This window comes from Rattus norvegicus, chromosome 9, assembly GCF_021556685.1.
Source record: "Rattus norvegicus strain SHRSP/BbbUtx chromosome 9, alternate assembly SHRSP_T2T, whole genome shotgun sequence".
NCBI classification, from domain to species: Eukaryota; Metazoa; Chordata; class Mammalia; order Rodentia; family Muridae; genus Rattus; species Rattus norvegicus.
The window spans coordinates 20,990,117-21,062,205 of NC_141542.1; the positions used below are offsets into that span (position 1 = coordinate 20,990,117).

Genomic DNA, 72,089 nt, shown 5'->3' on the forward strand with positions numbered 1-72,089 from the left:
TAAAACTGTATGGTATTGGTACAGAGACAGGAAGATAGACCAGTGGAATAGAACTGCAGACACAGAAATGAACCAGCACACCTATGGTCCCTTGATTTTTGACAAAGGAGACAAAAGCATCCAGTGGGAAAAGGATAGCATTTTTACCAAAGGGTGCTGGTTCAAATGGAGGTCAGCTATGGAGGAGTACAAATCATCCCCTTCTTATTGCCCTGTGTAAAGCTTAAGTCCAGGTGGATAAAGGACCTCTACATCAAACCAGATCACTCAAACTAATAGAAGCAAAAGCGGGGAAGAATCTTGAACACATGGACATTGGAAAAAAATTTCCTGAACAAAACACGAGTGGCTTATGCTCTAAGATCAAGAATAGACAAATGGGACCTCATAAAGCTACAAAGTTTCTGTAAGGCAAAGGACACTGTGGTTAGGACAAAACAGCAACCAACAGACTGGGAAAAGACCTTTACTAATCCTACAACTGATAGAGGGCTAATACCCAAAATATACAAAGAACTCATGAAGTTGGACTGCAGGGAGTCTAATAACCCTATTAAAAATTGCAGTTCAGAGCTAAACAAAGAATTCATAGCTGAGGAATATGGAGTGGCTGAGAAGCACCAAAAGAAATGTTCAACATCTTTAGTTATGTGGGAAATGCAAATCAAAACAACCCTGAGATTCCACATCACACCAGTCTGAATGGCTAAGATAAAACACTCAGGTGACAGAAGATGCTTTTGCGGATGTGAAAAAGAGGAACACTCCTCCAATGTTGGTGAGATTGCAGACTGGTACAACCATTCTGGATATCAGTCTGGAGGTTCCTCAGAAAATTAGACATTACAATAGCTGAGGACCCAGCTATACTTCTCTTGCACATATACCCAAAAGATGCTCCAACATACAACAGGGCACATGCTCCACCATGTTCATAGCAGCCTTATTTATACTAGTCAGAAAATGAAAAGATCCCAGATGCCCTTCAACAGAGGAATGGAAACAGAAAGTGTGGTACATCTACACAATGGACTACTACAGATATATCAAAATCAATGACTTCATGAAATTCATAGACAAAGAGAACGAACTAAAACATATCCTCCTGAGTGAGTTAACCCAATGACAGAAATACACACATGGTATGCACTCATTGATAAGTGGATATTAGCCCAAATGCTCAAATTCTCCAAGATTCACAGACCAAACAAAATTCAGGAAGGATGACCAAAATCCTTTAAAGGAGAAGAAGAATCCCTATTGAAGGGATAGGGATGCAAAATTTAAAACAGAGCCTAGAGGAATGGCCATTCAGAGTCTACCCCACATGTGGCCTATACATATACAGCCTTCAAACTAGATAAGGTGGATGAAGCTAAGAAGTGCAGGCTGATAGGAACTGGATATAGATGTCTCCTGAAAGGCACAGCCAGATCATGTCAAAAATAGTGGCAAATGCTAGCAGCAAACCATTGAACTGAGAACCGGACCTCAGTTGGAGGAATTACAGAAAGATTGAAAGAGCTGAAGGGACTTGCAACCCCATAAGAACAACCATGGCTGCAAAGCAGAGTTCCCAGAGACTAAACCAGTACCAATCACTATACAGGGACTGTGCCATGGCCTCATCTGCATGTGTATCAGAGGATGGTCTTCTTGGGCACAAATGGAATGAACAGCCCTTGGTCCTGCCTAGGCTGGGAAAGTGGATGGCTGGTGAAGGGAATACTTTTATAGCAGAGGTGGAGGGCGATGGTATTCAGACTTATTTCTGGAAAACAAGGAAGGAATAACATTTGAATTCGAAATGAAAAATATCCAACTAAAAATCAACAACTACAAAATGCTATTTTGAGCTTCGAATAAAATAAGCTACAGTCAGGAAACAGAGAATTGTATGCCTATGGTTTTCTTCAAATATGCTCAGGGCCCAGGTAGGTTCTGGGTCCAGGCTGGACCAAGCAGGTTCCTGCCACTGACTGCTCCTCTATTCCTCTTTCCAGAGGTATCATGCAGATTAATATTGGGCCAGAGATGTGGGCAGAGCTCGTCAGAAGTGGCTTTCTGTCCTGTGGTCTCAGGATTATCTGCATTCCTGGGTGTTCAGCATTTTCTGCCCCGCGATTTGGGTGCAGGATTCCCGATGGCTTTAAACTCCCTTATACCATGTTTATATGTCCTGGGAGGTGTTACAGAAAAATTAATGTTTATCCTATTAATTTGGTCAAAACTGTCATCGAAAGAGTATAATTTAGAGGTAACTATATATTTGACAGCAAGCATACACAGTGGGTAATGTATGCATGACGAAGTTGAAATTCAGAGTTGGAAACACAGTGCACAGTGACTGTATAAATGCCTGTGAATCTCAGTCTGACTGGGAAGTGATTTGATGCCCAGTCCCAATGAGAATGCAGAGATCCATCCCTCCCTGATAGCTGTGGGACTTCAGATGTTGACACTAATGATCAATAAAGAAGGTTCTTAAGAGTGAAGAGTTTGAGATTACTCCTTTATTGACCAGAATACATCCAATTTACTTGATAGTAACCAGATGCAGGTAGTCAATATACACAGTCTATATCCTTATCAAAATAGAAAAGCAAATGAACAAAACAACAAGAACAGATAAATAATAAATCTTCAAATGAATAGAAGGAAAACCAAATAACCAAAACAATTAAAAATTAACCAAACTTTAAATAGAAGAATTGGGCTAAGCATTCTTTTGCTGCTCCTTTTGCAGAATAGACTTATAGCCTGTGGCTTGCCTTGGAGACATAGTAGACAAGCACTTAGTGATGGTAACAATCTTTTCGAGAGCAGTGGAAGTAGGTCTGTTTTGTTGGAGTGGGGGTATTAAGGAAAAAGCCTACCAATACTGAGTATAAATGATATTACAGACTTTGTCACAAAGTCTTTCCAATGTTGTGAACTGATCTCCATGAAACTCTTCTGGATGACCCATCAGGACAAGTACAACTTTACACGTGCACAGTCTTTCTGGATGACCAGCAGCTCTTGATTGATCTGCATCAGCACTTCTCTGAGTCCCTCAAAAAGTGCACACTTGTTGGAGAGAGCTGAGGTGAAAGTACGGCCTATTCAATCCAAAGAAGTTAAACTAAAGGAGGAAAATGCAGTCCACAATTGCTATGGACACTACAGATGAGACGCAAGAGTGGTGTATTTGCTGTGCACACTTAGTTCTCCTCCTGTAGCTCTTCTCTCCAAGGGAGATCTTGTCCTGGTCTGTGTCATGTTCGAGTTTCTGCTGGAGAATTTCAGACCTAGCAGAGCAAGGGAATAAAGATTTATTGAGTGGTTGTCAATTCAGCTCTCCCTCTTACATCAGCTCTATTCAGTTGGACAATCCAGCATGACCTGTCAGCTGAGGTCAGTCCCTGCATCCCCAAGTGACATAGAGTACCTGCGCTTGGATTTATATCTCAGCTTTTCAAACTGCTAGAATTTGAACTGTGGACTATGCACTGTGCTGGGATTAAGAGAAAAATGAGCATTTTTCCCCACTGGTCCAGGTATATGACATTGAATAATAACATTGTAGCTATGTCTGAATCTGAGTTCAAGAGAGGTATGAGCAACCTAGAATACCATGTGGATTCCTTCTGGAGAACATGCCCAGAATTGAGGTGAAATTTCTGATTATGTTAGCACTGAAGGAAGTGTAGGTTCAATTTGTAACCACTGTATCTGCAAGTACACAGAGAAGCCATCTCACATCAAATCCATGGGAATTGCATAGATCCTGTAATCACTGAGAATGTGCTCCATGCAAATCTTCCCAGCGTACACGTGGACATTAAAGGTGATTGTGATGTAGAAACAGAACAGCACCCCTGTAAGTCTATGGCTAGTGTAAGGCAATTTGTGAGAGGACAGAAGAGAAAATGTCCTCAGATCTTTCCGGAGAGATCACAGGAAGAAAGGAATAGAACATAGCAAGAAATCCAGAGGATCATATATATTGTTTTATGGGCAAAATTCACATGAACTGTACCAGAACAATACTCTGAGTAGCTCTTTAACTGCCTGAGGCTGAAATCCAGGTGGGGTGGTCATCCACCCAAAAAGGGTATTTATATAGGGAAGGATATTCAAATGGCTTCTTCCAGCCTATGTTCCTACCTGAACATTAATGCTTAATGTAAAGATTCCCCAGGATTCGCTGGAGGCATAAAAACAAATGTTGAGTGGGATATGTACATAGTGGCCAGAGCCTATAGACAGCTCAGTCAGTGATGTGCTGTCCTCCCATAAACCGTCATAGACTCAGGGTTCTTTCCCCATTAACAATCTGGCTTAGCAAGTCCCAAAGGCTGTGTAGAGCTGTCTTGTTGCTCAGCAAAGGATCATATGTTGGTGGTGGACTAGACTCTTGTTCTTGTTCACTCTTTCAGACTTTCCCCAAAGTGTGCAACTTCTTCTAATCGGAGCTGTCTTTACCATAGCCTGAGTGACTTCATGCCCAAAGCTAGAATCACAGGAAATCTCCATAACCAGGATCCAAATCAACAAATTTTCTCCCCGTAATGTGATTGTTCCACAGATAATTTGAATAAGTAAGTAAAAGCTTGCATGGATTATCTCACACTGAATCAGAATCTATGGAAGGGCTCCATCGTATGGTACACTTTCACTCCTTGGCTGATGGACGTCTGGATAGATTCTCCTTCAAGGTTACTCTGGGACCACTACAACATTGATGCTCCCTAGTTGCAATGGCAATACCTACTCCTTGTTGTGGAATCACTGGGTTAACTAAAACTTCTGTTCCACTTTCTGAACATGGCTTCTCATAGGGCTACCTGTTCTTACACTGTCAGACCCATTTGAAGCTCATCATTTCTCCTAACCCACTGAGGCTGAAATTAACTGAGAGAAAATGATGTTGATTGACAGCACTTGCAGAATGCTACACAGATAACATAGGGGAGCGCTTTGGATTATCTGTGCACCTAAAGGGGCTCCTGAAACTGCCCTGTTCTTGCACCACAGCATAGCTATGGGACTTTTTCTGGATGACGATACAATTCCAAGCAACTCAAATTCTCAATGAATAAAATCCAAGCCAAACTCCCAGGGGAAGTTGTAGTGTGCCAAGGTAGCTGGAAAGAAATGGTAGCAGGCAATGTGGAAAGCAACCTTGGAGAAGACACAGTGAGTGACACAACCTTCCAGTGGCCTTTCACAATTCACAAAGAACAGAGAAGCAGAATAAACTCATGGATTTTTCTAGAGAAGCCTTGCCCTTACCTCCCAGTACTCCATTCCTTTGATGTGCTCCAAAGGATTTCAATGCAGATCAGTAGTTTTGCCCCTAATCACTTGAAAATCTAACTTTACAGGTGTTTTTGTGTCCTCTTTTTGGGGGTTGCATTTCTAAAGGATATTATTGTCCTGCTTCTGCACCATAACAAAAAGGGACCTGCAAGCTCTAGGCCTGTACCATTTGTTACCCCTGTGAAACAGGACTCACTTGAACATATTTCCACTCCTCCCCCAGACTTCACAAGATAATTCTGTTCTGAAATTTTTGGAAACAGAATAAATTAGTAATTTAAGTGTCCTTTTGCTGTACAGAGCTAGATGGCGATGCCAAATGACTGGGCAGCTCTATTTCATGTTTCACGGATGTAAAGTGAACGCTTAGAGGACTTTTCTCATGAAACTTGGAAATAGAGGGAAACACACGTTCACTACTGCAAACACACACACACACACACACACACACACAAACACAGACACACAGATACACACTCGCATGCACAAATGAAAACTTTGCTCTTATGCAGTACATTTTCTCTTGAGTGAGGAATTAGTGGGAACAATGTTGTGTACAAGTCTCTTAGACTCAAGCAGGCTGTGCTGTCCTGGACTGTACTCATTTCCACTTCAGGAAACCTTTCTATGCAGATACTTGCTGGTCCGACAAGTAAGTTACATGTTCTGCACAGATAGCCTAAACAACACAACATCAAATCCCCAAGAGAGAGATTTCTAGGAAAAGACTCCATCAAGCTCTATGCTGACTCATCATAGGCCCCTCACTAAAACTACCCTGTTTCCTTCATAGAAGACTTTGGAAGCATAAGAGAAGACAGTAACTCATGGTCAGTTCCCAGGAACATTTCATCAAATTAGAGTTCCTGTGATATTAAAACAACCTCAATGTCAGTCAGAAAAAGGCTAAATAAATAACATACAGTGAATTGTCTGAAATGCAGCACTGTGTACAATATTGAGAGGGAATCTATCCTGAAAGAATGCAGTGCCCATGATATAGTCAGCAAAGCAATGTCAGCAGAGGGTTGTACTCTAGGATTCCATGCAAGATCATGGTGAAGCCAATGAGACAATCCAGAATCTTCTCGGGGGATAACTCTGTTCAGGTAAAGTGAAGAAATCTAATCCTTATTTTTCAAATAGCTGGATGGTTTAAGAATGTGTTGAGACAAATAAGAGAGGGGGCTCCACTTGGAACTGGACGAATGATGCAAAGACTGCTGGCCAGCACAAAACAGGAAGCTTCATGTTTGTTGAGAGACCTAGGCTTAAAGAACTAAGTTAGATAATGACGGAACAAAACTGCATGTCATGAACTGGCCTCCCCACATGCTCCCTAAGATGCAGGTCAGCACAGCAATGCACCTTTCTTGGTGAGAATTGGGGTACATACAGATAAGTTTGTTCTTGAAGTCTCAAGTCTCTCATGCCAACCCCTCAGCCTTTGAGAAACCTTTTCCACATCCTTGCTCTTCTAACCAGCTTCAGGTTGTAAGGCCTAGTTATGAACTCTCCAGGAGCACTCAAATAAGACAGGACTGACATGCTGATACACAGGCTCTATAGTTACCCAAGATCTATGAAGCATGAAGTCACCATCTTCATATACAGGGACATGAGGGGAGGAAGAACAAAAGCCACCACAAATGACAATGAGAACCATTTCTTTGGCATTTCCACCAGGCTCTCCTCCTTGAAAACTACTTACTTCTTGAGTCTCACACGATCCCTGTAAAGAAAATGAGCTCCAGGCTTTTGCTTCATCCCTCAAAGCCCTGTTCTAGTCTAAAGAGAGGCTCGCACATAGCACCCTCCATACATAATGGCATGTAGTGCTGTGCTGTGTGACCAACCTATCTCCCTTAATAAACTGCAGATTCTCAAAGAGCAGGAGCATTTGCTTTCCAAACATGCAGTTTCTTGAAAAGGGGCTATCTCCACAGAAAGCCTTATAAACCATCACATGAATGAACACTTGGATGAGACCTAGGACAGGACATGGATCAGTCAATAGACAGTTACATTGTTTTGTCTATGGTTATGGTAAGACCTGAGGACAACCTGACCTTGAGCCATAACCCTACCTGCTGTTGCTTGGCTCTGGGGTCACAGATGTTCATTCCGGCCTCTTCACAGAGCCTCTTTGCCTCCACAGAGGATGCTGGCAGTTCAGTCTGTTCCACCAGCATTTCTCTCTTCTCATTCAGCAAAATCTGTATATTGTTCTTCAATTGAGCTTGTTCACGCAGGAGCTGGGATTGCCTGATGCTGAACCACAAACAAAAAATGATAAATCCAGCCAGCTTCTATTTGCCTGTCACTCCTGCAAGTCCAATCATCCCTTCAAGGGTCCTCATCCTCAGAAATCCCCAGAATAGAGCCACACTATACAAGTTAGCACCAATTAGAGGGGGTCAAATCCAGAATCCACATTCCACATGAATCAAAGTACTTCTGAAAATCCTGACACTAAGACGGTTTACATAAATCAAGGAAGAAGAGATGGTCCATAAGGGAGCTCGTATGTCCATGGTATGGTGAAACCATCTTCACGTTGTGGGGAAAGCCCCTCTGAGGGGTAGTTGAAGACCCAATTGTTATAGAATCTTTCCGTGTGTTTCTCGTGGATCACAGATCTTTAAATCTCCTGTCAGAGTCCTAGAGATTCAGAGTTGATTGATATTCCCATCATGGTGCAAACCTTTTCTATCTAGAGGAACTTTAACGGGGAAAATAACAATTGGAGGGTCTTCTACACCCCTCACATGTACGACAACTGAGTCCAAGAGCTACAAATCTAAGACCCTTGCCAGGAGGCAGCCTTCTTGTTAAGAGTCAGACACTACAGAACCAGAGCCCTGACTTTTGTTCAAATTCACACAGGACAGAAGCATTCCTTGCCTAGTGCTGGGTTCTCATCTCTGTCAGTGACTCACTGGTAGGAACTGTTCACTTGTATGAGCTCCTTGTACCTCTCCATGGCATCACTTATTGAGTGGTCATCATTTGCATAGCCATCATTCTCATCTCATGTTCAGATTCAAGGACTGGCAATTCGACATGCAGCCTGGGTTAGGTCATGGCCAAAGGAACAAATAATGTTTTGAACTCACGATTACAGAATTAGGTGAAATGTAAATAAAAATATATAATAAAAAATTTCAAATTCAAGGAATGGTGGAAGGGAAGAAAATGGCAAAGTCAAAAACCAGACCAAAACCCAACAGTGAGACTCAATCCACAGCAAATATTTCTATGTAAATAAGAAAACATTTGTTTTGAAATAAGGACTCCTTGGAATCCTGAGAGATATGGTTCTGCAAAGACTCACTATATAGGAGGGGGCAGAGCCTGAGAGCTGCCTGTTTGGGAATAACAACGGTCAAGACCACAGTGACCATTTCTAGGTCACAATAAACAATCCCTGGATAGTTAAAAAAAATAAAAAACTAAAGATCAAAGCAGGTGAAACAAATTAGGTAAAATCAGACTGTTCTCTCTATTACTTAAACTCAGTATGTACCACATACTTGCTCCTTCAAAGTATTTGTACTGGTTAAGTTTATTATCCTGGGCACAGGACAACAGAGTCACGGTACCAGTTGCAGGGACCTGACCTTCAAGAGCTGGCCAGGTGAGCATGATGGAATTGACTAGTTCAGGAAGAAGATTCCTCCAGTCTGTGCCACAGCTTTGGGCCCAAGAGAAAGCTGTGATGACCTTTCTCTTGTTTTGAAAGCAGGTATACTCAATCCTTGGTTTCTATCATTACATGAATTCCCAGAGGGCATAACTAAGTTTGACAGGGAAGAGGATTTATAGCACCTCCTCCCTTCGGGAGAGTCCTGGGTGCCACCAACGTATACAGAAGGAGCAAAGTGCTCTGTTGATCAGTGTGGGCCTCCACGTACTCATCACTATCATGACCTGCAAAGTGTTGATCAAACAAATCCTCAGACCCCATCAAAGGTCCCAGACGTCCTGATCCTGAGTAAACACCACATATACTTCCACATACATACATAGCAACCCATATCCAAACACATTTAGAATGCCAACTACATGCATGGAGGTGCCATAGAATCAGTGTATAATGAACAAATTCAGAGGAAAGAGTGATGACGTGCAGGCATTTCATTCACACACACAGTTGCGGCAAGTGTGACCAGGTCCTTCTAGCTGTTGACAGAACCAATGCTAATCCAAGAGGCTCAGGGTCAAGTACAAAAGAGGTTGACCCTAAACACACAGCACCTAGCTTATCTCACAAGCAAATGCCTGCCAAAGCTCCTTAAAATCCAGGATGAGAGGTGAAACTCTCACATGCTATGAGGAAATCTCAGGTTAGCAGAGAGAGAGAGAGAGAGCACAAGACAGTGAACAGGTTACTGGGCATAATGACTACCTGTGGTCCCACTCATCATAGATATAAAGATCCAGGATGTGATAAAGTTCATCCCTCTCGAATTGACACTTCTGGATTTCAAATTTGAGTTCCTCCAGTTCCTTTAGACACTCCTCTTGCTTACTGATGACATTTTAGGATGATGCCTTCCTACCAAAACCTGTAGACAGATAAACCCAAGTGAATTTGCATATTTGATGGCCCATGGGCAGAATAGATCATTCTGAATCCGAAAAGGAGGTTGAGGAAGGGGAAATGGTAGAGACTGGGTGAATCCCTGAAAGAGCAGAAAAGCTTTCTTAAAGGTTGATTCTTAAGCTATGTCCCTCTTCCCAACCTCTAATGCCATACACGTGCCACACTCACTATTACACAACCCCCGGCACTGAAAGTTATAATCTGACTGAGACATAAACATCTGCGACATTGTTATCTCATATCAGATGTGGTGCAGATAATCCTGGAGTTCATAATGACTTCATAATGCTTACTACCATCAAGCTCTAACCAAGTGTGGTCCAGCCCAAAGTGTCTGAGAACTCAATTCATGACTAGGGGTGCATCCTTCCTTGTTCTCGCCATCAGACACTTATGTAACGTACAGTAATCTAGAGGATGAAGTGCTTCAACTCCCAACCATGGATGGTCACATTGTTAATCTCACAGTGCCTCCTCCTGCCCTTCGTTGACACAGTTAAAAAGCTTCAAGAAAAGACACTGAAGTCTTACAACTTTATGTCTTTCTCTCAAATTAAAGATCAGGAACTCCTGACTCTTGGTTTGCCTTTGAAAAATCCCAAGGCTCCTGCTTGTAAGGCCTAGTCTTAGAAGGCACATCACAAACCTATCTCCTTGAGGATGTTACCCAACTCTGCCCACGACTCACCAAGACTTCCCCAGAATGATTTCCTCCTTCCTGTGTCACTAGAGAGGGGGTCAGCTTCTTTCTGACCTGGTGCAGTCTCTCCTTGATCAACACTTTCCTTCCGAAATAGCCTGAGCAGCTGGCGAAACATGCCTGCTTGTGAACCCAAAGGGAACTGAAGTAATATCCCAAAGGCAGTTGGTGTCACCACAACACTGGTGACATCACAGAAGATTCTAGGGATCTCTTAGATACAATAGAGTGTCCAGTGAACGGCTTACTGGTGATGTCACTGGAAAATTCTATGGCCTACCTACTAACCAGCTCTCCCCACACTGATGAATTTATGTGGGGACCCTTTCCTCCAGTCTCCCATGTGTCACTGGGAATACCATTTGGCAACCTCTATTTCAAAGCTAGATATGTCTCTCTGCTTCATTAGAAGTCAACAATGCTTTTGCTGGGGAGGGTTGTTACAACCCTGAATTGGAGAACAGATTTTTCTTAGCACCCAAATCTCTAGGGACCAAGGAGGAGGGAGATTTTTCTTAAAAGTAAATCAACTACTTGAGACAATGAGTGACACACATTTCCGTTCCTAAGCTTTTCCCTTTTTCTGGAGGCCAATATATTTCTTCTATACCTCTGAGTGTATAAAACCTGGAAATATTTGCTTACTGTGCAGTCCTTGAAAGCCGACATTGTTTCCATTTACATATCCATGTATTTCACAAAATCAATGGTCTATAATCCTATTTTTCTGCAATAAAAACTCCTTTTACTTGGGAACATAGGGATCAACTACAGGGCATAGATAAAATAATAAATTTCTGTCTGTTTTATATATTATGTAGGACATCCTCCCTTTCTCAAATATTACAAGACAATTAAATTGGACATCAGTGAGCAAATGTCAACCAGGACCTTGTGTTACTACATTGTAACTATATAGCCATCACTTCTCCAATATCATTCTCCGTGAATAGACAAGTCTAGGCATGAGAATATTGGGGACTACACCATGATCTTTTACTTGTAGCAAACATAAGAATCAGGAGGATGGGAAGGGAGTGGAATGGCCGGAGTTCAGGTTGAACCTCAATTTTAATGGGTCCATAAGTTCAGGAGGGAGTCTATTTGGCATTGTGATATATGGATTCTGTCTTCTTATCATAGGTGTTATAATAATTCAACAAGAATGTGTGGTATAATGCCACCCCACCTCAGAGATGTAAGAGTGAAAATCATGTCTGACCTTTCTTGGAAGAACTCTGCCTTTTACTACCATCTGGAGTTATACAACATCACTATACAAAGCTCAGAAGAGAGGGGTGCAGATGTGCAGGCCTTAGAAGTTGAGGATCTTTTCTTCTGATTAAGCCACTTGTTTTTTCTATGTTATTTTTCCCTTGCTCTTTTACTAATGGTGGCTGACTTCTTTCCTGGCCTGAGGTAAACTGGAGTCCAATCTTTTGGATTACCGAACCTTCTATTTTTGAGATGACAGGCCCACCAAGGGTCCTACTGCATACAGAAGGTATGAATAAGTCTCATGGTCTGAAGTAAGTTAAAAACGTCTGTGACAACAAAGAACTGATTAAGAAAACAAGAGCCCAGCTGCTCATCATGATCACAGTTGTATGATAGTACGAAAATGTGAATAGGGCATCGGGTGAAAAGATGAATTAATTAGGAGGTCACAGGCCTAGAAGGGGTAGCCTTTGCTCTCAGTGGAGCTGCCATTCTTTCTGCCATTCTTCGCCCTCTGCCACAGGACCAGAGACTTCCCCATACAACTAGCTGGCCTTGCCAAAGACCTGGCAGGGCTTCTCCCTGTAGAATAGGACACATAGAGTCCTTGAGGACTCACCAAGAGGTCTCCTCCACACAGGTTCCTTGTTGTCAAAGGGAAATGTTCCTGCAGAATCCTACCATGGCAGCAGGAATTGCAACCTGGCTGCTCTTGGTCCAGCTCACTGGATGCAGGCCTGAGGCCCACGGGTATCTGAGGAAAGAAGCAGCACGCACTACCTCACAGCTCTCTCTCTTTGTTGGATGCAACTGCTAGGACTGTGATAGGATTTTTGTTTCTTTGTGTGTTTATTAGAAATACCTACAAAGGTGATTAAAGTTGCAACATGCCTTCATACCCAGAGTGCAGAATGTTTTTACATCGTTGTTGTTCCTGTTTTATGTTTGGATTTTGTTTTTTAATCCCCTCAGGAAATTTCCCTGTGCTTAGAATGTTAAGCACATGCTCGGGAGGAATCGATTATTCAAGTTTGGCAAAGCTTTTGTTCTCACCATCACTCCACAGATGATGCCATTACTTACTTTGAAATAAGAAAACAGTTATAGAGAAGTAAATTAACCTGTAAGCTATCAAAGAAGAAACACATCATGATTGTGGAATGGCACCCCAGTATTTTGTATTTCCTAAGTTATTTTAATTTTAAACTTTTTTATTGGATTTTTTTGGGTACATTTCATTTTTTTTTAAATCCTTACAGGTATCTTTTATTCCTCTCCTCCCATTTACAAGGTGGAATTTCACGTGTGATTGTTAGTCCAGATAGTTTGGACAATGGCTTAGATATCACCCTAGCCTATTTTCCTTGGCATAAGCTGAGTTCGAAGCAGACTCAAAGGTTCAGGACTCAACAAATAATGAATTCCACTACATCTGGATCCCTAGCCTCACAGCCAGGAAGGGACTGTATTTCCATTCACTATTTAAAAAAAAGATGCAGTTCATTAACATGTAAAAAATTTCTCAAGTATATTAAAGTGTTTACCATGGTCATACAGTTTTTCAAATACCTGGCATTCATCTTTTTCCAAATCCTAAAATTTCTTTCTTATTCACATTTTTTGATTATTTTTTGGTATTAGTATCATTTTTTTAAATTTCAGATTTTTTAATAGATATATATGTTTTATTCAAACGTTATTCCCTTTCCCAGCTTTAGGTCCATAAGCCCCCCTGCCGTGCCCTCTCCCATATGTATGGTCCCCCAATCCGTGCCACTTAGAAACCCCTTCCCGGACATTCCCCTGCACTGAGGGTCCCACCTTGTTAAGAACAAGGGCTTCCACTTCCACAGGTGCCCCAACAAGGCTATTCTCTCCTACATATGCAGTTGGACCCCTGGGTCAGTCCATGTATAGTCTTTTGCTAGTGGTTTATTTGGTTGGCATTGCTGTTCTTATGGGGTTGCAAGTCCTTCAGCTCTTTGAATCCTTCTTCTAATTCCCATAAACGGCGTCCTGTTCTCAGTTCATTAGTTTACTGCTAGCAATGACCTCTTTATTTGACAAGCCCTGGATGTGTCTCTGAGGGGAGATGCATATTCTGTCCCTTTCAGTAAGCACTTTTTAGCTTCATCAATCTTACCTAGTTTTGGTGGCTGTATATATATGGCCACATGTGGGGCAGGCTCTGAATGGCTGTTCCTTTGGTCTCTGCTTTAGATTTGGCCTCCATATCCCCTCCTATGGATATTTTTGTTCCCCATTTTAAAAAGGAGTAGGAGCATCTGCACTTGGTCATCCTTCTTCTTGAGTTTCCTGAGATCTGTAGATTGCATCTTGGGTAATTTGAGGTTTTGGTCAATATCCACTTATCAATGAGTACATACTGTCAACGAGGGGTGCTGAGTACCTGGAAGAGAATGGGGCACAAGAGACGTGACGAAGGACTCCAAGACAAGAGTCTGATCAAGGCAACAATTTCATTTTTCCCCTAGGCTGAATTTGTACCATAAAATGGATAACAGAGAGAGGAGAGAAGTAAGAAACATTTACCCACGCCAAGGACACAATATTCCTGTGGTCAGGGAATCGGCTGATGTTGACAGGATGTGAGAAAGGTCACAGGTTTGTAATATCTATTAGTCAGCAGGACGTTGTTTTTTCAGAAAGGTTACAGGTCATGACTTTGGGTATCTTAATGTCAGATGTTATCATATGATTATTCATCTTGACCACCACATTTGTATTAGTCTTCTGCAGCTGGCTGGGGATTTTCCATGAACCCAGTCATACTTAATGCTAACCATAATAATAACATCAATAATGGAGGGCTTCAAGGCCATAGCTCCCAAGAGCATACCAAGTGTGTTTTTCTGTGATTGGATTACCTCACTGTGGATGATATTTTCTAGTTCTTTCCATTTGCCTATGAATTGAACGTAGTCATTGTTTTTGATAGCTGAGTGGTACTCCATTGTGTAGATGTACTATATTTTTCGAATAAATTCCTCTGTTGAAGGGCATCTGGGTTCATTCCAGCTTCTGGCTTTTATGAATAAGACTGCTATCAACATAGTGGATCATATGTGTTGTTGTATGTTGGAGCATCTTTTGAGTATATGCCCAGGACAGGTATAGCTGTGTGCTCAGGTAGTGCAATGTCCAATTTTCCAGGAACGTTCAGACTGATTTCCAGAGTTCTTGTACCAGTTTGCAATCCCAGCAACAATGGACGAGTGTTCCTCTTTCTCCACATCTTCGCCAGCATCTGTTTTCACCTGATTTTTTTATCTTAGACATCCTGACTGGTGTGAGGTGGATTCTTAGGGTTGTTTTGATTTGCATTTCCCTGATGAGTAAGGATATTGAGCATTTCTTTAGGTGCTTTTCAGCTATTCTATATTCCTCAGCTGAGAATGTTTTCTTTAGCTCCGAACCCCATTTATTAACAGGGGTGTTTGCCTCTCTGTACTCTAACTTATTGTGTTTTGTGTATACTTTGGATATAAGCCCTCCATCAGATGCAGGATTGGTAAAGATTTTTTCCCAATCTGTGGGTTGCCTTTTTGTCATAATGACACTGTCCTTTGCCTTACAGAAGCTTTTCAGTTTTATGAGGTCCCATTTGTCGATTCTTGATCTTAAAGCATAAGCCATTGGTATTTTGTTCAGGAAATTTTCCTTAGTGCTCATGTCTTCGAGACTCTTCCCTACTTTTTATCCATTACTTTTAGTGTATCTGGTTTGATGTGGAGGTCTTTGATCCACTTGGACTTAAGCTTTGTCCAGGGTAATAAGAATGGGTCAACTTGCATTCTTCTACATGTTGACCTCCAGTTGAATCAGCACCATTTGTTAAAAATACTATCTTTTACCATTGGATGTTTTACCTCCTTTGTCAAAGATCAAATGACCATAGGGGTGTGTGTTCAATTCTGTGTCTTCAATTATGTTCCACTGATCTGCCTGTCTGTATGCCAATACCATACAAACTACTGCTCTGTAATACTGCTTGAGGTCAGAGATGGTGATTCCCCCAGAAGTTCTTTTATTGTTGAGTATAGTTTTGCTATCCTGGGTTTTATGTTATATCAAATGACGGCAAATTGCACTTACTACCTTTATAAAGAATTGAGTAGGAATATTGTTGGTGATGGCATTGAATCTGTAAATTGCCTTCGGCAAAATGGTCATTTTTTACCATATTCATCCTGCCAATCTATGAGCATGGGAGATCTTTCCATCTTCTGAGATCTTCTTCAATTTCTTCAGAGATTTGAAGTTCTTGTCATACAGTTTTTTTACTTGCTTGGTTCAAGTAACAGCAAGTTATTTTATATTATTTGGGACTATTGTGAAGGGTGTCATTTCCCTAATTTCTTTCTCAGCCTGTTTACCCTTTGACTAGAGGAAGACTACTGAATTGTTTGGGTTAATTTTATACTCGGACAGTTTGCTGAAGTTGTTGATCAGGTTAAGTAGTTCTCTGGTGGAATTTTGGTGTTGCTTAAGTAGACTATCTTATCATCTTCAAATATTAGTGTTTTGACTTCATCCCTTCTAATTTTTTCCCTTTGACCTACTTTCATTGTTTGATTGCTATGGCTAGGACGTGTACTTAAGTAGGGAAAGCGTGGGCAGCCTTGTCTAGTCCCTGATTTTAGTGGGATTCCTTCAATATTCTAAGTTTAGTTTGATGTTAGGCACAGGTTTGAAGGTTTGATGTATTTTGCATTTTCCTATATTTAGATTCAGGCCTTCAATTCCTGATCTTTCCAGGACTTTATTAATGAAAGGGTAATGCATTTTGTCAAATGATTTCTCAGCATATAATGAAATGATCATGTGGTTTTGACTTTGTTTATATGATGAATTTCGTTGATGGACTTCCGTATATTAAACCATCCCTACATCCTTGCCATGAGGCCTACTTGACCATGATGGATGATTGTTTGGATGTGTTCTTGGATTCAGTTTGCAAGAATTTTATTGAGCATTTTGATCAATATTCATAAATTAAATAGGTCTGAATTTCTCTATCTTTGTTGTATCTTTGTGTGGTTTAGGTATAAGAGTAATTGTGGCTTCATAGAAGGAGTTTGGTAGTGCTCTGTCTGTTTCTATTTTGCGGAATAGTTTGGACAGTATTGGTATGAAGTCTTCTATGAAGGTCTGATAGAATTCTGCACTAAATCCATCTGGTCCTGGGCTCTTTTTGGATGGGAGATGTTTAATAGCAGTTTCTTTGTCTTTATGAGTTATGGGGTTGTTTCGATGGTTTATTTGTTCCTGATTTAACTGTGGTACCTGGTATCTGTATAGAAAATTGTCCATTTTCTCCACATTTTCCAGTTTTGTTGAATATATATTTTGTAGTTGGATCTGATGATCTTTTTAATTTCTTCAGATTTTGTTGTTATGTCTCCCTTTTATTTCTGATTTTATTAATTTGGATACACTCTCTGTGACCTCTGGTTAATATGGCTAAGCGTTTATGTAACTTGTTGATTTTCTCAAAGAACCAGCTCCTGGGTTTGTTGATTCTTTTGATACTCGGTTTTGTTTCTTGTTGTTTGATTTCAGCCCTGAGTTTGATTATTTCCTGCCTTCTACTCCTCTACGGTTTATTTAATTTTTTCTAGATCTTTTAGGTGTGCTGTCAAGCTGCTGACATATGCTCTCTCTTGTTTCTTTTTGCAGGCATACAGAGCTATGAGTTTTCCTCTTAGCGCTGCTTTTATTATGTCCCATAAGTTTGAGTATGTTGTGTCTTCATTTTCATTAAATTCTAAGAAGTCTTTAATTTCTTTCTTATGTCTCCAATGACCAAGTTATAATTGACTTCAACTTCCATGTATATGTGGGCTTTCTGTCCTATTTGTTGTTATTGATCAGCAGGCTTAGTCCGTGGTTTTTTGATACGAGGCATGGGATTATTTCTATCTTCCTGTATCTGTTGAAGCCGGTTTTGTGACCGATTATATGGTCAATTTTGGAATAGGTACAAAGGGATGCTGAGAAGAAGGTATATCCTTTGGTTTTAGGGTGGAGTGTTGTATAAATATATGTTAAATTCATTTGTTTCATAACCTCTTAATCTTTCTGTGTCTCTGTTTAATTTCTGTTTCCCTGATCTGTCTATTGATGAAAGTGGTGTGTTTAAATCTCCTACTATTATTGTTTGTGGTGCAATGTATGGTTTTTTGAGCTTTAGAAAGGTTTCTTATTCTTTAGGGACACAACTGCTATATACTTGACAAATATAGCAATCAACCAGAATATCCGTAGAAAGCATGTGACTGTTGGCCACATGAGGATGAGTTTCTTTCAAAGATCATCATGATTTTTGGTAAGATCTTCCCTGTAATTGGTGGCATGGCTTCCCACAAACATGGTCCAGTTGTCTAGAATCTCCTCCTTGGTCAGCATCTCATCCTTGTTTTTATCTTACTCATACACCAGATGCTGGGATTCAGACTGTGCATGGTCATAGTCCTGAGGGAGGATCCAATGGTGAATCTCATCCTAATCCAGTTTCCCATCCTTGTTCAGATCTGGCAAATCATTGAACTGCTCCCCAGACAAAACCCAGTCAGTCTCAGGGCAATTGTCCTCGTGAGAAAAAGATGTCCACAATGTACTCATCCTAGTCCACAAAATCATCCCCGTTCTTGTCGATACTCTCCAGCGTTTCCAGAACTACAATCTCCTTCATATGTTCTAAAACCTCTTAGTGCAGAAAAGCAATGAACCCGACCTGAGTAGCTGTCAGGTCACCGTCAAGGCCTTAAACCTCCTCTCATCTCGTGGAGGCAACTTTTTAAAGTTGTGATGATCAGAGCTATCTTGGAATTCAGCAAGGTTTCCCAGGTAGTAGCCATAGGTAGCCTGCTTGTATTCTTCCCAGGAGATTTTTCATCTATGTCCCTATCATAATCCTTCCAGAGTTTAGCCACATTTTGGTTGATGTATCTTTTCTGTACCTGTTTGATCCAAACTTTCAGGTCCTCAGTAGTAACAAGGCTGCCTTCATCACTATCAATTGGATCAACAATTTTCCCCAGCCTCTCCTGCTCTCGTCCAGGATTAGCTATCACAGGTCTTGGAGTCCTCCTTGCCCAGGAAGACCTCATGATCGTACAGGAAGCTGTGCTTATTCTCTGGTGGCCACTCGCCCTGCTCTGAATCGGAACAAACCATGTGCTCCTTGCTCATCATGCTCTTGGCCATGAACGCCAGGACCAGTGCCAGCAGCAGCCCATGGAGAGTCCCAGGCTGACACCATGCACCACAGTTGTGATCAAAGGGAGGCAGCAGGGAAGTAGGGGCTCAGAGCACCTTATCCGCTGTCCCTTCCCCAGAGAGGGCTTTTGTTACATTTCAAAAGTTATCCATTTTCCTGGTTTCCACAAAACCCCTTATAAAACCCCCTCCCCCTTCTACTGTGAGGGTGTTACCACACCCACCCAAACACCCAGGCCTATCTGCCTCCCTGTTCTGGTTTCCCCTACACTGGGGCATCAAGCCTTGACAAGACCAAGGACTTCTCCTCCCATTTGTGCCCAAGAAGGCCATCCTCTTCTACATATGCAGCTGTAGCCATGGGTCTGTCCATGTGTACTCTTTGGATGGTGGTTTAGGTCCTGGGAGCTCTGGGTGTTTCTTAGTGTTGTTCTTATGGGGCTGTAAACCCCTTCAGGTCCCTCAATCCTTTCTCTTACTCCTGTATTGGGGACCCTGCTCTCAGCTGAATGGTTGGCTACAAGTATCTGCCTCTGTATTTGTCATGCTCTTTACCCCACTCTTTTGAGCAGATCACCACAGAGCAACGAAGATGTATTGTCTTGGCGTGATGATGTACAGACAAATAGATGATTTCTTAATTCTTTTTTTTTTCTCAGAGCTGGGGACCGAACCCAGGGCCTTGCGCTTCCTAGGCAAACACTCTACATCTGAGCTAAATCCCCAACCCCGATTTCTTAATTCTTATGATGGTTCTGTAAGAGTTCCTAAAATTAGATTAGTAATTTTAAGCTCCTTTATAATGGGACAGCTATTATGTTTTCTCTGGTAATCAAAATTGCATTGAGAACTCTTCCTTCTTAAAGTTTCATGAGTGAATTGCTTCTGCAATACCAAGCAGGCATCTACAAATTAGAACCCAAGCTAAGAGGGTATAAACCAATTAACCAAAGTTCATAAAAAGAGAACTAATGATTTACTATAGGTGCAAGGACTGAACGTAAATAATTGACTGGATTTGCCTATAGGCAATTTCACTTATTCTTTTCTCATAAAAATTACAGCTTTTAACTCTCCATGAACATGCAGAGCCAGTGACAGATGGTGACGGTTTATCCTGATGATTACTCTTCATGGATATGCATGTAAACATTCTCTGTCGTAAACTGATTATGCAACTTATGATTTGAATTCCTGTGCAAACTTGTGGTGAACATTTCACCATGTGATGCTGTGTTCAGAAAGATATACAAATGCTGAGGAGAAAGAGAGAGAAAGCTTTTTAGACAGAACTGAACTGAAGAGAACAGAACTCAAGAAGAACTTAGAAGTAAAGGCATAGCGTTGAGAGTAAGGCATTGAAAGTAAGGAAATTATTGTGTCATAAGAGCAAGAGGAAAGGAGATAAGAAGAGAGGAAGGAGAACCGTATAAGTCAAACTTTATGGAGGCAAACCTTTGTAGAAATTTTAGGAAAACGGAAGAACTTATAAATAAAGGTTAAAATCACTGCTCTTCAGTCTTCAGTCTGGCTCACTGGCTAGCCTGTGCTCTTCAGTCAGGCTCACTGGCTAGCCTCTGTTCTTCAGTCAGGCTCACTGCCTAGCCTGTGCTCTTCAGTCAGGCTCACTGGCTAGCCTCTGCTCTTCAGTCAGACTCACTGGCTAGCCTCTGCTCTTCAGTCAGGGTCACTGGCTAGCCTCTGCTCTTCAGCCTGGCTCACTGGCTAGCCTGTGCTCTTCAGTCAGGCTCACTGGCTAGCCTCTGCTCTTCAGCCTGGCTCACTGGCTAGCCTGTGCTCTTCAGCCTGGCTCACTGACTAGCCTCTGCTCTTCAGTCAGGCTCACTGGCTAGCCTCTGTTCTTCAGTCAGCCTCACTGGCTAGCCTCTGCTCTTCAGTCAGGCTCACGGGCTAGCCTCTGCTCTTCAATCAGGCTCACTGTCTACCCTGTGCTCTTCATTCAGGTTCCCTGGCTAGCCTCTGCTCTTCAGTCAGGCTCACTGGCTAGCCTGTGCTCTTCAGCCTGGCTCACTGACTAGCCTCTGCTCTTCAGTCAGGCTCACTGGCTTGCCTCTGCTCTTCAGTCAGCCTCACTGTCTACCCTATGCTCTTCAGTGCGGTTCCCTGGCTAGCCTGTGCTCTTCAGCCTGGCTCACTGCCTAGACTCTGCTTTTCAGCTGGGCTCACTGGCTAGCCTCTGCTCTTCAGTCAGGCTCACTGGCTAGCCTTTGCTCTTCAGCTAGGCTCACTGGCTAGCCTCTGCTCTTCAGTCAGGTTCACTGGCTAGCCTCTGCTATTCAGTTAGGCTCACTGGCTAGACTCTGCTTATCAGCTGGGCTCACTGGCCTCTGGGGCCCTAGCACATCGCTTAACCATCTGCTCATGACTGCCTGACCACACTGACCACCTGACCGCCCTGACTTCTTAAAGTCATTCTCTAGAAAGAGCACAAGAAACTAAAGAGAAACACCAAAGCAAACTTTTCCCATGGGCTCTGCTTTAAACTTAAGTGCTTTCATTATTTCTTTAAAAGAGTGAAATATAATTTCGGGTATTCATATGGCCAAGAGAGCTGTGCAGTAGTTATTGCTTTAGGGAATTTGGTGCTAAATCAAAGGATTCCTTTATTCTATCACGATGTTATCTGTATGCTGTAAGATGTATGTTTAGAAAACAGAACACCAAATTCCTAAAATCTAGATGTTTTAAGACATCAGCTCACGGAGAAACATAACTGCTTCCTATCTAGACTGGGCTTTTTTGCTATACTGCAGGTACAATCAATTTTCCACACTACTTCCATGATTTTCAAGAATGATTAAGAGAAAAATAAGTTGAACATAATGGCCAGAAAGGGGGTTCTGTCAAGTTGTCTTATGTGGGACAAGATACCAAACTATGATGGTAAACCTAAAACCACCTGTTCCCAAAACTAACAGAACTTACAGAAAATACATACTTTCTTATCATTCCTCCTCCCCAATGGTCAGTGATTTAATGAGCAGCTACTACGATCCTAGCACTGTGCATCTAAGTGTGTAATGGTGAATAAAAAACTTAATAAAAAGCCTCATTAAGGAATAAAGAAAAATGAAACATAACTTTGAAACTCAGAATTCAATATAAGCAAAACCACCATTTCTTCAACTGGTGATTTCTGAAAACTTAATCATTTTTTCCATGGGCTTCTATAGTAATGATACTGAGTCTTGATTTTGTAAATCACAAAAAGCAAGTCACACTTCTTTCTTGGCTCCCACAACTGTCAAAGGGAACAACACTGTTGCTGTCCATTGTGCTTCCCTATCAATCCTGCTATGGATGGTAATGAATTCCAGTCTTTTCAATGTGAAAACAGGCCACTACTTGAGGGCAAAGGTTATTAAAATTACCCAAACTGGTATATTCTCTAAAATTTTCACATAGCATTTTACTGATATCACAATCTAAATTCACCACAAATATTTAACCAATGAAAATATTGAATAGCTCTGCAAATGGGAGCGATAATCATATATACTTGAAAACAACTATTATGGAAACAAAGGACGTACTAGGAGAAAAGATACATCACTAAAAGCTACACAAGCAGCAAAAAAGACACTACATTTCTTGGTTTAAAAGTTAGATGATACACCTGATCTTTAAAGACAGGCAATGTACTTGATCTTTAAGCCCTTTAACTGTGTCCTGTCCACATAGAAACTGCAGTAGATGACAATCTTTTGTAAGATTTATTTATTTAAATGTGAGACAATGCAGCTGTCTTCAGACACACCACAAGAGGGCATCAGTACTCATTACAGATGGTTGTGAGCCACCATGTGGTTGCTGGCATTTGAACTCAGGACCTCTGGAAGAACACTTGGTGCTCTTACCCACTGAGCCATCTCTCCAGCCCTCACAATGGCCTCTTACACAGCATCACAGTGGTCTATTTCACTAGATGGCTCCAGGGTGATAACAGAGAAACTTTCACAGTTCCTGAGCACTTCTGAGTTCAAATACCACCAGTGACAACTCTGTGCTGTTGGCACATTCTGACCTGTCTCCTAAGGATTGTCAGCCACAAAAGGGACAGTTAGCACCACACAGTATTCACTGCCCAATCCTAAAAACCCCCTGGATTCTGAAAAAGCCACATTCCATGCTTGCTCCATATCTGAGGAAGCCAAATGGTTGATCTGGCTCAAGGTTCTACTTTTCTTAGCTCATCAACTTTCTTTTTCCACTTCTTGTCACAAGAAGTATGTTTTTATGCTGCAACTACACTGCAATGTGTGAAGGAAACCACCATAAACTCTGGGTGCCACCTCTTGAAATTTAAAATTCACAAAACAATTCATGGCTTTCTAATCAGCAACATGGAAAATAAACAAAAACAAGCAAAACCATTCCAAAGGAAATTGCTGATCTGGAGGCCTGCTCACAGCAGGTAGGAAAGAATTAAATTATGCGGAACTGTAATCTCTCAGAGCTTTGGAGGCTAAAAAAGAGGAAATCTCTGTTTATGTTCCCTTTCTCTGAGTAATTGAAGGAGGGTATTTTACATCCTCCAAATACAATCTCTTGCAAGGGGCAACCAATTACAAAGTAGATCAGAAGAAATCTATTAAATAATAATTCATTGCCTGAGGTTTTTAGAAAATATTTTCCCTTGATCCCAGGCCTTTAACATACATTAGAAACATTACAGGGAGTGTGCCACCAGGCTAAGCTGCCTCTGAAAAGCCTGTCCTGCCCTGGCAGGTACAGGCCATTTAATTCCAAGTCATCTGGAGAGAGGTGAGAGCCCCAAGTTGCTCTGGGGATGTCAGAGCACAGCTCTCATGCACACTCCAGATTACCTCTCCACTCTTTCCCAATGCCATAGGCTTTCCAATCCCTGCTTCAGCTCTCCATACATTCCTGAACCCTCCCTTCCCCTACCCAGTGGGCTCACTTTGCATTGCCTCCTTCTGCCACTGCTTTCCCAGGGCGGGGGGGGGGGGGGGCGAACCAGTCCAAGGAGGGGCGCTGGTCTCTCATCTACCTTGATGATGCTGCTCTTAAGGTGCAGCCGGCCCTGCTTGCTGCTTGCTGCCCCTGGGGACCAGACCGGAGGTCGGGCTAGGGGTCCGCGCCAGCTCCACGCCTCCAGGTCCCCTGGCAGGGCTTGCCTAGGCTTCGTCCCTGGACACTGCGAGGCTGTAGTCTCGGTTGGAAACCCCCCCGCTGTCATAGCGCGCCCTCCGGTGGCCGAGGTGACGCCCAACGGCGCTAAGGCCCCCTTCCCTGGCCGCTTCTTCTGCTTTTTCTTTTCTTTTCTTCTTTCTCTTTTTGTTCGCGATGTGGCGCCTGCGAAGAGCTCGCCTCCAGGAAGGAGGACATCGTGCAGGCAGAATCACCTCTGGGCCCTGCCGGGGTCGGAGAGGGAGAGAGAGGAGTCAGCTTGGGCGGCGGCGCCCCGGCTACCGGCACCTGCGGAAGGCAAACTCGCCCAGGCACACGCGCTGCTGCGGGCGCGAAATATAACGCGGGCGCCCCGCCCCCTCAGGCCCCGCGCTCACCCACGAGCTCCGCGTGCCCTGAGGCCCGGCTCGGGCGCGGTCGAGCTGCGGGGTGGGAAGGACACGTGTGCCCACTCCGTGGCGCAGACAACACGGGGAGGCGGGACACGGTGAGGCGTGTGGTGTGGATCTCCGGGCTCCGCCCAGGCCCGTCAGACCCCCTCAGTGCTCTGAGGAGGCGCAGGGCGGCTTCTGTGGCCCCCAGGCCCACCGTGACCTAACCGTGGCCATAGCCTCCGGAGCTTCCAGCTGCCCCAGGCTTGAGGCTTGGGCATGGTGATTGTGGTTGCCACTCTCCTTGGCTGGCTCAGCAGGGTGCAAGCCACCACCTGCTGTCCTCACCTGAAGGCATCCTGATGGGGCTGAGAGCCCACATCCAGCAGGCGAGCCTCAGGGCAGGGGCCATGGTCTTGGCTCTGCACCTTGTTGCCAGCCCCTCACACATATGGCAGCATCACACATATGGCTCCTTCTACCAACCGCCACTAATCACCATTTGGACATTCCATTACAGTGTTCTCAAGAAGAAAGATGCAAACAAACACAAAAAGAATGAAATTTAAAATCTTTTTTATCAGGCTGGAGAGATGGCTTGGTGGTTAAGAGCCCTGCTTCTCCAGTGCTCCCAAGTTCAATTCCCAGCAACCACATGGTGACCAACAACTGTCTGTAGTGGGATCCAATGCCCTCTTCTGTCTGAAGCTCTCTTCTGACATGCAGGCACACTCGCAAACAGAGTGTTCATGTACATAAATAAATAAATCTTTAAAAATAAAACCTTCTAATCAGTTAATGTATCTACATCTAGAAGCTAGAAAAGGGTCACAGCAATATTAAAAATAATTCAGAAATGGTAAAGGGATGTACGAGAGTCACAAAATTCACTGGGCAAGATGGTTGTGTGCCTGGAATCCCAGCACTCACAAGGCTGAGGTAGGTGGATTGCCTTGAGTTCAAGCCTAGACTAAAGTGTGAGACCTTGTATTAGAAAACAAAACAATTGGGGAGGGGATGAAGAGAGAGACAGAGAGACAGAGAGACAGAGAGACAGAGAGACAGAGAGCCAGCGCCAGAGAGAGACAGAAACAGAGAGAGACCTCGATGTCATTTCCTGCACTGTTGACAAGCTACTGAAGAATGTGAATGTCTCCTACCAAGCACTGAGATAATCCTAATGACAGAATGGGTTTCTTATTAAGATATCATAAACTGTAGATGGAAAAGTAAAGGAATGTATAATAAATAAAAGAGAAATCCTAAATTTGGAAAGCCTAAATTTAGAAGACTGTATAAGTTTAAGTCATAGGGGAGGGGATGAGAAGATGTGGGGGAGAGAATAATCAGAATAAATTATATATGTGTATGAAAATTTTAACTAAGAGCAACCAATGAAATGAGAAGAGCAGGTTTATTTTACGATGAAATTGAGTTCCCATATGATACTATATAACACTTTTTAAATTGATTATATGAATTATCTGCAATAAAAAATCAATTGTTATTAAAGATGTGGTTGTGTTCATATTAATTTCAAGTGTTTTAAATTCTTTTTATTTATTTGCTTATTTATTGATTAATTTTTTAAGACAGGGTTTTCCTATGTAGACCCGGTAGACCTCAAAAAAGAGACCCACCTGCCTATGCATCCAAAGAGATAGGATCAAAAGTGTATACATACACATAAAATTTACATTCTTAAAGTGATAAAAAATTACAGCTATCAACTTGGTACAATTATTGAACAGTGATCAAGTGAATAGAAATATCAGAAACACATTTAGGTTTCTGTTGTTAAAAGGATCTTGAGCAGCATATATAATTCAAATCATCCAGGAGACACATAGTGAAAAAAAAACATGAAACTGGGTAAAGATGATTTAAATTTTTTAATCTATTAAAAATTGTAAAGTGCATTCGATATGAAAGCTGTAAGTGATATACTTCACATTTTTGCTTATATACCATCTTCAATTTTATGTGCATTCTGCAAATATTGTCCATGTTTATTCAGGCTCTTAATATTTCCCCATGACTGATAACATTCACAGAAATCATATTGAGCAAACTGTATATGTTGACGTATAATAGAATTGTATTCTACACAGTATAGCATAGAAATATGTATACATAACTTCCCATAGGTATGTATATACATATGTAAATGGCTCAAGAAAATGAGTATCATGTTATCACTGTGGTATTATTTTCATCAAAATCCTGAGAACATTGAAATGGCATCAAATAATGACAAGATTGGCAAAAAAAACAAAACAAAACTCCACAAAATAAAACTCTTATAAAGAATCTAACGATACTAGCAAAAGATGCAAAATATTAAAGTCTCATTGAAATATAAAGCCCAGATGAAATTCTGTATAATATTTTCTCAACTCTAGGATAATGTATTTTTGTACAACTATCAATAAAAGGCCTGAATTTTGAAGAATTCAAAAGTAGTGCAGTATAATTATGCAGTGGTCAACACTGTTGCATACCATTTTACATAACTGCAAACACTCTCGATCTTTTGTTCCGTGGTCTAGCGATGAACTTGGGTAGATTTATGGGGAACCATTACATTGTACACTTAAACTGGATTAATTTGGGGGTGAGTAAGCCATATTTTTGTAAAGTTGCTTTAAAAATAAACTGTTGGATATTAGTAGGGCAAGTAATTCTCCCTGAAGGAAAAACCAGACACCAAGAACCTAGACCACTGCTGTCCAGGAGAAATTTGTAGATGATACAATATTCTATATCTGCTGTGTTTCTGGCTATGGATTCTGGCTGGCTGTTTGCCTCCTGGTTTGCCTGCTGTGACTAAAGAGGCAGATTTTAGTTCTAAGTTCAGTTCATCTCAAATAGCCATGTGAGACCAGTGGGTGCCATTTGGACAGTGTAGCCACAGAAAACTGAAGCAGTGTAACCAAAGACTCACCTAGGAGTCAGTTGACCTCCTAGAAGGTGACTTGGGAAAACGTTGGCATTGATAGCCTCTTGGGGAGCTCACCTTCACCAAAAGCAAACTGTGAATCCTTTACTCTTCTGCAATAGTCATAATGCAACTGGTCTCACACCCACCCCAACCCTCACCAAAGACACTTGAGAGGGAGCTAAACCCACTGTGTGCTTTAGATTTCAGTTTAGAAAGCACGTCCTTCAAAGTGGAGCAGACTGAGATTGCCAAGTCCTTTGTGTGGCTCCAGGGACTTGGGCCTGATGTGTGTGAGGAGGAAATGAAGATTGACATTGGACACACATACATGGGGAAGGCTGGGTCCGTGAGCTGGAGAAAATGCAGCATCCCAGAAGCTCAGCACGTTTATTATATAGAGTTGGCCAGGAAGCAGGGCTGTTGCACAGGGCAGCAAGAAGGTGGGCATTACATGCAGATAAACAAGGAGGGGAGGACTATGCATATGTAACTGACAAGGGCCAGATTTAGCTAATCTCAGTAGGAGCAGTCTCTGCAGGGAGCAGTCTTCAGGCTGTAAATATACAGATGGGGCCAGGGAGAAAGGTAGAGTTGACTTTTTCTGCACACACTATCAACACCATCCTGAGAAGGCTTTGTCATGTCTCTGAGCCTCAAGGGGCATGGGGGCCTTTGCCTTTTCCCCATGGATAAACAGCGCTGGGTCCATGGCATGGTCATATCAGGTTTACAGCACACATCCACTCAGGGCTGCACTTCCTCAGGGCTTCCTCTGCTCCCACAGTTAGATCTCAAAAGAAAAACAGAAACCAAAGAAAAATGTGCTCAGTGAACTGGTTAATTCCCTCAAGTATACAGATCCAGTGTCCTAACTAGGACTTCATCAAAGGCTACAGAATATCCTGTGGACCTAAAGTAAGCAAGAAAAAAAAACCCCAAAGACCCTTCGTCCCCCAAAAGATGAATAGGAGAAAAAAATTATTAAAGGTTTTCATAGAAAATTGTTTAAGAAAAACACACGGAAATTGTACTTAATAGAGTTAGTGTGCTGAGGTGTGAGGCCCACTCACAACATGCAGCATTTGGAAGTCTCAGAGAACTTAACAGAAGAGGACTCCTAAATGTTCTTTGTGACCACTCTCGACATACAACTCACAGCTTAATACTAACCTCCATAATTGAGTTGGGGACAGTGTTCACCATACCAGATAATTGAAGCATTAGTGCACAAAGGCACACAGACACACACAAACACACACACACAAAACACACACACACACACAAAAAAAAACACTCACACAAAACACACACACTCACTCACACTCACACATACACTCACACACATAAACACACATTCAAACACACACACACTCAAACACACACTCACACACCCTCACACATACACTCACACACATACACACACACTCAAACACACAAGCACACACACATACACACACACTCACACATACACACACACACAAATCATACAAAACACACACACACTCAGTAGCACACACAAGAGAAATGTATATTATATGAAATTTCTTGGTATATTTTTATTTGTAAGCCTCAATGCTGGAGTATTCTTGGTTTTGCATAAAGTGGGGGGAAAAGTCAGGCTTCATTTTCCCCCTTTTGAAATGACAGATATCTGTGTGTTAAACAGACTCTGATGGCTGTCCAGGCTTCCTCGGCCTATTTGACAGCATCCAGGTCACCTTGGTCAGGACAGTGGTTGTTCTTCTTATTGGCAACTGGTTTGCATCACAAGAGTTTTTCACATCCTTACCAATATTAGAAGTTTGGTGACACAAGCAGCTTGACAAACAGTAAAATTATTGTGGTTTTACCTTTCTGGAGGACATTAAAATTTACATGGTTTGCATATGGCTTTTTTTTTCTTAGCATTTAGTCCTGGTTTAGTGCAGTTCAAATGTGGCCATGCAGCCAGCATCCCTTTGCTCCAGGCTCTCAGCACCCCATTCCTGTCACTGATCTGATACATACTTGGTCCCAGAGATGGACAGCAGAGGGACTTGACACACAGCATCCACTCTGCTCCACTGCTTTGCTTTTTGTAAATTCTTTACAATGGCTATTTCTTTTTTTTTTAATTAAATTGAGTATTTCTTATATACATTTCGAGTGTTATTCTGTTTCCCGCTTTCCGGGCAAACATCCCCCTCCTCCCTCCCCTTCTTTATGGGTGTTGCCCTCCCCATCCTCCCCCCATTGCCGCCCTCCCCCCAACAGTCTAGTTCACTGGGGGTTCAGTCTTAGCAGGACCCAGGGCTTCCCCTTCCACTGGTGATCTTACTAGGATATTCATTGCTACCTATGAGGTCAGAGTCCAGGGTCAGTCCATGTATAGTCTTTAGGTAGTGGCTTAGTCCCTGGAAGCTCTGGTTGCTTGGCATTGTTGTACATATGGGGTCTCAAGCCCCTTCAAGCTCTTCCAGTTTTTTCTCTTCAACGGGGGTCCTATTCTCAGTTCAGTGGTTTGCTGCTGGCATTCGCCTCTGTGTTTGCTGTATTCTGGCTGTGTCTCTCAGGAGCGATCTACATCCAGCTCCTGTCGGCCTGCACTTCTTTGCTTCATCCATCTTGTCTAATTGGGTGGCTGTATATGTATGGGCCACATGTGGGGCAGGCTCTGAATGGGTGTTCCTTCTGTGTCTGTTTTAATCTTTGCCTCTCTATTCCCTGCCAAGGGTATTCTTGTTCCCCTTTTAAAGAAGGACTGAAGCATTCACATTTTGATCATCCGTCTTGAGTTCTTTTGTTCTAGGCATCTAGGGTAATTCAAGCATTTGGGCTAATAGCCACTTATCAATGAGTGCATACCATGTGTGTTTTTCTGTGATTGGTTTACCTCACTCAGGATGATATTTTCCAGTTCCAACCATTTGCCTACGAATTTCATAAAGTCATTGTTTTTGAAAGCTGAGTAATATTCCATTGTGCAGATGTACCACATTTTCTGTATCCATTCCTCTGTTGAAGGGCATCTGGGTTCTTTCCAGCTTCTGGCTATTATAAATAAGGCTGCGATGAACATAGTGGAGCACGTGTCTTTTTTATATGTTGGGGCATCTTTTGGGTATATGCCCAAGAGAGGTATAGCTGGATCCTCAGGCATTTCAATGTCCAATATTCTGAGGAACCTCCAGACTGATTTCCAGAATGGTTGTACCAGTCTGCAATCCCACCAACAATGGAGGAGTGTTCCTCTTTCTCCGCATCCTCGCCAGCATCTGCTGTCACCTGAGTTTTTGATCTTAGCCATTCTCACTGGTGTGAGGTGAAATCTCAGGGTTGTTTTGATTTCCATTTCCCTTATGACTAAAGATGTTGAACATTTCTTTAGGCGTTTCTCAGACATTCGGCATTCCTCAGCTGTGAATTCTTTGTTTAGCTCTGAACCCCATTTTTTAATAGGGTTATTTGTCTCCCTGCGGTCTAACTTCTTGAGTTCTTTGTATATTTTGGATATAAGGCCTCTATCTGTTGTAGGATTGGTAAAGATCTTTTCCCAATCTGTTGGTTGCCGTTGTGTCCTAACCACAGTGTCCTTTGCCTTACAGAAGCTTTGCAGTTTTATGAGATCCCATTTGTTGATTCTTGATCTTAGAGCATAAGCCATTGGTGTTTTGTTCAGGAAATTTTTTCCAGTGCCCATGTGTTCCAGATGCTTCCCTACTTTTTCTTCTATTAGTTTGAGTGTATCTGGTTTGATGTGGAGGTCCTTGATCCACTTGGACTTAAGCTTTGTACAGGGTGATAAACGTGGATCGATTTGCATTCTTCTACATGTTGACCTCCAGTTGAACCAGCACCATTTGCTGAAAATGCTATCTTTTTTCCATTGGATGGTTTTGGCTCCTTTGTCAAAAATCAAGTGCCCATAGGTGTGTGGGTTCATTTCTGGGTCTTCAATTCTGTTCCATTGGTCTATCTGTCTGTCTCTGTACCAATACCATGCAGTTTTTATCACTATTACTCAGTTATACTGCTTGAGTTCAGGGATAGTGATTCCCCCTCAAGTCCTTTTATTGTTGAGAATAGTTTTAGATATCCTGGGTTTTTGAATTGGATTGGTATTTTGATGGGGATTGCATTGAATCTGTAGATCGCTTTTGGTAAAATCGACATTTTTACTATATTAATCCTGCCAATCCATGAGCATGGGAGATCTTTCCATCTTCTGAGGACTTCTTCAATTTCTTTCTTTAGAGTCTTGAAGTTCTTATTGTACAAATCTTTTACTTGCTTGGTTAAAGTCATTCCGAGGTACTTTATATTATTTGGGTCTATTAGGAAGGGTTTCATTTCACTAATTTCTTTCTCGGCTTGTTTCTCTTTTGTGTAGAGGAAGGCTACTGATTTATTTGAGTTAATTTTATACCCAGCCACTTTGCTGAAGTTGTCTATTAGCTTTAGTAGTTCTCTGGTGGAACTTTTGGGATCACTTAAATATACTATCATATCATCAGCAAATAGTGATATTTTGACTTCTTCTTTTCTGATCTGTATCCGGTTGACCTCCTTTTGTTGTCTGATTGCTCTGGCTAGAACTTCAAGAACTATATTGAATAAGTAGGGAGAGAGTGGGCAGCCTTGTCCAGTCCCTGATTTTAGTGGGATTGCTTCAGGTTTCTCTCCATTTAGTTTAATGTTAGCAACTGGTTTGCTGTATATGGCTTTTACTATGTTTAGGTATGGGCCTTGAATTCCTATTCTTTCCAGGACTTTTATCATGAAGGGGTGTTGAATTTTGTCAAATGCTTTCTCAGCATCTAATGAAATGATCATGTGGTTTTGTTCTTTCAGTTTGTTTATATAATGGATCACGTTGATGGTTTTCCGTATATTAAACCATCCCTGCATGCCTGGGATGAAGCCTACTTGATCATGGTGGATGATTGTTTTGATGTGCTCTTGGATTCGGTTTGCCAGAATTTTATTGAGTATTTTGGTGTCGATATTCATAAGGGAAATTGGTCTGAAGTTCTCTTTCTTTGTTGGGTCTTTGTGTGGTTTAGGTATAAGAGTAATTGTGGCTTCATAGAAAGAATTCGGTAGTGCTCCATCTGTTTCAATTTTGTGGAATAGTTTGGATAGTATTGGTATGAGGTCTTCTATGAAGGTCTGATAGAATTCTGCACTAAGCCTGTCTGGACCTGGGCTCTTTTTGGTTGGGAGACCTTTAATGACTGCTTCTATTTCCTTAGGAGTTATGGGGTTGTTTAACTGGTTTATCTGTTCCTGATTTAACTTCGGTACCTGGTATCTGTCTAGGAAATTGTCCATTTCTTGCAGATTTTCAAGTTTTGTTGAATATAGGCTTTTATAGTAAGATCTGATGATTTTTTGTATTTTCTCTGAATCTGTACTTATGTCTCCCTTTTCATTTCTGATTTTGTTAATTTGGACACACTCTCTGTGTCCTCTCATTAGTCTGGCTAAGGGTTTATCTACCTTGTTGATTTTCTCAAAGAATCAACTTTTGGTTCTGTTGATTCTTTCTATTGTTTTTTTTGTTTCTACTTGGTTGATTTCAGCTCTAAGTTTGATTATTTCCTGCCTTCTACTCCTCCTGGGTGTATTTGCTTCTTTTTGTTCTAGAGTTTAGGTGTGATGTCAAGCTGCTGACATATGCTCCTTCCTGTTCCTTTCTGCAGGCACTCAGCGCTATAAGTTTTCCTCTTAGCACAGCTTTCATTGTGTCCCATAAGTTTGGGTATGTTGTACCTTCATTTTCATTAAATTCTAAAAAGTCTTTATTTTCTTTCTTTATTTCTTCCTTGACTAGGTTATCATTGAGTAGAGCATTGTTCAATTTCCACGTATATGTGGGCATTCTTCCCTTATTGTTATTGAAGACCAGTTTTAGGCCGTGGTGGTCCGATAGCACGCATGGGATTATTTCTATCTTTCTGTACCTGTTGAGGCCCGTTTTTTGACCAATTATATGGTCAATTTTGGAGAAAGTACCATGAGGAGCTGAGAAAAAGGTATATCCTTTTGCTTTAGGATAGAATGTTCCATAAATATCTGTTAAGTCCATTTGGCTCATGACTTCTCTTAGTCTGTCTACGTCTCTGTTTAATTTCTGTTTCCATGATCTGTCCATTGATGAAAGTGGGGTGTTGAAGTCTCCTACTATTATTGTGTGAGGTGCAATGTGTGTTTTGAGCTTTAGTAAGGTTTCTTTTACGTATGTAGGTGCCCTTCTATTTGGGGCATAGATATTTAGGATTGAGAGTTCATCTTGGTGGATTTTTCCTTTGATGAATATGCAGTGTCCTTCCTTATCTTTTTTGATGAATTTTAGTTGAAAATTGATTTTATTTGGTATTAGAATGGCTACTCCAGCTTGCTTCTTCTGACCGTTTGCTTGGAAAGTTGTTTTCCAGCCTTTCACTCTGAGGTAGTGTCTGTCTTTTTCTCTGAGGTGTGTTTCCTGTAGGCAGCAGAATGTAGGGTCCTCGTTGCATATCCAGTTTGTTAATCTATGTCTTTTTATTGGGGAGTTGAGGCCATTGATGTTGAGAGATATTAAGGAATAGTGATTATTGCTTCCTGTTATATTCATATTTGGATGTGAGGTTATGTTTGTGTGCTTTTCTTCTCTTTGTTTTGTTGCCAAGATGATTAGTTTCTTGCTTCTTCTAGGGTATAGCTTGCCTCCTTATGTTGGGCTTTACCATTTATTATCCTTTGTAGTGCAGGATTTGTAGAAAGATATTGTGTAAATTTGGTTTTGTCATGGAATATCTTGGTTTCTCCATCTATGTTAATTGAGAGATTTGCAGGATACAGTAACCTGGGCTGGCATTTGTGTTCTCTTAGGGTCTGTATGACATCTGTCCAGGATCTTCTGGCTTTCATAGTTTCTGGCAAAAAGTCTGGTGTGATTCTGATAGGTCTGCCTTTATATGTTACTTGACCTTTTTCCCTTACTGCTTTTAATATTCTTTCTTTATTTTGTGGGTTTGGTATTTTTACTATTGTGTGACAGTAGGTGTTTCTTTTCTGGTCCAATCTATTTGGAGTTCTGTTGCCTTCTTGTATGCCTATGGGTATCTCTTTTTTTAGGTTAGGGAAGTTTTCTTCTATGATTTTGTTAAAGATATTTACTGCTCCTTTGAGCTGGGAGTCTTCACTCTCTTCTATACCTATTATCCTTAGGTTTGATCTTCTCATTGAGTCCTGGATTTCCTGTATGGTTTGGATCAGTAGCTTTTTCAGCTTTACATTATCTTTGACAGTTGAGTCAGTGATTTCTATGGAATCTTCTGCTCCTGAGATTCTCTCTTCCATCTCTTGTATTCTGTTGGTGAAGCTCATATCTACAGCTCCTTGTGTCCTCTTTTGGTTTTCTATATCCAGGGTTGTTTCCATGTGTTCTTTCTTGATTGCTTCTATTTCCATTTTTAATTCCTTCAACTGTTTGATTGTGTTTTCCTGGAATTCTTTCAGGGATTATTGTGATTCCTCTCTGTAGGCTTCTACTTGTTCTCTATGGGAGTTCTTCATGTCTTTCTTGAAGTCCTCCAGCATCATGATCAAATATGATTTTGAAACTAGATCTTGCTTTTCTGGTATGTTTGGATATTCCGTGTTTGATTTGGTGGGAGAATTGGGCTCCGATGATGCCATGTAGTCTTGGTTTCTGTTGCTTGGGTTCCTGCACTTGCCTCTCGCCATCAGATTATCTCTAGTGTTACTTTGTTCTGCTATTTCTGACAGTGGCTATACTGTCCTATAAGCCTGCGTGTCAGAAGTGCTGTAGACCTATTTTTCCTGTGTTCTTTCAGCCTGTTATGGGGACAGAGTGTTCTGCTTTCGGGCGTGTAGTTTTTCCTATCTACAGGTCTTCAGCTGTTCCTGTGGGCCTGTGTCTTGAGTTCACCAGGCAGGTTTCTTGCAGGGGAAAAGTTGGTCCTACCTGTGGTTCCAAGGCTCAAGTTTGCTCGTGGGGTACTGCCTAAGTCCTCTCCGCTGTGGCAGCAACCAGGAAAATCTGTGCCACTCCTTCCGGGAGCCTCCGTGCACCAGGGTTTCAGATGACATTTGGTGTTTTCCTCTGGCGCCTGGATGTGCACAGAGTGCAGTCTCTTCTGGTTTCCCAGGCGTGTCCGCCTCTCTGAAGGTTCAGCTCTCCCTCCCACGGGATTTGGGTGCAGAGAACTGTTCATCCGGTCTGTTTCTTTCAGGTTCCAGCGGTGTCTCAGGCAGGTGTCCTGCCGCTCCTGGGCCCTCCCCCACGGGAGCCCAGAGGCCTTATACAGTTTCCTCTTGGGCCAGGGATGTGGGCAGGGGTGAGCAGTGTTGGTGGTCTCTTCCACTCTGCAGCCTCAGGAGTGCCCACCTGACCAGGCGGTTGGGTCTCTCTCTCACCGGGTCTGGGAGCAGAGAGCTGCTGCGGGCCGGGATCCGCGGGTGTGGGACTTCCAGTAAACACAGAACGTGCCGGGTCCTAGAGAAATTCTGCTTCCGTGTGTCCCAAGCTCACCAGGCAGCTTTCTTGCAGCAGAAAATTTGGTCTTACCTGTGGTCCCTGTTGTATCTTCATTTTCATTAAATTCTAAGAAGTCTTTAATTTCTTTCATATGTCTCCAATGACCAAGTTGTCATTGACTTCAACTTCCATGTATATGTGGGCTTTCTGTCCTATTTGTTGTCATTGATCAGCAGCCTTAGTCCGTGGTTTTTTGATATGAGGCATGGGATTATTTCTACCTTCCTGTATCTGTTGAGGCCTGTTTTGTGACCGATTATATGGTCAATTTTGGAGAAGGTACAATGGGATGCTGAGAAGAAGGCATATCCTTTGGTTTTAGGGTGGAGTGTTCTATAAATATATGTTAAATCCATTTGTTTCATAACCTGTTAGTCTTTCTGTGTCTCTGTTTAATTTCTGTTTCCCTGATCTGTCCATTGATGAAAGTGGGGTGTTTAAATATCCTACTATTATTGTTTGTGGTGCAATGCATGATTTTTTTGAGCTTTAGAAAGGTTTCTTATTGTTAAGGGACACAACTGCTATATACTTGACAAATATAGCAATCAACCAGAATAACCGTAGAAAGCATGTGACTGTTGTCCACATAAGGATGAGTTTCTTTCAAAGATCATCATGATTTTTGGTAAGATCTTCCCTGTAATTGGTGGCATGGGTTCCCACAAACATGGTCCAGTTGTCTACAATCTCCTCCTTGGTCAGCATCTCATCCTTGTTTTTATCTGACTCATACACCAGATGCTGGGCCTCAGCCTGTGCATGGTCATAGTCCTGAGGGAGGATCCAATGGTGAATCTCATTCTAATCCAGTTTCCCATCCTTGTTCAGATCTGGGAAATCATTGAACGGCTCCCCAGACAAAACCCAGTCGGTCTCAGGGCAATTGTCCTCGTGAGAAAAAGATGTCCACAATGTACTCATCCTAGTCCACAAAACCATCCCCGTTCTTGTCGATATTCTCCAGTGTTTCCAGAACTACAATCTCCTTCATATGTTCTAAATCCTCTTATTGAAGAAAAGCAATAAACCCGTCCTAAGTAGCTGTCACGTCACCGTCAAGGCCTTAAACCTCCTCTCATCTCGTGGAGGCAACTTTTTAAAGTTGTGATGATCAGAGCTATCTTGGAATTCAGCAAGGTTTCCCAGGTAGTAGCCATAGGTAGCCTGCTTGTATTCTTCCCAGGAGATTTTTCATCTATGTCCCTATCATAATCCTTCCAGAGTTTAGCCACATTTTGGTTGATGTATCTTTTCTGTACCTGTTTGATCCAAACTTTCAGGTCCTCAGTAGTAACAAAGCCGCCTTCATCACTGTCAATTGGATTAACAATTTTCCCCAGCCTCTCCTGCTCTCGTCCAGGATTAGCTATCACAGGTCTTGGAGTCCTCCTTGCCCAGGAAGACCTCATGATCGTACAGGAAGCTGTGCTTTTTCTCTGGTGGCCACTAGCCCTGCTCTGAATCGGGACAAACCATGTGCTCCTTGCTCATCATGCTCTTGGCCATGAACGCCAGGACCAGTGCCAGCAGCAGCCCATGGAGAGTCCCAGGCTGACACCATGCACCACAGTTGTGATCAAAGGGAGGCAGCAGGGAAGTAGGGGCTCAGAGCACCTTATCCCTTCCCCAGAGAGGGCTTTTGTTACATTTCAAACGTTATCCGTTTTCCTGGTTTCCACAAAACCCCTTATAAAGCCCCCTCCCCCTTCTACTGTGAGGGTGTTACCACATCCACCCAAACACCCAGGCCTACCTGCCTCCCTGTTCTGCTTTCCCCTACACTGGGTCATCAAGCCTTGACCAGACCAAGGGCTTCTCCTCCCATTTGTCCCAAGAAGGCCATCCTCTTCTACATATGCAGCTGTAGCCATGGGTCTGTCCATGTGTACTCTTTGGATGGTGGTTTCGGTCCTGGGAGCTCTGGCTGTTTCTCAGTGTTGTTCTTATGGGGCTGTAAACCCCTTCAGGTCCCTCAATCCTTTCTCTTACTCCTCTATTTGGGACCCTGCTCTCAGCTGAATAGTTGGCTGCAAGTATCTGCCTCTGTATTTGTCATGCTCTTTACCCCACTCTTTTGAGCAGATCACCACAGAGCAACGAAGATGTATTGTCTTGGCGTGATGATGTACAGACAAATAGATGATTTCTTAATTCTTCTGATGGTTCTATAAGAATTCCTAAAATTAGATTAGTAATTTTAACTCCTTTATAATGGGACTGCTATTATGTTTTCTCTGGTAATCAAAATTGCATTGCGAACTCTTCCTTCTTAAAGTGTCATGAGTGAATTGCTTCTGCAATACCAAGGAGGCATCTACAAATTAGAACCCATGCTAAGAGGGTATAAACCAATTAACCAAAGTTCATAAAAAGAGAACTAATGATTTACTATAGATGCAAGGACTAAACATAAATAATTGACTGGATTTGCCTATAGGTAATTTCACTTATTGTTTTCTCATAAAAATTACAGCTTTTAACTCTCCATGAATGTGGAGAGCTAGTGACAGATGGTAACGGTTTATCCTGATGATTACTCTTCATGGATATGTATGTAAACGTTCTCTGTCGTAAACTGATTATCCAACTTATGATTTGAATTCCTGTGCAAAGTTGTGGTGAACTTTTCACCATGTGATGCTGTGTTCAGAGAGATATACAAATGCTGAGGACAAAGAGAGAGAAAGCTTTTTAGACAGAACTCAACAGAACAGAACAGAACTCAAGAAGAACTTAGAAGTAAAGGCATAGCATTGAGAGTAAGGCATTGAGAGAAAGGAAATTATTGTGTCATAAGAGCAAGAGGAAAGGAGATAAGAAGAAGAGAGCAAGAAGAACCTTCTAAGTCAAACTTTATGGAGGCAAACTTTTGTCTTTTAGGAAAACTGAAGAACTTAGAAATAAATGTTAAAATCACTGCTCTTCAGCCTTCAACCTGGCTCAGTGGCTAGCCTCTGCTCTTCAGCCTGGTTCACTGGCTAGCCTCTGCTCTTCAGTCAGGCTCACTGGCTAGCCTCTGCTCTTCAGTCAGGCTCACTGGCTAGCCTCTGCTCTTCAGTCAGGCTCACTGGCTAGCCTCTGCTCTTCAGTCAGGCTCACTGGCTAGACTCTGCTCTTCAGTCAGGCTCACTGGCTAGCCTCTGCTCTTCAGTCAGGCTCACTGGCTAGCCTCTGCTCTTCAGTCAGTCTCACTGGCTAGCCTCTCCTCTTCAGCTGGGCTCACTGGCCTATGGGGCCCTAGCACATCACTTAACCATCTGCTCATGTCTGCCTGACCAAACTGACCACCTGACCGCCCTGACTTCTTAAAGTCATTCTCTAGAAAGAGCACAAGAAACCAAAGAGAAACACCACAGCAAACTTTTCCCATTGGCTTTGCTTTAACCTTAAGTGCTTTCATTATTTCTTTAAAGGAGTGAAATATAATTTCGGCTATTCATATGGCCAAGAGAGCTGTGCAGTAGTCATTGCTTTATGGAATTTGGTGCTAAATCAAAAGATTCCTTTATTCTATCACGATGTTATCTGTATGCTGTAAAATGTATGTTTAGAAAACACAACACTAAATTCCTAAAATCTAGATGTTTTAATACATCAGCTCATGGAGAAACATAACTGCTTACCTATCTAGACTGGGCTTTTTTGCTATACTGCAGGTACAATCAATTTTCCACACTACTTCCATGATTTTCAACAATGATTAAGAGAAAAATAAGTTGAACATAATGGCCAGAAAGGAGGTTCTGTCAAGTTGTCTTATGTGGGACAAGATACCAAGGTATGACTGGTAAACCGAAAACCCCTGTTCCCGAAACTAACAGAACTTACAGAAAATACATACTTTCTTATCATTCCTCCTCCCCGATGGTCAGTGATTTAATGAGCACCTACTACGATCCTAGCACTGTGCATCTAAGTGTGTAATGGTGAATAAAAAACTTAATAAAACCCTCATTAAGGAATAAAGAAAAATGAAACATAACTTTGAAACTCAGAATTCAATATAAGCAAAACCACCATTTCTTCACCTGGTGATTTCTGAAAACTTCATCATTTTTCCATGGGCCTCTATAGTAATGATACTGAGTCTTGATTTTGTAAATCACAAAAATCAAGTCACACTTCTTTCTTGGCTCCCACAACTGTCAAAGAGAACAACACTGTCACTGTCCATTTTGCTTCCCTATCAATCCTGGTATGGATGGTAATGAATTCCAGTCTTTTCAATGTGAAAACAGGCCACCAGTTGAGGGCAAAGGTTATTAAAATTACCCAAACCGGTATATTCTCTAAAATTTTCACATAGCATTTTACTGATATCACAATGTAAATTCACCACAAATATTTAACCAATGAAAATATTGAATAGCTCTGCAAATAGGAGCGCTAATCATATATACTTGAAAACAACTATTATGGAAACAAAGGATGTACTAGGAGAAAAGATACATCACTAAAAGATACACAAGCAGCAAAAAAGACACTAGGTTTCTTGGTTTGAAACTTAGGTGATACACTTGATCTTTAAGACAGGCAATGTACTTGATCTTAAAGCCCTTTAACTGTGCCCTGTCCACACAGAAACTGCAGTAGATGACAATCTTTTGTAAGATTTATTTATTTATATGTGAGACAATGCAGCTGTCTTCAGACACACCAGAAGAGGGCATCAGTACTCATTACAGATGGTTATGAGCCACCACGTGGTTGCTGAGATTTGAACTCAGGACCTCTGGAAGAACACTTGGTGCTCTTACCCACTGAGCCATCTCTTCAGCCCTCACAATGGCCTCTTACACAGCATCACTGTGGTCTATTTCACTAGATGGCTCCAGGGTGATAACAGAGAAACTTTCACAGTTCCTGAGCACTTCTGAGTTCAAACACCACCAGTGACAACTCCGTGCTGTTGGCACATTCTGACCTTCTCCTAAGGGTTGTCAGCCACAAAAGGGACGGGTTCGCACCAGACAGCATTCACTGCTCAGTCCTAAAAACCCCCTCGATTCTGAAAAAGCCACATTCCATGCTTGCTCCATATTTGAGGAAGCCAAATGGTTGATCTGGCTCAAGGCTCTACTTTTCTTAGCTCATCAACTTTCTTTTTGCACTTCTTGTCACAAGAAATATTTTTTTTATGCTGCAACTACACTGCAATGTTTGAAGGAAACCACCATCAACTCTGGGTGTCACCTCTTGAAATTTAAAATTCACAAAACAATTCGTGGCTTTCTAATCAGCACCATGGATAATAAACAAAAACAAACAAAACCATTCCAAAGGAACTTGCTGATCTGGAGGCCTGCTCATAGCAGGTAGGAAAGAATTAAATTACGCAGAACTGTAATCTCTCAGAGCTTTGGAGGCTAAAAAAGAGGAAATCTCTGTTTATGTTCCCTTTCTCCGAGTAATTGAAGGAGGGTATTTTACATCCTCCAAATACAATCTCTTTCAAGGGGCAACCAATTTCAAAGTAGATCAGAAGAAATCTATTAAATAATACATTCATTGCCTGAGGTTTTAAGAAAATATTTTCCCATGATCACTGCCCTTTAACATACAATAGAAACATTACAGGGAGTGTGCCACCAGGCTAAGCTGCCTCTGCAAAGCCTGTCCTGCCCTGGCAGGTACAGGACATTTAATTCCAAGTCAATCTGGAAAGAGGTGAGAGCCCCAAGTTGCTCTGGGGATGTCAGAGCACAGCTCTCATGCACACTCCAGAGCACCTCTCCATTCTTTCCCAATGCCAAGGGCTTTCCAATCCCTGCTTCAGTTCTCCATACATCCCTGAACCCTCCCTTCCCCTACCCAGTGGGCTCACTTTGCATTGCCTCCTTCTGTCACTGCTTTCCCAGGGCAGAGGTGGGGTGGGCAGAACGAGTCCAAGGAGGGGCGCGGGTCTTCTACCTACCCTGATGATGCTGCTCTGGCGGGGCAGCCAGCGCTGCTTGCTGCTTGCTGTCCCTGGGGACCAGACCCGCAGACAGGCTAGGGATCCGCGGGAGCGCCAAGCCTCCAGGTCCTCTAGCAGGCTTCATCCCTGGACACTGAGAGGCTGCAGTCTCCGTTGGAAACCCCGCCGCTGTCATAGCGCGCCCTCTGGTGGCCGAGGTGACCCCCAACGCCGTTACCGCCCCCTTCCCTGGCTGCTTCCTCTGCTTTTTCTTTTCTTTTTTTCTTTCTCTTTTTGTTCGCGATGTGGCTCCTGGGAAGAGCTCGCCTCCAGCAAGGAGGACATCGTGCAGGCAGAATCACCTCTGGGGCCTGCCGGGGTCGGAGAGGGAGAGACAGGAGTCAACTTGGGCGGAGGCGCCCTGGCTGCCGGCGCCAAATATAATGCGCGCGCCCGGTCCCCTCAGCCCCCGCGCTCACCGAGGAGCTCAGTGTTCCCTGAGGCCCGGCTCGGGCGCGGTCCAGCGGCGGGGTGGGAAGGACACCTGTGCCCACTCCACGGTGCAGGACACACGGTGAGGCGCGACACGGGGAGGCGCGTGGCGTGGAGCTCCGGGCTGCGCCCAAACCGGTCAATCCCCCCTCAGGACTCTGCGGAGGCCCAGGGCAGCTTCTGCGGGCCCCCAGGCCCACCGTGACTTACCCAAGGTCATCGCCTCCGGAGCTTCGCGCTGCCCCAGGCTCGCGCAGCTTGGACATTGTGATTGTGGTTGCCACTCTCCTAGGCCGGCTCAGCAGGGCACAAGACAGCACCACCTTTCCTCACCTGAAGGTATCCTGATGGGGCTTCAGAGCCCACATCCAGCATGCGAGCCTCAGGGCACGGGGCCGGGGTCTTGTGTCTGCACCTTGTTTCCAGCCCCTCACACATATGGCAGCATCACACATATGGCTCCTTCTACCAACCGCCACTAATTACCATTTGGACATTCCATCACAGTGTTCTCAAGAAGAAAGATGCAAACAAACACAAAAAGAATGAAATTTAAAATCTTTTTTATCAAGCTGGAGAGATGGCTTGGTGGTTAAGAGCGCTGCTTCTCCATTGCTCCCAAGTTCAATTCCCAGCAACCACATGGTGACCTACAACTATCTGTAGTGGGATCCAATGCCCTCTTCTGTCTGAAGCTCTCTTCTGACATGCAGGCACACTCGCAGAGTGTTCATGTACATAAATAAATAAATCTTTAAAAATTAAACCTTCTAATCAGTTAATGTATCTACATCTAGAAACTAGAAAAGGGTTACAGCATTATTAAAAATAATTCAGAAATAGTAAAGGGATGTACGAGAGTCACAAAATTCACTGGGCAAGATGGTGTTTGCCTGGAATCCCAACACTCACAAGGCTGAGGTAGGTGGATTGCCTTGAGTTCAAGGCTAGAGTAAAGTGTGAGACCTTGTATTAGAAAACAAAACAGTTGCGGAGGGGATGGAGAGAGAGACAGAGAGACAGAGAGACAGAAGAGACAGAGAAACAGAGAGAGACCGAGAGGGAGACAGAGACAGAGAGACAGAGACAGAGAGAGACAGAAACAGAGAGAGACCTCGATGTCATTAACTGCACTGATGACAAGCTACTGAAGAATGTCAATGTCTCCTACCAAGCACTGAGATAATGCTAATGACAGAATGGGTTTCTTATTAAGATATCATAAACTATAGATGGAAAAGTAAAGGAATGTATAATAATTAAAAGAGAAATCAGACATTGGAAAGCCTAAATTTAGAAGACTGTATATGTTGAATTCATAGGGGAGGGAATGGGACGATGTGGGGGAGAGAATAATCAGAATAAATTATATATGCGTATGAAAATGTTAACTAAGAGCAACCAATTAAAAGAGAAAAGCAGGTTTATTTTACAATGAAATTGAGTTCCTATATGACACTATGTAGCATTTTGCAAATTGATTATATGAATTATCTGCAAGAAAAAATCAATTGTTACTAAAGATGTGGTTGTGTTCGTATTAATTACAAATGTTTTAAATTCTTTTTATTTATTTGCTTATTTATTGATTGATTTTTTTTAAGATAGGGTTTTCCTATATAGACCAGGATGACCTCAAAAAAGAGACCCACCTGCCTGTGCCTCCAAAGAGTTAGGATCAAAAGTGTATACTCACACATGAAAGTTACATTCTTAAAGTGATAAAAAAAGTACAGTTATCAAGTTGGTACAATTATTGAACAGTGATCAAGTGAATGGAAATATCAGAAACACATTTAAGGCATTAGGTCACTGTTGTTAAAAGGATCTTGAGCAGCATATGTAATTCAAATCATCCAGGAGACACATTTTGAAAAAAAAAAACAAGAAACTGGGTAAAATGATTTAAATATTTTAATCTATTAAAAATTTTAAAGTGCATTCGATATGAAAGCTGTAAGTGATATTCTTCACATTTTTGCTTATATACCATCTTCAATTTTATGTGCATTCTGCAAATATTGTCCATGTTTATTCAGGCTCTTAATATTTCCTCATGACATTCACAGAAATCATATTGAGCAAACTTTATATGTTGACGTATAATAGAATTGTATTCTACACAGTATAGCATAGATATATGTATACATAACTTCCCATATGTGTGTATATACATATGTAAATGGCTCAAGAAAATGAGTAACACTTTTTCATTGTGGTATTATTTTCATCAAAATCCTGAGAACATTGAAATGGCATTAAATACTGACCAGATGGGCAAAAAAAAAAAACAAAACAAAACAAAACAAAAAAAAACAAAACAAAACACCAAAAAATAAAACTCATATAAAGAATCTAACGATACTAGCAAAAGATGCAAAAATATTAAAGTCTCAACGAAAAAAAACCCAGATGAAATGCTGTATAATATTTTCTCAACTCTAGGATAATGTATTTTTGTAAAACTATCAATAAAAGGCCTGAATTTTGAAGAATTCAAAAGTAGTGCAGTATAATTATGCAGTGGTCAATACTGTTGCATACCATTTTACATAAGTGCATACACTCTCGTTCTTTTCTTCCGTGGTCTAGCAACGAACTCGGGTAGATTTATGGGGAACCATTGCACTATAGACTTAAACTGGATTAATTTGGGGATGAGTAAGTCATATTTTGTTAAAGTCGCTTTAAAAATAAACCTTTGGATATTAGTACAGCAAGTAATTCTCCCTGAAGGAAAAACCAGACACCAAGAACCTAGACCACTGCTGTCCAGGAGAAATTTCTAGATGATAGAAATATTCTATATCTGCTGTGTTTCTGGCTATGGATTCTGGCTGGCTGTTTGCCTCCTGGTTTGCCTGCTGTGACTAAAGAGGCAGATTTTAGTTCTAAGTTCAGTTCAACTCAAATAGCCATGTGTGACCAGTGGGTGGTATTTGGACAGTGTAGCCACAGAAAACTGAAGCAGTGTAACCAAAGACTCACCTAGGAGTCAGTTGACCTCCTAGAAGGTGACTTGGGAAAACGTTGGCATTGATAGCCTCTTGGGGAGCTCACCTTCACCAAAAGCAAACTGTGAATCCTTTACTCTTCTGCAATAGTCATAATGCAACTGGTCTCACACCCACCCCAACCCTCACCAAAGACACTTGAGAGGGAGCTGAACCCACTGTGTGCTTTAGATTTCAGTTTAGAAAGCATGTCCTTCAAAGTGGAGCAGACTGAGATTGCCAAGTCCTTTGTGTGGCTCCAGGGACTTGGGCCTGACCAGGGATGAGGAGGAAATGAAGAATGACATTGGACACACATACATGGGGAAGGCTGGGTCCGTGGGCTGGAGAAAATGCAGCATCCCAGAAGCTCATCATGTTTATTATATAGAGCTGGCCAGGAAGCAGGGTTGCTGCACAGGGCAGCAAGAAGGTGGGCATTACATGCAGATAAACAAGGAGGGGAGGACTATGCATATGCAACTGACAAGGGGCAGATTTAGCTAATCTCAGTAGGAGCAGTCTGTGCAGGGAGCAGTCTTCAGGCTTTAAATATCCAGATGGGGCCAGGGAGAAAGATAGAGTAGACTTTTTCTGCACACACTATCAACACCATCCTGAGAAGGCTTTGTCATGTCTCTGAGCCTCAAGGGGCATGGGGGCCTTTGCCTTTTCCCCACTGATAAATGGCTTTGGGTCCATGGCATGGTCATATCAGGTTTACAACACACATCCAGTTAGGGCTGCACTTCCTTAGGGCTTCCTCTGTTCCCACAGTGAGATCTCAAAAGAAAAACAGAAACCAAACAAACAAAAAATGTGCTCAGTGAACTGGTTAATTCCCTAACGTATATGGATCCAGTGTCCTAAGTCTAGGACTTCCTCAAAGGGTACAGAAAATCCTGTGGACCTAAAATAAGCAAGGAAAAAAAAAAGAAAAAAACAAAACAAAGACCCTTGTCCCCTCCAAAAAAATGAATGGGAGAAAAAATTATTAAAGGTTTTCATAGAAAATTGTTTAAGAAAAACACACGGGAATTGTACTTAATAGAGTTAGTGTGCTGAGATGTGGGTCCCACTCACAGCATGTAGCATTTGGAAGTCTCAGACAACTTAACAGAAGAGGACTCCTAATTATTCTTTGTGACCACTCTCCATATCCTACTCACAGCTTAATACTAACCTTCATAATTGAGTTGGGTATACTATTCACCATAGCAAATAATTGAAGCATTAGTGCACACAGACACACACACACACACACACACACACACACGCACACATACTCACACACATACACACACACACTCACACATACACACACACAAAACACATACAAAACACATACAAAACACACACACACTCAGGAGCACACACAAGAGAAATGCATATTCTATGAAGTTTCTTGGCATATTTTTATTTGTAAGCCTCAATGCTGGAGTATTCTTGGTTTTGCTTAAAGGGGGGAAAAGTCAGGCTTCATTTTCCCCCTTTTGAAATGACAGATATCTGTGTGTTAAACATACTCTGATGGCTGTCCAGGCTGCCTCGGCCTATTTGACAGCATCCAGGTCACCTTGGTCAGGACACTGGTTGCTCTTCTTATTGGATACTGGTTTGCATCACAAGAGTTTTTCACATCCTTACCAATATTAGAAGTTTGGTGACACAAGCAGCTTGACAAACAGTAAAATTATTGTGGTTTTGCCTTTGTGGAGGACATTAAAATTTACATGGTTTGCATATCACTTTTTTTTCTTAGCATTTAGTCCTGGTTTAGTGCAGTTCAAATGTGGCCATGCAGCCAGCATCCCTTTGCTCCAGGCTCTCAGCACCCCATTCCTGTCACTGATCTGATGCATACTTGGTCCCAGAGATGGACAGCAGAGGGACTTGACACACAGCATCCACTCTGCTCCACTGCTTTGCTTTTTGTAAATTCTTTACAATGGCTAGTTCTTGATTTATTATTACTATGAACCTGACTTGTCTTGATATTTTGAGATACGATCTTATTACGCAGACCAGGGTGGCCTTGATTTCCCAATTCTCTGGACTTAGTCTTCCACCATTCCCTGATTCTCAATTTGTTATTAGATGTAGTTGTATGGCCCCATTTCCAAATCAAATGTTCTTCTGGCTTTATGACTTTGCCCTTTCCACAGACTTTTATTAATTATGCAAAGTAGATGGTGTTTAATGTTTAAATACTAGATATATTAACTCGACAGCCCCCAAGACAACCCTGTGAATTAAACACTCATTATCATCCTCACTGTGCAGATAAGGGAATTGAGTCACACAAAGGTAAAATAACTTCTCCACAGTTGAACATCTAATGGGTGTGAGAGCCAAGCTTTGAGTCCAACTACAAAGTAGATAGGCCTATAATGGGTTGGTCTGTGCTGCTGTATATTCAAATGCTAAATTCTGTACCCTAAGGTGCTGTTGCTCCAAGACAAGGAAATCCTCATGTATACCAGATTTTTTTTTTTTTTGCCTCCTAAGTTATCCCTGATTGGTTAATAAAATCCCTACAACAAGGGCTGGGCAGAAGGGAGGGGAAAGAGCAAAGTTTGCCTGGGCCTGGGGGCTCAGGCAGGGTCCATGAGGAGAGGGAAAGGACATGGAGGAGAAGGAAGGAGACACCACCCCATAGGGTAGGTGGATCATGAGTGTATTACCATGAGGGGCAGCCTGTCAGAACAGGAGTGGCCCAGGCAGAGCATGGCAAGCAATACCTCAGGGTTATGGACAGGGAAGCAGAAAAAATAGCACAGAGGGTTGATGTCTGCCCAGCTCTAGTACTTTAAGGCTTATTCTAAATCTAAAAGTTTTGTGTCTTTTATTTGGGAACTAAATGATCTACGGTGGGGGAGAAACCCCCTAATAATATTTACTGTAGCAATGGCCACTCAATTACTGTGGTATTTTAAATATAACACACATTGAATTTCACAATTCATATGCAAGGCTTTTTATGTTTCCAAAGTGACTGTACACCTGAGGTCATGTCTAGGTATAGAGACAGAACATGGCAGAAATGCTGAGAACATTTTAAGGTCATCACACTGACCACATGAAAGCCACAGGCTATACAGACTATGATGGATGAGGAGAAGGCTTAGTGCTCTCTGGAGTCCCCTTCCCTAGACTTGGGATAAGACTTCCAGTAAGCCAAGACCATATTCCTCTTCCATTTCTCAAGGAGCCAGGGGTAGACCCACATATATGATTTCTTTGCCTGCAGGGTTGTTTTTTTTCCAAGCGCTGCCCTGTTTGAGGACTTGGCAAAGGTAAGCACCATCAGAGGAAGGCCAGCATATGGATTCTGTGTAACTCTGCTCTGACAGCATGTACCTATAAAGTACTGGAAGCCTTGCTGGAAAGATTAATCAATCTCTAGGATCAAAAGGAAGCAACCTGAGGGGCACATGATTGTAAATTAAGTCTGAAACCATAGCCCAGTATGGAAGTTCAGCCTTGGATCTTACATCAAACAGCGATAGCATCCAAAAGAAACACAAAACTGAAATGGCAAGGTGACTGGTAATGACCTCATGGCAAGCATATCTAAGTCATGTGGAAAGATCCCAGTGCATAGACATCTAGCAAAGATACATGTCCATGAAGCTGTCACCAAGAATCCCCATTCTGTGTTCTAAAATACTTTATATATACACACACACAGTGAATACTCATTTATGCTCAGCTATGGGGATTGATTCTCTGGGAATCTGACTTTGAGATTGACATAGATGTATAAAGGTGTTTGATAAGTGCTCTTGGGGACCATGGCTGTGACAAAGAGGAGAGAAGAGGATGGGGCGGAGAGCACTCTGGCTCTAATGCAGTCACAAGGGTATGCAGGCAGCCCTGTGTGGGGCTCAGGAGCTGGCCTGACCCTGAAGTCAGCCTGCACTGGAACAAGGAGGAGGCCCGGCCTTAAAGTCTCCATTGGCTACGGACGAGGTTCCTGGTCAGAACCTAGTTACCACATTGTAACCACATAGCCATCCCTTCTCCATTATCATTCTTCCTGAATTTCCAAGTCCTATCATGAGGATATTTGGGGCTCCACTCTGATCTTTTACTCAGAGCAAACATAAAAATCAGGTGGATGGGCAGGGAGTGGAATGGCCTAAGGTTAGGCTAAACCTCAATTTTAATGTGTCCATAAGTTCAGGAGGGAGTCCATTGGCATTGTCATCTGTGGCTTCTGTGTCCTTATCCCGGGTGAGCTGACTCTGTGATACGATGCCACCTCACCTCACAGATGTCAGGGTGAAAATCATGTATGACTTTTCTGGGAAGAACTCTGCCTTTTCCTACCATCTGGAGTTATACAACATCTCTATGTACAGCTCAGAAGAGAGGGGTGGAGATTGTGGAGGCCTTAGAAGTTGAGGATCTTTTCTGATTAAGGCACATATTTTTTCCTATGTAATTTTCCCCTTGCTCTTTCCCTAATGATGGTTGACTTCATTCCTGGCCTGAAGTAAACTGGATTCCAAGGTTTTGGATTAGGGAAGTCCCTATTTTTGAGATGACAGGCCCAGCAAGGGATCCCACTGCATACAGGTTCCTATTCCCAAGGAAGTTGTTGCTGCAGAATCACAGCATGGGGGCAGCAGCACAGGATATCTCCCAGCTTTCTCTCCTGCACCTGCTGCAACTGTAATAAGGCTGTTTGTTTGTTTGTTTGTTTGTTTGTTTGTTTGCTTTTTATTGGAAATACCTAAAAGCTGGTCAGAGTTAATACATGCCTTTAATACCAGCACCCACAAGGTATTTTTGTTTTTGCTTTTGTTTTTGTTTTATTTCATTTCATAATTTCTGTAATTGTTGTTAGAATTCTTATTGTTTTCTTTGGTAATTCCGTCAAGCTATTCACTCTGTACCTAGAATGTGAAGCCCATGCTCTGCATGGTCCTGTTATTCATGTTAAGGATTTTATTCTTACCACCGATGCCACAGATGAACACAATATTTACTTTCAAATCAGGGAAACAGGCATAAAGAGGAGAGCTATGTAGTTTGGTCTCAGGTAAGCAGGCAATCAGGAGTGTAGGATGGCTTCCCAATGTTTTGGATTAGGTAAGCTTCTGTTATTGAGATGAAAGGCCTCTGCTGAAACCTTCAGTTGAGTAACAGAGAGCCTGTAAAGACTGAAAGAGTGGTTGCACCTTGAAGGTGAAGGCTGGCCCTTCAGTGCCTCTGCAGCCTGAGGCAGAGTAATTTTAGGAACACAAGAGCACTTGGCCAGAGATCATGGGGACTGCATTTTGCTTGAGCCCTGAGACCTGGATGAGAGGAGGCCTCCACAGTCCTGATAAAGGGAAGCAGAGTCACATAGATGCGAGGGAACAATGGATCTATGATCTGCATGTTATCCACTTCATTTATCTTTGCTGTGTACATAGTATATGTAAACGACAAGGGCATCCTACTTTATCACATCTAGTCTCTCTAGATGTTAAAGCAAGTGCAAGTGTAAACACAGTAGAGTTAGTTCAGCAATACATTGTATCCCATTTTGTTAAAGACCTTTATTTTATTTCTATTTATATATTTTTTCTTTTTCACTTTACGTTCTGCTCACTGACTACTGATACTTAATTACTCTCTCCCACAATCCTTCCCCAATTCTCCTGGCACAGTCTTCTCTGAGTGTATGAGGGCCAACTGTCTCAGTACCTCCCTTCTTTTACCAAAGCCTTTCCTGGGGGCATTGGTGAGGATGCTGGTTTTGAATGCCTTGGACTTGGCTTTCTTCGTGCTCCAGTTTGCTGGCTTTGAGAAGTTTGTGAAGAACTGTGTGTGAACTTGGTACTTCCTCTAGATGGTACACAAGAGGCAGTGGTTTTGTTAGTATTTTTGAGAGTATATTTCAATCAAACCTCTCCTACTAATATCCTAACAATGACAAAGGTAATGGGAGGCTACACATCTATTTCATTAGTTTTCAGTTCTTCTCAGACCAGCAGTGTAGAAGCCCACAAAGCTGGCAAAGTGAAGTGAGGTCTCGCAGGGGTCCTAAGAGCACAGTCCTACTTTCTTAGAGTAACTCCTAGGGACTTACCATAACCATACACCCATAGCTCCATATGCACTGGACCCCAGTGAAGTGCTCAACATTCATTGCTTTTGTCGCTCAGTTTGCCACAAATGGTAGAAATCTGAAAAGTTCAGCAAATTTGAAGGTGTGAATAACTCCCAGTGACTGGAGTAAGCTCAAACAGTCTGTGACAACGAAGAAATGATTAAGTATCCAAGAGAGAAGACCCTCACCAGGATCGTAGTCCTATTCCAGTAAGAAAATTTAATAATGAGGCTTCAGGTGAAAAGATAAATTAGGAGGTCTAGGCCAAATATTTTATCCTCTGCTCTCAGGGTTGCAGCCATTCTGTCAGCCCTTCCTGGCCTCTCACAGGATCAGAGTTCTCACCTGGAAGCAGGAATATCTGGAAGGCACATAATACATATCCACAGACGACTCTTAGGGTACAAACTGACAGGCAACTTCAAGGCTTAAAGTTATTCTCTCTCTCTCTCTCTCTCTCTCTCTCTCTCTCTCTCTCTCTCTCTCTCTCTCTCTCTCAGCTTGAGGCTGCACACACTCTGCATTCTTTAGTGCACTCTGCCTTTTTTATTGCAGTTTTCTTTTCTCAAACTCCCACAATCATGCACACGTCTGTTCATTACCCTTTCCTTCTCACACACACTCTTCATACACACCTCATACATATCTCACACACACCACATGCACTCTCCTTTCATGCACACACACAATCTTCATACATACCTCACATTCTCTCCTCACTCATTTTCAAATTCTCCTCTTTTTTTTTTTTGATTTTTTTTTTTATTAACTTGAGTATTTCTTATATACATTTCGAGTGTTATTCCCTTTCCCGGTTTCCGGGCAAACATCCCCCTCCCCCCTCCCCTCCCTTATGGGTGTTCCCCTCCCAACCCTCCCTCCATTGCCGCCCTCCCCCCATAGACTAGTTCACTGGGGGTTCAGTCTTAGCAGGACCCAGGGCTTCCCCTTCCACTGGTGCTCTTACTAGGATATTCATTGCTACCTATGGGGTCAGAGTCCAGGGTCAGTCCATGTATAGTCTTTAGGTAGTGGCTTAGTCCCTGGAAGCTCTGATTGCTTGGCATTGTTGTACTTTTGGGGTCTCGAGCCCCTTCAAGCTCTTCCAGTTCTTTCTCTGATTCCTTCAATAGGGGACCTATTCTCAGTTCAGTGGTTTGCTGCTGGCATTCGCCTCTGTATTTGCTGTATTCTGGCTGTGTCTCTCAGGAGAGATCTACATCCGGCTCCTGTCGGTCTGCACTTCTTTGCTTCATCGATCTTGTCTAATTGGGTGGCTGTATATGTATGGGCCACATGTGGGGCAGGCTCTGAATGGGTGTTCCTTCAGTCTCTGTTTTAATCTTTGCCTCTCCCTTCCCTGCCAAGGGTATTCTTTTTCCTCATTTAAAGAAGGAGTGAAGCATTCACATTTTGATCATCCGTTTTGAGTTTCGTTTGTTCTAGGGATCTAGGGTAATTCAAGCATTTGGGCTAATAGCCACTTATCAATGAGTGCATACCATGTATGTCTTTCTGTAATTGGGTTAGCTCACTCAGGATGATATTTTCCAGTTCCAACCATTTGCCTACGAATTTCATAAACTCGTTGTTTTTGATAGCTGAGTAATATTCCATTGTGTAGATGTACCACATTTTCTGTATCCATTCCTCTGTTGAAGGGCATCTGGGTTCTTTCCAGTTTCTGGCTATTATAAATAAGGCTGCGATGAACATAGTGGAGCACGTGTCTCTTTTATATGTTGAGGCATCTTTTGGGTATATGCCCAAGAGAGGTATAGCTGGATCCTCAGGCAGTTCAATGTCCAATTTTCTGAGGAACCTCCAGACTGATTTCCAGAATGGTTTTACCAGTCTGCAATCCCACCAACAATGGAGGAGTGTTCCTCTTTCTCCACATCCTCGCCAGCATCTGCTGTCACCTGAGTTTTTGATCTTAGCCATTCTCACTGGTGTGAGGTGAAATCTCAGGGTTGTTTTGATTTGCATTTCCCTTATGACTAAAGATGTTGAACATTTCTTTAGGTGTTTCTCGGCCATTCGGCATTCCTCAGCTGTGAATTCTTTGTTTAGCTCTGAACCCCATTTTTTAATAGGGTTATTTGTTTCCCTGCGGTCTAACTTCTTGAGTTCTTTGTATATTTTGGATATAAGGCCTCTATCTGTTGTAGGATTGGTAAAGATCTTTTCCCAATCTGTTGGTTGCCATTTTGTCCTAACCACAGTGTCCTTTGCCTTACAGAAGCTTTGCAGTTTTATGAGATCCCATTTGTCGATTCTTGATCTTAGAGCATAAGCCATTGGTGTTTTGTTCAGGAAATTTTTTCCAGTGCCCATGTGTTCCAGATGCTTCCCTAGTTTTTCTTCTATTAGTTTGAGTGTGTCTGGTTTGATGTGGAGGTCCTTGATCCACTTGGACTTAAGCTTTGTACAGGGTGATAAGCATGGATCGATCTGCATTCTTCTACATGTTGCCCTCCAGTTGAACCAGCACCATTTGCTGAAAATGCTATCTTTTCTCCATTGGATGGTTTTGGCTCCTTTGTCAAAAATCAAGTGACCATAGGTGTGTGGGTTCATTTCTGGGTCTTCAATTCTATTCCATTGGTCTATCTGTCTGTCTCTGTACCAATACCATGCAGTTTTTATCACTATTGCTCTGTAATACTGCTTGAGTTCAGGGATAGTGATTCCCCCTGAAGTCCTTTTATTGTTGAGGATAGCTTTAGCTATCCTGGGTTTTTTGTTATTCCAGATGAAGTTGCAAATTGTTCTGTCTAACTCTTTGAAGAATTGGATTGGTATTTTGATGGGGATTGCATTGAATCTGTAGATTGCTTTTGGTAAAATGGCCATTTTTACTATATTAATCCTGCCAATCCATGAGCATGGGAGATCTTTCCATCTTCTGAGGTCTTCTTCAATTTCTTTCCTCAGTGTCTTGAAGTTCTTATTGTACAGATCTTTTACTTGCTTGGTTAAAGTCACACCGAGGTACTTTATATTATTTGGGTCTATTATGAAGGGTGTCGTTTCCCTAATTTCTTTCTCGGCTTGTTTCTCTTTTGTATAGAGGAAGGCAACTGATTTATTTGAGTTAATTTTATACCCAGCCACTTTGCTGAAGTTGTTTATCAGCTTTAGTAGTTCTCTGGTGGAACTTTTGGGATCACTTAAATATACTATCATGTCATCTGCAAATAGTGATATTTTGACCTCTTCTTTTCCGATCTGTATCCCCTTGATCTCCTTTTGTTGTCTGATTGCTCTGGCTAGAACTTCAAGAACTATATTGAATAAGTAGGGAGAGAGTGGGCAGCCTTGTCTAGTCCCTGATTTTAGTGGGATTGCTTCAAGTTTCTCTCCATTTAGTTTAATGTTAGCAACTGGTTTGCTGTATATGGCTTTTACTATGTTTAGGTATGGGCCTTGAATTCCTATTCTTTCCAGGACTTTTATCATGAAGGGGTGTTGAATTTTGTCAAATGCTTTCTCAGCATCTAATGAAATGATCATGTGGTTCTGTTCTTTCAGTTTGTTTATATAATGGATCACGTTGATGGTTTTCCGTATATTAAACCATCCCTGCATGCCTGGAATGAAGCCTACTTGATCATGGTGGATGATTGTTTTGATGTGCTCTTGGATTCAGTTTGCCAGAATTTTATTGAGTATTTTTGCGTCGATATTCATAAGGGAAATTGGTCTGAAGTTCTCTTTCTTTGTTGGGTCTTTGTGTGGTTTAGGTATAAGAGTAATTGTGGCTTCATAGAAGGAATTCGGTAGGGCTCCATCTGTTTCAATTTTGTGGAATAGTTTGGATAATATTGGTATGAGGTCTTCTATGAAGGTTTGATAGAATTCTGCACTAAACCCGTCTGGACCTGGGCTCTTTTTGGTTGGGAGACCTTTAATGACTGCTTCTATTTCCTTAGGAGTTATGGGGTTGTTTAACTGGTTTATCTGTTCCTGATTTAACTTCGATACCTGGTATCTGTCTAGGAAATTGTCCATTTCCTGAAGATTTTCAAATTTTGTTGAATATAGGTTTTTATAGTAAGATCTGATGATTTTTTGAATTTCCTCTGAATCTGTAGTTATGTCTCCCTTTTCATTTCTGATTTTGTTAATTTGGACGCACTCTCTGTGTCCTCTCGTTAGTCTGGCTAAGGGTTTATCTATCTTGTTGATTTTCTCAAAGAACCAACTTTTGGTTCTGTTGATTCTTTCTATGGTCCTTTTTGTTTCTACTTGGTTGATTTCAGCTCTGGGTTTGATTATTTCCTGCCTTCTACTCCTCCTGCGTGTATTTGCTTCTTTTTGTTCTAGAGCTTTTAGGTGTGCTGTCAAGCTGCTGACATATGCTCTTTCCTGTTTCTTTCTGCAGGCACTCAGCGCTATGAGTTTTCCTCTTAGCACAGCTTTCATTGTGTCCCATAAGTTTGAGTATGTTGTATCTTCATTTTCATTAAATTCTAAAAAGTTTTTAATTTCTTTCTTTATTTCTTCCTTGACCAGGGTATCATTGAGTAGAGCATTGTTCAATTTCCACGTATATGTGGGCATTCTTCCCTTATTGTTATTGAAGACCAGTTTTAGGCCGTGGTGGTCCGATAGCACGCATGGGATTATTTCTATCTTTCTGTACCTGTTGAGGCCCGTTTTTTGACCAATTATATGGTCAATTTTGGAGAAAGTACCATGAGGAGCTGAGAAGAAGGTATATCCTTTTGCTTTAGGATAGAATGTTCTATAAATATCCGTTAAGTCCATTTGGCTCATGACTTCTCTTAGTCTGTCGACATCACTGTTTAATTTCTGTTTCCATGATCTGTCCATTGATGAGAGTGGGGTGTTGAAATCTCCCACTATTATTGTGTGAGGTGCAATGTGTGTTTTGAGCTTTAGTAAGGTTTCTTTTACGTATGTAGGTGCCCTTGTATTTGGGGCATAGATATTTAGGATTGAGAGTTCATCTTGGTGGATTTTTCCTTTGATGAATATGAAGTGTCCTTCCTTATCTTTTTTGATGACTTTTAGTTGGAAATTGATTTTATTTGATATTCGAATGGCTACTCCAGCTTGCTTCTTCTGACCATTTGCTTGGAAAGTTGTTTTCCAGCCTTTCACTCTGAGGTAGTGTCTGTCTTTGTCTCTGAGGTGTGTTTCCTGTAGGCAGCAGAATGCAGGGTCCTCGTTGCGTATCCAGTTTGTTAATCTATGTCTTTTTATTGGGGAGTTGAGGCCATTGATATTGAGAGATATTAAGGAATAGTGATTATTGTTTCCCTTTATATTCATATTTGGATGTGAGGTTATGTTTGTGTGCTTTCATTATCTTTGTTTTGTTGCCAAGACGATTAGTTTCTTGCTTCTTCTAGGGTATAGCTTGCCTCCTTATGTTGGGCTTTACCATTTATTATCCTTTGTAGTGCTGGATTTGTAGAAAGATATTGTGTAAATTTGGTTTTGTCATGGAATATCTTGGTTTCTCCATCAATGTTAATTGAGAGTTTTGCTGGATACAGTAACCTGGGCTGGCATTTGTGTTCTCTTAGGGTCTGTATAACATCAGTCCAGGATCTTCTGGCCTTCATAGTTTCTGGCGACAAGTCTGGTGTGATTCTGATAGGTCTCCCTTTATATGTTACTTGACCTTTTTCCCTTACTGCTTTTAATATTCTTTCTTTATTTTGTGCGTTTGGTGTTTTGACAATTATGTGACGGGAGGTGTTTCTTTTCTGGTCCAATCTATTTGGAGTTCTGTAGGCTTCTTGTATGTCTATGGGTATCTCTTTTTTTAGGTTAGGGAAGTTTTCTTCTATGATTTTGTTGAAGATATTTACTGGTCCTTTGAGCTGGGAGTCTTCACTCTCTTCTATACCTATTATCCTTAGGTTTGATCTTCTCATTGAGTCCTGGATTTCCTGTATGTTTTGGACCAGTAGCTTTTTCCGCTTTACATTATCTTTGACAGTTGAGTCAATGATTTCTATGGAATCTTCTGCTCCTGAGATTCTCTCTTCCATCTCTTGTATTCTGTTGGTGAAGCTTGTATCTACAGCTCCTTGTCTCTTCTTTTGGTTTTCTATATCCAGGGTTGTTTCCATGTGTTCTTTCTTGATTGCTTCTATTTCCATTTTTAATTCCTTCAACTGTTTGTTTGTGTTTTCCTGGAATTCTTTCAGGGATTTTTGCGATTCCTCTCTGTAGGCTTTTACTTGTTTATTAATGTTTTCCTGTGCTTCCCTAAGTGTGTTCATGTCTTTCTTGAAGTCCTCCAGCATCATCATCAAATATGATTTTGAAACTATATCTTGCTTTTCTGGTACGTTTGGATATTCCGTGTTTGCTTTGGTGGGAGAATTGGGCTCCGATGATGCCATGTAGTCTTGGTTTCTGTTGCTTGGGTTCCTGCGCTTGCCTCTCGCCATCAGATTATCTCTAGTGTTACTTTGTTCTGCTATTTCTGACAGTGGCTAGACTGTCCTATAAGCCTGTGTGTCAGGAGTGCTGTAGACCTGTTTTCCTCTCTTTCAGTCAGTTATGGGGACAGAGTGTTCTGCTTTCGGGCGTGTAGTTTTTCCTCTCTACAGGTCTTCAGCTGTTCCTGTGGGCCTGTGTCTTGAGTTCACCAGGCAGCTTTCTTGCAGCAGAAAATTTGGTCTTACCTGTGGTCCTGAGGCTCAAGTTCGCTCATGGGGTGCTGCCCACGGGCTCTCTGCAGCGGCAGCAATCAGGAAGACCTGTGCCGCCCCTCCGGGAGATTCAGTGCACCAGGGTTCCAGATGGTCTTTGGCTTTTTCCTCTGGCGTCCGAGATGTGTGTGCAGGGAGCAGTCTCTTCTGGTTTCCCAGGCTTGTCTGCCTCTCTGAAGGTTTAGCTCTCCCTCCCACAGGATTTGGGTGCAGAGAACTGTTTATCCGGTCTGTTTCTTTCAGGTTCCGGCGGTGTCTCAGGCGCAGGGGTCCTGCCGCTCCTGGGCCCTCCCCCACGGGAGCCCAGAGGCCTTATACAATTTTCTCTTGGGCCAGGGATGTGGGCAGGGGTGAGCAGTGTTGGTGGTCTCTTCCGCTCTGCAGCCTCAGGAGTGCCCACCTGACCAGGCGGTTGGGTCTCTCTCTCACCGGGTCTGGGAGCAGAGAGCTGCTGCGGGCCGGGATTCGCGTTCTCCTCCCTTTTGTGCCCAAGAAGGCCATCCTCTTCTACATATGCACCTGTAGCCATGAGTCTGTCCATGTGTACTCTTTCGATGGTGGTTTTGGCCCTGGGAGCTCTGGGTGTTTCTTAGTGTTGTTCTTATGGGGCTGTAAACCCCTTCAGCTCCCTCAATCCTTTCTCTTACTCCTCCATTGGGGACCCTGCTCTCAGCTGAATGGTTGGCCTCAAGCATCTGCCTCTGTATTTGTCATGCTCTTTACCCCACTCTTTTGAGCAGATGTATTGTCTTGGAGTGATGATGTATAGACAAATAGATGATTTCTTAATTCCTAATGATGGTTCTATAAGAATTCTTAAAATTAGATTAGTAATTTTAAGCTTTTATAATAGGACTGCTATTATGTTCTTTCTGGTAATCAAAATTGCATTGAGAACTCTGCCATTCTTAAAGTGTCATGAGTGAATTGCTTCTGCAATACCAAGCAGGCATCTACAAATTAGAGCCCATTCTAAGAGGGTATTATCCAATTAACCAAGGTTCATAAAAAGAGAACTAATGATTTACTATAGGTGAAAGGACTGAACGTAAATAATTGACTGGATTTGCCTATAGGTAATTTCACTTATTCTTTTCTCATAAAAATTACAGCTTTTACTCTCCATGAACGTGCAGAGCCAGTAACAGATGGTGACTGTTTATCCAGATGATTACTCTTCATGGATATGCATGTAAACATTCTCTGTCGTAAACTGATTATCCAACTTATGATTTGAATTCCTGTGCAAAGTTGTGGTGAACTTTTCACCATGTGATGCTGTGTTCAGAAAGATATAAAAATGCTGCGGACAAAGAGAGAGAAAGCTTTTTAGACAGAACTCAACAGAACAGAACAGAACTGAAGAAGAACTTTGAAGTAAAGGCATATCGTTGAGAGTAAGGCATTGAGAGTAAGGAAATCATTGTGTGATAAGAGCAAGAGGAAAGGAGATAAGAAGAAGAGAGCAAGGAGAACCTTTAAAGCTAAACTTTATGGAGGCAAACTTTTGTAGAAATTTTAGGAAAACGGAAGAACTTAGAAATAAAGGTTAAAATCACTGCTCTTCAGCCTTCAGCCTGGCTCACTGGCTAGCCTCTGCTCTTCAGTCAGGTTCACTGGCTAGCCTCTGCTCTTCAGCTTGGCTCACTGGCTAGCCTCTGCTCTTCAGTCAGGCTCACTGGCTAGCCTCTGCTCTTCAGTCAGGCTCACTGGCTAGCCTGTCCTCTTCAGCTTGGCTCATTGGCCTATGGGGCCCTAGCACATCGCTTAACCATCTGCTCATGACTGCCTGACCACAATGACAACCTGACTGCCCTGACTTCTTAAAGTTGTCCTCTAGAAAGAGCACAAGAAACTAAAGAGAAAAACCACAGGGACCTTTTCCAATGGGCTTTTTTCAACCTTAAGTACTTTCGTTATTTCTTTAAAAAGGTGAAATATAATTTCTGTAATTCATATGTCCAAGAGAGCTGTGCAGTAGTCATTGCTTTATGGAATTTGTTGCTAAATCAAAAGATTCCTTTATTCTATTACGACGTTATCTGTATGTTGTAAGATGTATCTTTGGAAAACACAACACCAAATTCCTAAAATCTAGATGTTTTAAGACGTCAGCTCATGGACAAACATAACTGCTTACCTATCTAGACTGGCCTTTTTTGCTATACTGCAGGTACAATCAATTTTCCACATTACTTCCATGATTTTCAAGAATGATTAAGAGAAAAATAAGTTGAACATAATGGCCAGAAAGGGGATTCTGTCAGGTTGTCTTGTGTGGGACCAGATACCAAGCTATGACTGGTAAGCCTAAAATCACCTGTTCCCGAAACTGACAGAACTTACAGAAAATACATACGTTCTTATCATTCCTCTGCCCCGATGATCAGAGATTCATTGAGCACCTACTACGATCCTAGCACTGTGCATCTAAGGGTGTAATGGTTAATCAAAAACTTAATAAAAAGCTTAATTAAGGAATAAAGAAAAATGAACCATAATTTTGAAACTCAGAATTCAATATAGGCAAAACCACCATTTCTATTTTTTTATTTATTAACTTGAGTATTTTTTATATACATTTCGAGTGTTATTCCCTTTCCCGGTTTCCGGGCAAACTTCCCCTTCCTCCCCTCCCCTTCTTAATGGGTGTTCCCCTCCCCATCCTCCCCCCTTGCTGCCCTCCCCCCAACAATCTAGTTCACTGGTGGTTCAGTCTTAGCAGGACCCAGGGCTTCCCCTTCCACTGGTGCTCTTACTAGGATATTCATTGCTACCTATGAGGTCAGTGTCCAGGGTCAGTCCATGTATATAGTCTTTAGGTAGTGGCTTAGTCCCTGGAAGCTCTGGTTGCTTGGCATTGTTGTACATATGGGGTCTCGAGCCCCTTTAAGCTCTTCCACTTCTTTCTCCGATTCCTTCAACGGGCGTACTATTCTCAATTCAGTGGTTTGCTGCTGGAATACGCCTCTGTGTTTGCTGTATTCTGGCTGTGTCTCTCGGGAGAGATCTACATCCCGCTCCTGTCGGCCTGCACTTCTTTGCTTCGTCCATCTTGTCTAATTGGATGGCTGTATATGCATGGGCCACATGTGGGGCAGGCTCTGAATGGGTGTTCCTTCTGTGTCTGTTTTAATCTTTGCCTCTCTATTCCCTGCCAAGGGTATTCTTGTTCCCCTTTTAAAGAAGGAGTGAAGCATTCACATTTTGATCATCTGTCTTGAGTTTCATTTGTTCTAGGCATCTAGGGTAATTCAAGCATTTGGGCTAATAGCCACTTATCAATGAGTGCATACCATGTGTGTTTTTCTGTGATTGGGTTACCTCACTCAGGATGGTATTTTCCAGTTCCGAACATTTGCCCACGAATTTCATAAAGTCATTGTTTTTGATAGCTGAGTAATATTCCATTGTGTAGATGTACCACATTTTCTGTATCCATTCCTCTGTTGAAGGGCATCTGGGTTCTTTCCAGCTTCTGGCTATTATAAATAAGGCTGCGATGAACATAGTGGAGCATGTGACTTTTTTATATGTTGGGGCATCTTTTGGGTATATGCCCAAGAGAGGTATAGCTGGATCCTCAGGCAGTTCAATGTCCAATTTTCTGAGGAACCTCCAGACTGATTTCCAGAATGGTTGTACCAGTCTGCAATCCCACCAACAATGGAGGAGTGTTCCTCTTTCTCCACATCCTCGCCAGCATCTGCTGTCACCTGAGTTTTTGATCTTAGCCATTCTCACTGGTGTGAGGTGAAATCTCAGGGTTGTTTTGATTTGCATTTCCCTTATGACTAAAGATGTTGAACATTTCTTTAGGTGTTTCTCTGCCATTTGGCATTCCTCAGCTGTGAATTTTTGTTTAGCTCTGAACCTGCTGCAGGCTTTTGAGATGTCTCCATCCCGGCCCTCTGCTGGCAGTCCCTGTCATTGTATGTTGTCCCCAGCATTAGCCAGAGCAATCAGACAACAGGAGGAGGTCAAAGGGATACAGATTGGAAAGGAAGAAGTCAAAATATAACTATTGCAGAGGATAGGATAGTATACATGAGACACCCCAAAAGTTACACCAGAGAACTCCTAAGTCTGATAAACAACTTCAGCAAAGTGGCTGGGTATAAAATTAACTCAAACAAATCAGTAGACTTCCTCTACACAAAAGATAAACAAGCTGAGAAAGAAATTAGGGAAATGACACCTTTCATAATAGTCTCAAATTATATAAAAATACATCAGTGTGACTTTTATGAAGCAAGTGAAAGATCTGTGTGACAAGAACTTCCAGTATCTGAAGAAAGAAATTGAAGGTCTCAGAAGATGGAAAGATCTCCCATGCTCATGGCTTGACGGGATGAAGATAGTAAAAATGGCCATTTTTCCAAAAGTGACCTACAGATTGAAAGCAACCCCCAACAAAATGCCAAATCAATTGTTCATAGGGTTAGAAGAAATAATTTGCAAATTCATTTGGAATAACAAGTAAGGCAGGATAGCTAAATCTATCCTCAACAATAGAGGACTTCCCTGGGAATCAGCACCCATGAACTCAAGCAGTTTACAGAGCATTAGTGATAAAAACTGTATGGTATTGGTACAGAGACAGGAAGATAGACCAGTGGAATAGAACTGCAGACACAGAAATGAACCAGCACACCTATGGTCACTTGGTTTTCGACAAAGGAGACAAAAGCATCCAGTAGAAAAAAGATAGCATTTTCAGCAAATGGTGCTGGTTCCACTGGACGTCAGCACATGGAAGAGTCCAAATCATCCCCTTCTTATTGCCCTGTGTAAAGCTTATGTCCAGGTGGATCAAGGACCTCTACATCAAAACAGATACACTCAATCTATAGAAGCAAAAGTGGGGAAGCATCTTGAACACAAGGACACTGGAAAAAATTTCCTGAGCAAAACATGAATGGCTTATGCTCTACGATCAAGAGTAGTCAAATGGGACCTCATAAAGGTACAAAGCTTCTGTAAGGCAAAGGACACTGTGGTTAGGACAAAACACAAACCAACAGATTGAGAAAAGACCTTTACTAATCCTACAACTGATCGAGGGTTAATATCCAAAATTTAGAAAGAACTCATGAAGTTGGACAGTTGGACTGTAGGGAGACTAATAACCCTATTAAAAATTGTGGTTCAGAGCTGAACAAAGAATTCACAGCTGAGGAATATGGAGTCGCTGAGAAGCAACAAAAGAAATGTTTAACATCTTTAGTTATAAGGGAAATGGAAATCAAAAAAAACCCGAAATTCCTCCTCACACCAGTCTGAATGGCTAAGATAAAACACTCAGGTGACAGAAGATACTTGCAGGGATTTGAGAAGGAGGAACACTCCTCCATTGTTGGTGAGATTGCAGACTGGTACAACCATTCTGGATATCAGTCTGGAGGTTCCTCAGAAAATTAGACATTGCACTAGCTGAGGCCCAGCTATACCTCTCTTGCACATATACCCAAAAGATGCTCCAACATACAACAACGCACACCCTCCACTATGTTCATAGCAGCCTTATTAATAATAGTCATAAAATGAAAAGATCCCAGATGCCCTTCAACAGAGGAATGGAAACAGAAAGTGTGGTACATCTACACAATGGAGTACTACAGAGGTATCAAAAACAATGACTTCATGAATTTCATAGGCAAATAGAATGAACTAAAACATATCATCCTGAGTGAGTTAACACAATCACAGAAACACACACATGGTATGCACTCATTGATAAGTGGATATTAACCCAAATGCTCGAATTCCCCAAGATTCACAGACCAAATGAAATTCAGGAAGGATGACCAAAATGCTGATGCTTCACTCCTTCCTTTAAAGGAGAAGAAGAATCGCTATTGATGGGGTAGGGAGGCAAAGTTTAGAACAGAGCCTGGAGGAATGGCCATTCAGAGTCTACCCCATGAGTGGCCTATACATATACAGCCTTCAAACTAGATATGGTGGATGAAGCTAAGAAGTGCAGGCTGACAGGAACTGGATATAGATGTCTCCTGAGAGGCACAGCCAGATCATGTCAAATACAGTGGCAAATGCTAGCAGCAAACCACTGATCTGAGAACTGGACCTCGGAGGAATTACAGAAAGATTGAAAGAGCTGAAGGGACTTGCAACCCCATAAGAACAACCATGCCTGCCAAGCAGAGTTCCAAGAGACTAAACCACTACACAATCACTATACAGGGACTGTGCCATGGCCCCATCTGCATGTGTATCAGAGGGTGGTCTTCTTGGGCACAAATGGAATGAGCAGCCCTTGGTCCTGCCTAGGCTGGGAAAGTGGATGGCTGGTGAAGGGAATACCTTATAGAAGAGGGGGAGGGTGATGGTATTCAGACTTATTTCTGGAAAACAAGGAAAGAATAACATTTGACTTCGAAATGAAAGATATCCAATTAAAATTCAACAACAACAAAATGGTGTTTAGAGCTTCAAATAAAAAAGTCACAATCAGGAAACACAGAATTGTATTCCTCTGGTTTTCTTCAAATATGCTCAGGACCCAGGTAGGTTCTCAGCCCAGGCTGAACCAAGCAGGTTCCTGCCGCTGACTGCTCCTCTATTCCTGTTTCCAGAGGCATCATGCAGATTAATATGGGGCCAGAGATATGGGAAGAGCTAGGCAGAAGTGGCTTTCTGTCCTGTGGTATCAGGATTATCTGCATTCCTGGGTGTTCAACACCCTCTGCCCTGGGATTTGGGTGCAGGATTTCTGATTGCTTTAAAATCCCTTATACCATGTTTTTATGTCCTAGGAGATATTACAGAAAAATTAATGTTTATCCCATTAATTTGTTCAACATGCTCATCCACAGAGTATAATTTAGAGGTAACTATATATTTGACAGCAAGCATACACAGTGGGTACGATATGCATGATGAACTGGAAATTCACAGAGTTGGAAACACAGTGAACAGTGACTGTATAATTGCCTTTGAATCTCAGTAAGACTGATGCACAGTGCCCATGAGAATGCAGAGATCGATCCCTCCCTGATAGCTGTGGGACTTCAGATGTTTACATTAGTGATCAATAAAGAAGGTTCTTAAGAGTGAAGAGTTTGAGATAACTCCTTTATTTACCAGAATACATCCAATTTACTTGATATTAACCAGATGCAGGTAGTCAATATATACAGTCTACATCCTTATCAAAATAGAAAAGCAAATGAACAAAACAACAACAACACATAATTAACAAATCTTCAAATGAATAGAAGGAAAACCAAATAACCAAAATAATCCAAACTCAAGCAAACTTTAAATAGAGGAATTTCGCTAAGCATTCTTTTGCTGCTCCTTTTGCAGAATAGACTTATAGCCTGTGGCTTGCCTTGGAGACATAGTAGACAAGTAGTTACTGATGGTAATAATATTTTCAAGAGAAGTGGAAGTAGGTCTGTTTGGTTGGAGTGGGAGTATTAAGGAAAAAGCTTACCAATACTGAGTATAAATGATATTACAGACTTTGTTTCATAGTCTGTCCAATGTTGTGACCTGATCTCCATGAAACTCTTCTGGATGACCCATCAGGACAGGTACAAATTTAAACATGCAGAGTCTTTCTGGATGACCAGCAGCTCTTGACTGATGTGCATCAACACTTCTCTGAGTTCCTCCAAAAGTGTACACTTGCTGGAGAGAGCTGAGGTGAAAGTAAGGCCTATTCAATCCAAAGAATGTAAACTAAAGGAGGAAAATGCAGTCCACAATTGCTATGGACATTACAGATGAGATACAATAGTGGTGTATTTGCTGTGCACACTTAGTTCTCCTCCTGTAGCTCTTCTCTCCAAGGGAGATCTTGTCCTGGTCTGTGTCATATTCGAGTTTCTGCTGGAGAATTTCAGACCTAGCAGAGCAAGGGAATAAAGGTTTAGTGAGTGGTTGTCAATTCAGCTCTCCCTCTTACATCAGCTCTGTTCAGTTGGACAATCCAGCATGACCTGTCAGCTGAGGTCAGTCCCTGCATCCCCAAGTGTAATAGAGTACCTGGGCTTGGATTTATATCTCAGCTTTTCAAACTGCTAGAATTTGAACTGTGGAATATGCACTGTACTGGGATTAAGAGAAAAATGAGCATATTTTGTCACTGGTCCAGGTTTATTATATTGAATAATAACATTGTTGCTGGGTCTGAATCTGAGTTCAAGAATGGTATGAGCAACCTAGAATACCATGTGGATTCCTTCTGGAGAACATGTCCGGAAATGTGGTGAAAGTTCTGATTATGTTAGCACTGTAGGAACCTGCCTAGGTTCAATTTGTAACCACTGAATCTGCAAATACACAGAGAAGCCATCTCATTTCAAATTCATGCTCACTACACAGATCCTGTAATCACTGAGAATGTGCTCACAGCAAATCCTCACAGCATACACAAGGAACAGTAAAGTTTATGGTGATGGAGATACATAACAGCACCCCTGTAAGACTATGCTTATTGTAATGCAATTTGTGAGACGACAGAAGAGAAAATGTTCTCAGATCTTATCAGAGAGTTAACAGGAAGAACGAAGTACAAAATACAAAGAAATCCTGAGGATTATACATATCCTGTCATGGACAAAATTCACATAAACTGTACCAGAACAATACTCTGGGTAGTTCTTTAGGTGACTGAAGGTGAAAACCTTGTCAGTGATCAGCCATCCAAAAAGGATAGTTATATAGGGACAGGAAATCCAATTGGCTTCTGCCAGTCTGTGTTCCTGCCTGATCTCAAAAATATCAGAATGCTTCTACAATGTTCCTCCCAAGCCACTTTCCTGGTTGATCGGTTCTTTCTGCTTCAGAATGTCCTGCATTCTTTCCTCTATTCCTTCCTTATCCTGGTCATCAGATGAGTGTACTGTCAATGGAAGCATGCATGCATGTGTGCACACACAAACACACACACAGACACACAGACACACTAATACTAACTCGCAAACACACAAGCCATTTGTGTTTACACAATATAAACATAGTACATTGCAGTGTTTACTTTCCCTTTTAATGCTTAATATAATGATTCCCCAGGATACTCTGCAGGCCTAAAAACAAATGTTGAGTGGGTTATGAACATAGTGGTCATAGCCTATAGACAGCTCAGTCAGTGATGTGCTGTCCTCCCATAAACCGACATAGAATCAGGGTTCTTTCCCTATTACCAATCTGGCTTAGCAAGTTCCCAAGGCTGTGTAGAGCAGTCTTGTTTCCCAGCACATGATCATATGTTGGTGGTGGACTAGACTCCTGTTCTTGTTCACTGTTTCAGACTTTCCCCATAGAGTGCAGCTTCTTCTAATAGGAGCTCTCTTTACCATAGCCTGAGTGACTTCATGCCCAAAGCTATGCCCCCAGAATCATAGGAAATCTCCATAACCAGGATCCAAATGAACAATGTTTCTACCTATTATGTGATTGTGTCACAGATATTTGGAGTAAATAAATAAATGCTTACATGGATTATCTCACACTGAGTCATAATCCATTGAAAGGCTCCAACCTCTCATACAGTTTCCCTCCTTGGACCACTACAACCCAGATGTGCTCTAGTTGCACACCTATTCTTTTCTCTGGGATCTCCGGGTCAACTAAGACTTCTGTTCCACTTAAAGAACATGGCTTCTCACAGGCCTTTCTGATCGTCCACTAACAGACCCGTCTGAATTTCATCATTTCTCCTAACTCCATTGAGGCTGAAATTAACTGAGAGAAAATGATGTTGATTGACAGCACTTGCAGAATGCTACACAGATAACATAGGGGAGCGCTTTAGATTATCTGTGCACCTAAAGGGGCTCCTGAAACTGCCCTGTTCTTGCACCACAGCATAGCTATGGGGCTTTTGCTGGATGATGATACAACTCTAAGCAACTCAAATTCTCAATGAATAAAATCCAAGCCAAACTCCCAGCAGAAACTGTAGTGTGCCAAGGTAGCTGGAAAGAAATGGTAGCAGGCAATGTGGAAAGCAACCTTGGAGAAGACACAGTGAGTGACACAACCTTCCAGTGGGCTTTCACCATTCACAAAGAACAGAGAAGGATCATAAATCAATGGATTTTATAAAGCAGCCCCCCTTACCTCCATGTACTCCATTCCTTTGATGTGCTCCAAAGGATTTCGATGCAGACCAGTCATTTTTCCCTAATCACTTGAAAATCTAACTTTACAAGTGTTTTGGGTTCTTTTGCTGTACAGAGCTAGGTGGAGATTCCAAGTGATTGGGGTGCTATATTTGATATTCATGGAGGCAAAGTGAACTCTTAGATTCTTTTTCTCATGAAACAGGGCAATAGAGACTCACCTGTGCAATTATGCACAGGGAAACACACACACACACACACACATACACACACACACATACACACACACACACACACACACACACACACACACACAAAAGAACCCATACTAGAAACACTTGGAAAATCATCCAGAATTAAACCCACAACATGAGCATAAACATGCTGAGCCACAGCTGGTACACACAAACACACACACACACATACACACACACACATACACACACTCACACACACACAGAGTCACATATAAACACCCTAACACACACTCACAGACACACTCACACACACATACACACATACACACACTCACACACACGTACACCCACTCACACACACATACTCTATCACACACCCATACAGACACACACACAAACAAGCACAAACAGCCACACACACACACACACACACACACACACACACCAAAAATCGCAAGTCGGCAGAAAACAATGAAAATCCCATCATACTGGAGGAACAACATAATATAGACTATTCAAAGCAGGTATTTTAAGAGAGAATCACTACTCAGCCATTTTTCCTGAGAGGAACAAAAAGGCCTAGATAGCACTCTTCTTGATGAGAATGGGGGTAGATAACTCTGTTCTTGAAGTCTCAAATCTCTCATGCCAATTGTCAGGTTTTGAGAACACCTTTCCACATCCCTGCTTTTCCAAGCATCTACAGAATATAAGGTCAAGATATGAACTCTCCAGCAACACTCGAACAAAACAGGACTGACATGCTGCTACTCTTTCTCTGTCAGGTACCATGATTTAGGAAGCATGAAGAGATGGTCTTGATATACAGGGAAAATGGTGGAGAAAGAACAAATCCACCAAAAGATGACAGTGAGAACCATTTCTTTGGCATTTCCACCAGGCTCTCCTCCTTCTAAACTATTTAGTTCCTGGAATCTCACAGGACCCCTGCAAAGAAAATGGGCTCTGGGCTTTTGCTTCATCCCTCAAAGCCCTGCTCTAGTCTAAAGAGGGGCTCCCACATAGCACCCTCCACACATATGGCATGTAGTGCTGTGATGTGTGATCAACCCATCTCCCTTAATAAACTGCAGATTCTCGAGGAGCAGGAGCATTTGCTTTCCAAACACGCAGTTTCTTGAAGAGGGGCTATCTCCACAGAAAGCCTTGTAAACCATCACATAAATGAACACTTGGATGAGACCTAGGTCAGGACATAGATCCCTCAATAGACAGCTACATTGGTTGTCTATGTTTATGGTAAGACATGAGGACAGCCTGACCCTGAGTCCTAACCCTACCTGCTGTTGCTTGGCACTGGGGTCACAGATGATCATTCTGGCCTCTTCACAGAGCCTCTTTGCCTCCACAGAGGATGCTGGCAGTTCAGTCTGCTCCACCAGCAGTTTTCTCTTCTCATTCAGCAAAATCTGTATATTGTTCTTCAATTGAGCTTGTTCACGCAGGAGCTGGGAGTGCCTCACGCTGAACCACAAACAAAAAATGGTAAATGCCTGCCAGCTTCTATTTGCCTGTCACTCTTGCAATTACAATCATCCCTTTAAGGGTCCTCATCGCCAGAAGTCCCCAGACTAGAGCCACACTATACAAGTTAGCACCAATTAGAGGAGGTCAAATCCAGAGGACACATTCCCTGTGAATGAAAGTACTTCTGAAAATCCTGACACTAAGACGGTTTATATAAATCAAGGTAGAAGAAATGGTCCATAAGGGAGCTCATATGTCCATAGTATGCTGAAATCATCTGCAAGTAGAGGTCAAATCCCCTCTGAGGGAGGATAGAAGATCCAATAGCTATACAGTCTTTCCATGTGTTTCTCATGGATCACAGATCTTTAAATCTCCTGTCAGATCCTAGAGATTCAGAGTTGATTGCTATTCCCATCATGGTGCAAACCTTTTCTATCTAGAGGATCCTTAATGGGGAAAATAACAATTGGAGGGTCTTCTACACCCTTCACATGTAGGACATCTGAGTCCAAGAGCTACAAATCTAAGACCCTTGCCAGGAGGCAGCCTTCTTGTTAAGAGTCAGACACCATGGAACCAGAGCCCCGACTTTTGTTCAAAGTCATACAGGACAAAAGCATTCCCTGCCTAGTGCTGGGTTCTCATCCCTGTTCGCGACTCACCGGTAAGAACTATTCACTTGTATGAGCTCCTTGTACCTCTCCATGGCATCACTTATTGAGTTGGTCATCATTTGCATAGCCATCATTCTCATCTCATGTTCGGATTGAAGGACTGGCAATTCGACATCCAGCCTGGGTTAGGTCATGGCCAAAGGAACAAATAATGTTTTGAACTCACGATTTCAGAATTAGGAGAAATGTAAATAAAAAATATATATTAAAAAAGTTCAAATTCAAGGAATGGTGGAAAGGAAGAAAGTGGCAAACTCAAAAACCAGACCAAAACCCAACAGGGAGACTCAATCCACAGAAAATATTTCCATGTAAATAAGCAAATTTCTTTTGAAATAAGGACTCCTTAAAAGCCTGGGGAGATATGGTTCTGCAAAGACTTATTATTTAGGAGTGGGCAGAGCCTGAGACCTGCCTGTTTGGAATAACAACTGTCAAGAATTTATTCCCACAGTGACCCTTTCTAGGTCACAATAAACCATCACTGGATAGTTAAAAAAATAAAAAACTAACGATCAAAGCAGGTAAAAAAAATTAGGTGAAATCAGACTGTTCTCTCAATTACTTAAACCCAGTATATAGCACATTCTTGCTCCTTTGAAGTAGTTGTACTGATTAAACTTATTATCCTGGGCACAGGAAAACAGAGCCACGGTACCAGTTGGAGGGACCTGACCTTCAAGAGCTGGCCAGGTGAGCATGATGGAATTGACTAGTTCAGGAAGAAGATTCCTCCAGTCTGTGCCACAGCTTTGGGCCCAAGAGAAAGCTGTGATGACATTTCTCTTGTTTTGAAAGCAGGTATACTCAATCCTTGGTTTCTATCGTTACATGAATTCCCAGAGGGCATAACTAAGTTTGACAGGGAAGAGGATTTATAGCACCTCCTCCCCTCGGGAGAGTCCTGGGTGCCACCAACGTATACAGAAGGAGCAAAGTGCTCTGTTGATCAGTGTGGGCCTCCATATACTCATCACTATCATGACCTGCAAACTGTTGATCAAACAAATCCTCAGACCCCATCAAAGGTCCCAGACGTCCTGATCCTGAGTAAAACACCACATATACTTCCACATACATACATACCAACCCATATCCAAACACATTTAGAATGCCAACTACATCCATGGAGGTGCCATAGAATCAGTGTATAATGAACAAATTCAGAGGAAAGAGTGATGACGTGCAGGCATTTCATTCACACACACAGTTGCAGCAAGTGTGACCAGGTCCTTCCAGCTGCTGACAGAACCAATGCTAATCCAAGAGGCTCAGGGTCAAGTACAAAATAGGTTGACCCTAAACACACAGCACCTAGCTTATCTCACAAGCAAATGCCTGCCAAATCTCCTTAAAATCCAGGATGAGAG

The 72,089-nt window shown here is 42.1% G+C and overlaps 1 protein-coding gene and 1 long non-coding RNA gene across 7 annotated transcripts in view; both read right to left on the reverse strand.

Moving 5' to 3' along the window:
• Positions 1-2,484: 2,484 nt before the first annotated feature.
• LOC148003455 (uncharacterized) lies at positions 2,485-42,348 on the reverse strand. Of its 5 annotated transcripts, none has more exons than XR_015629373.1 (5): positions 24,103-24,682; positions 9,713-9,872; positions 8,244-8,374; positions 7,392-7,575; positions 2,485-3,290 (listed from the first exon to the last, which is right to left on the reverse strand). It is a non-coding gene; the product is annotated as an uncharacterized LOC148003455 (long non-coding RNA). The 5 variants fall into 5 exon arrangements; XR_015629375.1 differs by lacking the exon at positions 8,244-8,374 and adding an exon at positions 13,972-14,238 and having other exon boundaries at positions 24,103-24,339; XR_015629376.1 differs by lacking the exons at positions 8,244-8,374; positions 24,103-24,682 and adding an exon at positions 41,996-42,348.
• A 22,990-nt stretch (positions 42,349-65,338) lies between these two features.
• The window catches only part of LOC148003456 (disks large homolog 5-like), a 19,624-nt gene continuing 12,873 nt past the window's right edge, over positions 65,339-72,089 (reverse strand). Inside the window, exons 3-5 of one of the 2 annotated variants that reach the window (XM_087568791.1) lie at positions 70,708-70,839; positions 69,856-70,039; positions 65,339-66,136 (exon numbers count right to left, since the gene is read on the reverse strand). In XM_087568791.1, coding sequence (XP_087424917.1) covers positions 66,131-66,136; positions 69,856-70,039; positions 70,708-70,839 — 322 coding nt within the window. In that variant the 3' untranslated portion in view covers positions 65,339-66,130. The remainder of the gene's footprint in view (positions 66,137-69,855; positions 70,040-70,707; positions 70,840-72,089) is intronic. The other variant, XM_087568792.1, reaches the window with a different exon arrangement.